At 42.9% G+C, this 72,089-nt stretch overlaps 1 protein-coding gene across 1 annotated transcript; it reads left to right on the top strand.

Annotated features, from left to right (window-relative positions):
- The first annotated feature begins 15,679 nt into the window (after window positions 1–15,679).
- Window positions 15,680–69,219, top strand: ABCI18 (non-intrinsic ABC protein 4). The gene is made up of 3 exons (XM_087377574.1): window positions 15,680–16,378; window positions 68,183–68,494; window positions 68,707–69,219. Exons 1-3 carry the CDS (start codon window positions 15,905–15,907, stop codon window positions 68,779–68,781), a joined length of 861 nt encoding a protein of 286 aa, XP_087233700.1. The 5' UTR covers window positions 15,680–15,904; the 3' UTR covers window positions 68,782–69,219.
- Window positions 69,220–72,089: the final 2,870 nt, after the last annotated feature.

Below are 72,089 nucleotides of genomic sequence, written 5' to 3'. Positions count from 1 at the left end.
TACCATCCAAAATAATCAGCAATATCATCATAAAATAACCTCCTAGCCACTGCATAAGAGATAAGATCCAATACAAATCCAATGGCACAAGAAGTAAATCCCACTACACAGTATCAAAGTGAACCCATTCTACAAAGAGACAATATGGCATGCATGGAATCTATGCCCTGTTGGCATATGCCACAACAATAATCACCAAATATAAGGCATAAGTCATGTCAGTGGTATAATCATCCATCACAATAATGTCCACTCAACCCCAACATCACATTAGAAATGTACAATAGTGCATATTACCCATGGCCTAATCCCAAGACATCAATCATAATCAACCATCATCAGCATAGCCATGCAACTGGTCACAGTGTCCTAATACTAACATGAGGTATCGATCTAGGGCATAAGACCATAGAACAATTGCAAGTCCATATCATCAACTATCACCATAGCATCACTACATGTAGAACCACATAGCAATCAATGAAGATCCAAGTAACCACATAGCACTAGCATGTGTTGCAGTAGTACTAGCCATGTGCCTAGAATACCATCGCCTGTTGTAAGGTATAAAAACCCAAAAACCCACAATGCATCCTAATATACCATATACAAATTCCCCTAAACAAGTATGAGAGTGTAATGCCCAGCCAAATGATAACAAAACCCAAGGCATGCTATGAAATATGCAAAATATCATGAAACACATAAGAATGAAATGCAATCACATGCAGCAATGCTCAATGCAAAATGTATCAATGAGTGCAAATCCAACATGGAAGATATCAACACTGACCATATGGCCCACTCCACTCATTTGAACCACTCATGTTACATATATGTAAGGGATGTCTCCAGTCTCAGCACACCCATTTACCACACTCAAGCTGGCAGGTTGCAGCACCCATAATTTCATAATCCCATGGCTTCGTAGTCAAGCGTGACGGGACCTAACACCATCATCTCCAAATCGGAATGACATCAAAAAATAAATAAATTTGCATGTGAAAATAAAGTGAGTGCACAGGCAAATGTGATTGCCAGGCATGGACTAGTAGGCCTAGGCCCACCATGTCTCTTTCATCCAAAGATGCCCAACCAGCTACCATGCAAGTGCAGTGCCCAATGAAAATGCAAAAAATCCCATCCAAAAACAACCATCTAATACTACGTCAGCATGGTTGGAATGACATCAAAGTAACCAATGGTCCATCCATTGAGCCTCACAATGTTCTCACATTAACTACTAGAATGGACTGGCTCACCATCCCATAGCACTATCCCCACTTATGTCACTAAAGGATCAAAAGATACGGCACTAAACCCTAACCCAAGTGACAGCAATCGATCGAATCACCATACCCCATCTGACTGACACTAGTCTAAGACAAAAATAAATTTGGCACACCATACAAAATCAAACAGATATCACACCAACCACTAGCAAACAAAACAAAAAATTAGAGAATAGACCCAAATAAACTAACCTCAACTATCACATATATTCCTCCAAAAGAATAATTCGCACTTCTGTGAATCATCACATGCAAAAATGACTCACTCGACATGGACTTGCATAGTTCAGAGGCTACAATCATCATGACCACACAAAGACTTAGAGGCACCACACAAAAAATAAAAAATAAAAAAGCACACCAATCACAAAAGCACACTAGCAGACTTAACCATAAAACAAAGAAAAAGAATCATGGAGCATACCTAAGAATGACGTGAATTGTCCTACACTGCAAAAATGGATGTACATGAATCTACCTCTAGTCACTATAGTTTGCAACACTAACTTCTGGTTCAATGAGATATCGATTGCCGATCTAGGAAAGTGCATGAGGATTTGGGTCATCCCACACCACAAAACATAAACCTCCCATCTAAGGGGAGATTGTGCTTCCACACTATAATAATCCATTGGGTAGGTGGGTAAGCATGTAAGAAAATTGCCAACCTCACTAGTATTATTTAGCGTCCAGTGGAGAAGACTATTGTAAAAATCACAACTGCCAACATTTTCATGTTGACCAGTGTTCCTGATTTGTCTTATCTACTCTTCTCTCCATCATTGGGCTTCCACCTCAGCTCTTGATAGTCTTGTCTGAGAATCTCCTCTTTGTGGATGCATTAGGCTATTTATATCATGTCGATGATGTGTTAGACCAACCACTCTCTGTGTCAATTCATTGTCGTATTGACAAAAGTATGTGCGACATTGCCAAAAAATATAGGATGCATATCGCAACATAATATATCCACAATAGCTGCAAATGTCATTGTCATGAAACTACGATTGAAATTTCCAAAAAAAGAGCCTATCACAACACAACTCACCCCTCCTTGCATATAGATACTTATAATGGATCTAAAGTGGCGGTAAACTAAATGGATCATTATGGCGGATATCCTGACTATCACTGTCCTCTATAGGTTGACCACTATAATTCCAATTATAATCACATGCAAATGCCGTCTTATCATAGGTGATGACATCAATATCCAAGTGAAAGAACTAACTACTGAATAAGAGTAAAGCGTAGATAACTCCTCGCCACATGACACATACTAACACTAGTCTATGACACTTTCCTATTTTTAGAGATTTAGCGACTTGAGGAAGCATGACCTTTGAGTCAATGCACAACCTATTTAATCCAAGCTTCAAGTTTCAAAAGCCTCGTGGGTGAAGGATTACACTATCCTCCAGCATAGTTGATATAGCTTACACTTGACATCAACATTCCATGTCTCTCAGAACTACTAAGATCATCATTGTCATCATCATCGAAAACATCAATGGTTGTCTGGGTAGCACAATGAGCTTATTTACTTCTCATTTTTTACGAAAATATTGATTTGGTGAAAAGACATTTTAACTCTCTAATTCCAAAAAACAATGAAAGGATTGTAATGCCTTCAAGATATAGTTCCTTCAAAGTGGATAGATGATAAGCAACAGTGTTAACTTGGAAGGAATTTCTCAATGCCAGTAGCATTTCGCATTGCTCTTAGTGTTTTTCACATCAAATATTTTTTTTCATAGTACTCCAATGTGTTGATGGTCACCATAATATGCCAAAGATGTTCGATAACCCTTAGCACTTGGGTCATCCCATAACACTAACAACACTCAAATCCAAACACACAACAATTTACTCATCACACAAAATCAACATGAACACATTGAAACACACAAAATTTTTTAGTTGTTCTCTAAGCTTTTGCTACCTTTTTTGTTTTTCGTATTCTCTAACACCAAAATCGCAATGTACAATGACTAGCCTTGGAATCATTTTAGCCCATAGAATCGAGAAAAATCACTCAGTTCTGCATCCAAGTTTGGAAAAATTTAAGGAAATTGTGCATTAGGGGCTCTAGTGTAGGACTGTGATCCATTTACTTTGTCAAAATGCACGGATCCATTAGCATACAATAGAATCTTGCAGTTATTCCACCAGAGTCTGATTTTTCTTGGAATCCCAATAGGGTGAACCAAATCTTTATTACTCCTAGTAAGTAAATCAATGGGAATGTGTCAATGAGTATGTTCAACGTGCATATACTCTTCATTTGTATTAGAATTTCTTTGCTTTTCACAAAGAATACTAGGTACATGTATTAAAGGTTTTGGAATAGGTCAAACATCTGGTCTATCTTCAATTTCAGCCCACAAATAGCTCATCCATTCATCATCAGTACTGGGATTTCTTAAAGCACAAGCAATTGACTCAACAGATTGGTGCACTAGAAAATGTAGCTTTGAAGGATGTCAAAAATTGGATTGTCTAGCACATGCAACTACTTGTAACAAGAAAGGATTATATGCTTCGAATACTTCATGAGTTGTTTGGGTAAGAAAGATGGCTAATTGAGGTGGAGAATGTGAATGATTTCCCCTTCATACAACAACATACAATAACCTTTCCACTTGTGACTCAACCTACATGGTAGCTCATCTATGGGAATTGATGAAATCATATCCTAGGTAATGAGATCACATGGTAATTTCCAATGATGTTCATTGACACACCATCCCAAAGAATCAAACTTCTCGTCATATACTTGTCAAAACATTACACCATGAACTCTCACAAAAATTTCTCTAGGAGGTGATTTTTTGTGATGTTTCTGTAAGTGAAAGCTTATCTAGAGAGAGCACTGCTCAAAGGTAGATGCTCCATCTAGACTCTCATGGGAAATAAAATCCCATAACCAAGCAATGCTATATTCATCATTGAGAGGGTCATCTACATCACTCAAAGATTCATGGTATAAACATGGTTCCTTTTCATTCACTATCTCTTTACCCTTCTATTTCCTAGTGTATCAATTTGTTGATTTTTCCATTCTTAGTCAAAAACAAACTCAATCAATTTTCAAGCACACAATTACACACTTTAAATCTACTACCCATAACCACTAGTCCTACTATCAAACCAATAATTTTTTTTTAAAGTTTTATTACGAGGTTGAAGATGAGAAATATCTCTTTAATCTTGCACCATTGACTCTCATAGGTAATATCTCATCTTTGAGATTTGCAAACTATACATAGCCATTGTCAAAAACTTGAACAACCCAATATGGACCCATCCAATGCATTTTGAGTTTTTCTGGATGCTTTTTATATCTGCTTATCATAAAGGAGTACTAGGTCACCTTCTTTGAATGCTTTCTTCTTGTTCTTTAAGTGATGGTTGTACCATTCCTTACAATGCTTTTGAATTGCTTCTCTTATTGGAATGCCAATAGATAGATCTCATTCATCTCCGCATTATCATCCTTTTCTTCAATGGCTACTCCATGGATATTTTCCATTGTGTTGCAACTCAAAGAGATTGCAATTCTAGTTCAATTGGGATTACTACTTGACTATACACAAGTTTGAAAGGTGTAGCATTAGTGGTCACCTTGTGAGCTATTCCGTATGCCCACAATGCAAAATGCAATCTTTTATCCAAGTCAGTACGATGTGCATTGCAGGTTTTAGTCAGGATATCACAGATTGCTTTGTTAACTTGTTCTACTTGCCCATTACTATGAGGATGATAAGGGATCATCTTTCTGCGCTTGACCTTGTAGGTGTTTGTAAGATGTTCAGTTGCCTCATTGATGAAATGGGAACCTCTGTCAGAAACCAATTCAATAGGACATCCGAATTGAGAGTGCTCTCAACGAAAGCAAGAACGGAAGAGGGAGAGAGAGAAACAGAGAGCCACACAAGTTTTGGTGGGTGTAGAACACCCTAATCTTATTTTTCATTCATTTATATATGTGTTTGAGTATTGTACATAACCGAGGTAAAGGCACAGTGAACTTTAACCCCCACAATCTCCCACTTAAAGGATAATGTGCCTTTAAGGGAGAACAACCAGTGAGCATACTATCCAATGCCCATTAATACATGACAATACTCAAACCGCTGACTAGGTAGACTCTTCGTCAGCATATCTACAAGGTTATCATCTGTATGAACCTTGACAAGCTCTATGCACTTGTCCTCAAGTACCTCCCTGATGAAATGGTACCTGACCTCAATGTGTTTGGTCTTTGCATGAAAGACCGGATTCTGTGCTATCTGAATAGCAGTCATGGAATCACTATGCAATGTCGGTACACCTGTATGAATCCCCAAATCTCCCATTAGTCGATCAAGCCATATAGCCTCCTTGCAACCCTCTATGGCTGCAACATACTCAACCTCTGTGGTAGACAAACCAATGCACTTCTGTGTGCGAGACATCCACGACACTGCACCACCTGCAAAGGTGAACACATAACTAGAAGTGGATCTCCTACTATCCACATGCCTTGCATAGTCTGAATCTATGTACCCAAGTACACGCATGTCTCCTCTACCAAAGCAGATGCACATCTCCTTGGTACCATTCATGTACCTCATGATGCACTTAACTGCCTCCCAATGCCTCTTTCCTGGATTAGCCATATACTGGCTAACAACTCCCACTACAAATGCAATATCCGGTCTAGTAGCTATCATAGCATACATAAGACTCCCAACTGCTGATGCATAAGGAACCTTGGCCATCATGGCCCTTTCCTCATCTAATTTAGGACTATCTCTATGACTCAATTTCACATATGGAGGCCACTACTCACTACCTTCCCCCCCTCCATATTGAAATGCTACAATACTTTTGTAACATACTCTTTTTGTGAAAGCCAAAGGAGTTTCCTACTCCGATCATGCGTGATGAGCATACCAAGAATATGACCTGCAAGTCCCAAATCCTTCATATCAAAGGCCTCATGCAGCTTGGCCTTTAATGCATCTAGCTCATAAGTATTCTTGCTAGCCAATAGCATGTCATCCACATATAGTGCCAAGATTATCAGGCTATTATCCTTAGCCCTTTTAGTCTAGAGGCAGTGATCAATTTCACTCCTAAAACCCTGGGACCGAATGAAAACATCAAACTTCTTATACCATTCTCTAGGCACTTGCTTAAGACCATAGAGACTCTTCTTTAGCTTGCAAACTAATTGCTCTTTGCCCTTTTCTTCAAAGCCTTCTGGCTGCATCATGTAAATTTCCTCATGCAAATCCCCACACAAGAAAGCTGTCTTGACATCCATCTGCATAAGCTCCATATCCTCTGATGCCACTAGTCCAAGCATGCATCTAAGTGTGGTCATCTTCACAACTGGAGAGAATATCTCATCAAAGTCCACACCCTTCTCTTGCTTGAACCCTTTAGCAACCAAACGGGCCTTGTACCTAGGCACATCATCACCTGTGACCTTCATTTTGTAGACCCATTTACATGGCAATGCTTTCTTTCCATGTGGCAAAGAAACCAAGTCCCAAGTCTTATTCTTCATAAGTGAACTCATCTCTAATTGCATAGCATACTCCCACTTGCATTGATCCTCATGGATCATAGCCTCTCTATAGCAAGAAGGCTCCCCGCAATCAGTAAGCATCACATAGTCTACCCCTGGAACAAACCTATCAGGTGGTCTAGACACTCCAGATGATCTTCTCAAGGGCATTTTAGCTTGCTGTCCCACCTGCATATCGTCCATATTTGGCTCATCATTTCCAGCAATAGATGATCCATCATCTACCCTTGATTGTATACCTGTGGGAATACCTGGTGGTACCATTTCTTGCACATTTGGTGCATGGACAACTTGCTGTCGATCAACATATGCAGGTGGATTCACATCCTGGAAAGTGATTCTCCTCATTTCCACATCCCTCATGGGTGCCTTATGCATCTTCTTCTCATTGAAGACTACATCATGGCTGCATATGATCTTCTTTGCTTTTGGATCCCAGAGACGATAGCCCGTCTCTCCACTTTCACCATAACCTAGAACGATGCATTTCTTAGACTTAGGATCTACCTTCTTTCGAAGCTCTTTCGGCACATGTGCAGATGCCTCACACCCAAATATATGCAAATGAGAGTAAGAGGGCTTCTTGCCACTCCATGCCTCTTCAGAAATACCACCATCCAAACTCTTACTAGGTGATCTATTGATCACATGCACTGCAATCTTCATTGCCTTAGCCCAAAAACCACCAGAAAGACTTGCATTGGAAAGCATGCATTGCAACCTTTCTTGAATGGTACGGTTCATCTTTTCTACAACTAGATTTTGCTCTGGAGTACGAGGGGATGAGAGCTCCCTCTTAATCCCACATGTATCACAGAAATGCTGAAAATCATGAGAGAGATACTCTCCACCGTTGTTAGTTCGTAGGCATTTAAGCATTCTACTTGACTGATTCTCAACCAAGGCCAGCCATTTCTGAAATACCTGGAACACATCACTCTTCCGAGCTATAGCATAAGCCCACACTTTCCATAGTTGCATCATCAATGAATGTCACATAGTATTCAGCCCCACCTAATGACTGTGTAGGCATGGGACCACATACGTCTGAATGCACCAAATCAAGCTTTTCAAACTCTTTCTTTCCCCTTCTTTTATGGGCTGATTTAGTATGCTTCCCACAGAGACAGTGCTCACAAAATTCAAAATTAGAGAAACTTAAATGCGATACATAACCCAAATGTTGGCTCCTGTGCCCCAACTTGCAATGCCACAAGGAAGTGCTTGGCTGCTCGGTTATTGCAACAACATGATCAAATACCCCTGATACATGTAAGGGATACAAAGTCCCACACTTGGCACCCCTGGCCAAAAGCATAGAGCCCTTTTGAATTTTCCAACTCTGAAAGCCAAAAGTGGTGTGAAAACCAGCATCATCTAGCTGACCCACTGAAATAAGACTCTTGGTCAACTTAGGCACATGTCTCACATGTTTTAAAATAAATGTAGACCCATTTGCAAAAGAAAACTTTATGTCACCTACTCCCATTATGTCACATGCATAGTCATTTCCAAGATGCACACAACCTGTCTTTCCACTGTCATAAGTGGAGAACCATTCCCTATGGGGAGTAACATGGAATGAAGCACCAGAATCCAAAATCCAACCCTGGGAATATGCATCATCTGAAGTGGTAAGCAACTCTATAGATAAACTAGACATGAAGAGAATGTCATTGTCACTATCATGTGTGACTGCATTAATCTCCTCGATCTTCACTTTTCCTTTGTCTTCCCTTGGACTCTCTTCCTTTTGATTTGCACCCCAATTTGCATTCTTTTTCTTATCCTTTTGCTCTCTTTGCAGCTTTTAGAAATCCTTTTTCATATGGCCCTTCTTGCCATAGTGGTAACACTCAATATTTTGTGCCCTGGATTTGCTACAAGACTTCCCTCTTTCTTGGGACTTTCCCCTGAACTGTGATCTGCCCCATTGACATTTAAGGCTGCATCCTGCTTGTTGCAATCCATAGACTTCCATCTAATCTCCTCGGCCAACAAGCTACGGACAACATCATCAAATTTTAGTGCTCCACCAGGTGCAGAGTTACTGACAGTTGTATGGAAGGTATCCCATGAGGATGGCAATGAACATAAGAGAAATATTACCTTAGTCTCCACATCAAAATTCATCTTTTGAGCCTAAATCTGGCTAAAAATAATATTGAATTCATTCAAGTGAGAAGCAATGGAGAGCCCTTCCTTCATCTACAGCTCAAACAACCTCTTCACGAGGTAAACTAAAGGCAGTTTCCTTTTCATAAGTGGCACACAGTTTCTTCCACGAATCTTCCGTAGCTCATTTACTACTATAAAATAAATTGACTCTGCAAGATGAAGTCTAATAGTAGATTTTGCTAATGCGTCCAACTCATTCCAATCATCCTCAGACATATTTATAGGCTTAGCTTCAATCCCTACCAAGGGTTTAATCTATTTCTTTTGAATAAGCACATCCCTTATTTGCTCTTTCCGCAAAGAAAAGTTTGTCCCATCAAACTTTTTAATGCTAAAAAACTTTTTAGACATGGAAGAGGATGCCATGATGCAAATGAAGTAAAAATCCCAAATGCTAGTGCCTGCAAGAGAGAATCACACAAAATACCAGGTGCACCCAAATGTGTATGCCACAATAGAGTGAAATATCACCAAAACTCATGTCTCAAAGCATCTGACTCATGTGCATATACTATGCATCCATATGAGCAAATTTGGCCCAAAAGAAAATTCCAACTGCAATGGCAATCCAAAATGCCAATAAGTGCCAAATGACTCAAGCATAAACACCATCAACTGGCATATGCATTAACAATATCTCATCCAAGAGAGCATAGCACTATCAGTGCATCACCTGCAATGTGTCAAAGGTATCCCTCAGCATAAAATAGCATCCATGTGCAAAGCATCCATAAAAATAGCATCCCACAAGGCAATTTGGGCCTATCAGTGCATCCAATAAGGACTGCAATGCATCCAAATGGCCTATAAATCATCCACTACAACCCAATGCACACAACAAATGAGTGCACACTGCTCAAACTGCAACCAAAGTGATCTGCATAAGGTATGCTCAAGAAATCATAGTCCCACGGTAATGACCGCTACTGAAAATAGAACTTGAAATGCCTCAAAACATGGGTGCCATTGCATAATCACACGCACTAAGAAAATCTGCAAATATCTCTCTTTTGTCAGAACTCCAAAATCCCAACCGATGAGTAAGAAATGGGAGTCAACTCTTATCCACTGCCACGTGGCATAAATCTAAGGTTTCAAAACCTTAGAATGAAAAATGCATAACAGAGAGACGAAATCAAATACACAGAGATCTATAACTCTAAAAATGCTCCATCGAATCACGTAAGAACTGATAAGTAGGGGTTTTTGGGCATCTGGAACGCAATGGGATAGATGGTTTTGGAAACCGTGGTCTCAATCACTGGGTCTAACACACGGACTGAAAAACGTTTTTGGAAACAGAGCTGTTTGTAAACTCCACCGGAGTGCGAATGATGAGCAACATAGAAGTTTTAGGACCTCTTGAGTCCACTAAAACTGACAAATCTACAAATGGTTGCTCCAAACTTGAGTTCCAACACCCGGGCAGAAAAATGCAGAAACTAACACAGTGAGTCAAAAATCCAATGAAATGATCCCAGATTCAAGAATGAAGGTGTTTCCAAGCTCTTGAAGTGAACTGGACACCAAAAGCAAGCAATAGTTGCCTCTACAAGTCAATACGGAGTCTCTGTCATCGAACAGAACAAGGAAAAGCTCAAAAAACGACTTTTTCTTTAACTACACTTAATAGGCTCTCAAAAACCACTTCACAAAACCAAAGTGGCTTTCCCAAAGGTTTCTCCAAGGTCTCTGCACACTCGGATGCAAGTAAAGTCACCCACAAAGCTTCCCATAGAGCTTCTCCTTCCTCCCACAGAGCTGCAGAGCTTCAAGCACTCACGCACACTCAGCTAGATCACCTGGGCTCTGATACCAGTTGAGAGTGCTCTCAATGGAAGCAAGAACAGAAGAGAGAGAGAGAGAAACAGAGAGCCACACAAGTTTTGGTGGGTGCAAAACACCCTAATCTTCTTTTTCATTCATTTATATATGTGTTTGAGTATTGTACATAACCAACATAAAGGCACAGTGACCTTTAACCCCCACACAAATCACACTATGATGTTCTCATAAAGAAAAGTCACGACATTTTTAGCATTGTTTGTTCTGAAGGCTCTAGCTTCTGCCCACTTTGTCTCATAGTCCACTGCCACCAATATGTATTCGTTTCTTGCACCCTTAGTAGGTGGATTAATTGGACCAACAAAATTAATACCCCACTTCTCAAAAGGTTTCAATGGAATCATCAGTTGCAGAGCCATATTATCCTTGGGTACTAGTTTTCCCATCTGTTGACAGGTGTCACATCACTTTACATATGCTTTGCAATCTCAAAAAATATGAGGCCACAAAAATCTAGCTTATAACACCTTCTTTTCTTGTGCTCAAACCCATGAAGTGTCCACCACATGCTTCATCATGACAACTTTGTATCAATGAATGGACTTTGTGAGGCATCACATATCATTGAAGCACTTCATCATAACATAACTTATATAACATTCCCCCAATAATTGTGAATGAAGATGCTTGAATTATCAATCTTTCCTTTTGAGCTTTTGTGAGATCAATTGGCAACTCGCCAATAGATAGATACTGTACCACACGAAAGTATTGTGGATGCAGAATGCTATGGTGGTGTTATTGCAAGCATACACATTTGGGATGCCATAACACATCATGGTGAGATGAATACATAGGGTTAGGGTTGGGGTTCCAACCCTTTTCTTTTTAGCACTCTACGTGTTAGTTTTATACACATGTGATAACACATGATGTTGAGATGAATCCTCAACACATTAATCCTTGGAATTTATTAATATTGGGAAAACCATGTCTTCATTGAGGAATGCTTGAACTTTGAGAGACTTGAGGACAATGGCCTATTGAGATTATCTTTGCCTTTGTAGTTGTACACCTCCATCTTCTCCAAAATTTCTGCCTTGGCTACAATATCCAAGAAATCCTTGGATCCTATCCCCTTCACCATATTTAAAAGGTCTTCCTTGAGACCTTCTACAAACTTGTTTGTAAGGGATTTGCCTCACGCTTCATATTTATGTAGCCGATAATATTTTTCTTTGTATTCATCCATAGAGAGATAATGCTTCCCTTCTAGAACGTGTTTAAGATCATAGAATTCCATCTTCTTTTTCATATAGTAATGAGGAGAACAATATCTCTTTTCAGCTGCAAGCTTAGAATTCCATCCAAGTGATGGGTTTATTTGATTTTTCTCTAATCTACACATAAGATTTCCACCATAGCTATGCAACTCCATGTAGTTGCAGAGACGCAATCTTTGCTTTCCCCACTTTATAAAATTCTCACAAAGCAAAGAAATCATCAAGTTCCTCAAGCCAAAAGCCTCAAGGTCTTCTCCAGTCTTCTTCTTAGCATCAAACTTTCATAGTTTAGCCTTCAAAAAGCTTGCTTAAGAGCCAATTCAACAACATCATCTTCAACTCTTGTTCAGCTCTTCAGGACTCATAATATCTTGCGCAACCAGCTTCTATTGAACTTCTCATAGTCAACCATCTCTTGCACTCATAATCAATAATTCAACTTGCTATTATATCACTGTAACGGGCCGTTCTTCAAAATCAAGATCGAATTCACAAAGAAAAGCATAAAAAATGAAATACAAAAGAAAGAGGTTTTATATTGGATCAAAACTACTTTATAAGATTAGCCTTAATACCCTAGAAAACATCTTCTTCCATGGATTCCAATCAAGTGGTCTCAAGAATCACTTGCTTAACCTTTTAAGTTTCGTTAACCAGCCTAAAAGGCAAAAGATGATAGCAGGTGAGTATGCCTTGGATCGAGTGTCCATTTTTGTTTTATGCCTGCTATAGAGACCATAAGTTCTAACATGCACACTCTAACTCCATTATAAAAGCTATAATAGCCCTCCAAACTATGCAATGCCTTTACATAAATGAAATTGAACCATTTAAACCAAAGGGATTTCCTTTGGAAGTACATCGGCACATTTTTCCATAATTCATATATCAAGATCCAAAGAGCATTCCATTACATTTATGCGAGAAAGAAAAGCCAAAAGATTGATAAAATTTTTAATCATGCATGCATAAGCCAAAAGATTTGAACCTTTTATCAAATTAAATACTTCTAAGAAGTTTACAATGTTTGAGAGTGTATAATAATAATCCTCGAGACATATAGGAGAGTTTTAAATATATAAGTGTGTAACAACAATCACCCTCAAGACATACAAGATATCCGAAAAGCAAATGCAGGGGTACACCCAAAGATTTGAACCTTTGATCCAAGCAGATACTTCCAAAGAGTGTACAGTATATAAGAGTGTAACAACAATCTCCCGATTATCAATTCTCAATAAAATGCATAGTTTGACTTTCTAAATCCATCTTAAGAGTAGCTTTTTGAAAGAATAGCTCTTGATACCTAGCATTATATGTACTCTATCAAATTCATGAACAAGGAACTAAGTTCATCAAAATCTTGAAGATTGCATCCAAAGGTTGGAGTCTTATCCTTTTTTTATTTTTTGCGAGTTGCTAATTTGATCACTTAGTGCTGAGAATCTCCAAGGTCTACACTAATTTTTGCCAACTATTGTATATCCTGGATTAGAGGCAATGTTTACTAAATGTCATTAAACCTCACCCTTCATGTAATCAAATTATCATGATTCAAATTAAACTTATTAAGGTGATAAACATGACATGTTTTATAGGCTGGACTGCAATATTACCTAGTGTCTCCATAATGTTCATTGAGCTTGCAATCTTCAAAGGGCAATTCTTTATTTTGCGGTGCTATTGCATGCACACAATGTTAACACCCCCCCTTTGTTCTTTGGCAATATATGTACATTTCAAAACCATAAGATTATGTAAATCTTTCTTCAAAGGTTCAAAAATTTTGTATTCCTTCTTAATAACATTCTTTCCCAAACTCGCTATTGTACAAATGCTTTTTTTCAATTGCAAAAGAAGTATCTTAAAAACTTATAGCAAAACACTTACATCATGCAAAGAAGTAATTTGATTCTCGTGGTGTGATTTTGATGCTCTTTATATGAATCCCATATGCATGGGTTACCCAAAAATGTTAAGTAATTTAGTAGTTATCTCACAAAATTTAGTCAAGACCCTCTGAGGTCACTTGGAAGCTCTTGTGGGATTTAACAAAAGCTTTTAAAAAGCCCATCAAATCATTGGGCAAAGAATTTGAGCGATTCCATTCACAAGATTATACCATCTCTCTTTGAAATGGGATTTGGTTGTGTTATAACAACAATTGGGATTTTTCTATTCCATATCACATGGTTTTGTGGGAATTAAGCAAAAAATTGGTTGGGGCTATTATTACCTAGATTTCCACACGGAATATGAGTAAGTATCACTTGCTAAAATATTTTTGAAAGCTTCTTTGCACTAATTTTTGGGTAAAGTTAGAATCAATTTCAAAATCAAGTAAATTAAGTCAATGTTGATAATTTGTAGGCTAAACATACATGTCAAATTGTAATTGTGAATAGCCTAATCATATCAAGGATTTCAGCCAATTGACAAATGCCTTAAAGTTAAAATTATATTGAACCCCGGGGACTTGTATCTTAATAGTGATTGAACATGGAGTCATGCCTATCAACCTTTGCTACTATCATATTCGCATGATGCTACATAATGATTTGGGGCACCAAACATATGCTTATGGGAGGCTAAGTCTAAAGTCTCGTTAAAAGTTTGTTTACGTGTTTTAGAATATTCAATGAGCATTTGTATTTTGTACACTCTTATTTATGAGATTGACTATATCAAGCACCATCAATTTTGTGTGGGCTTCTCCAAACATGGATCTTGGCACATGGATGTGTTCAAGGGTTTAGGAAAGGCTTAAAGAGAGTTGGAGGTTTTCACCTTTGCCACCCTCTCCCCTATAGATAATTCAAAAGCATTTCCAAAATTTTGATGTGTGAAAGAAGAAAGTAAGAAGCTATTTTTTGTGATAGGACAAAAGGTGTCTTAAAGGGACTAAGAGAGACATATGTCCATGGAAAGGCGCATTAGAGGTAGTGCAATTTCTATGTTGCAAAGCCCACATAAGGGCATGTCTAAAGGTTGGGTTGGGTGGTTAGAAGATATGCATCCATCCTTATTATGCTAAAGAGAGGTAGTTGGTTCGTGTTGGCACCAATAATATGTTGCATGGTTGAGTGGTGTATGGGAATGTTGAGTCTTTGCATGGGTTTATGCAATTGAGAGCTTCCATGAAGTTTGAGTAATCGAGGACTACCATGAATCTTACATAATTACTTCCATGTGTGACGAGCATGTTAGAGTGACTTAGCCACACATTCATTAACTTTCTTTCCTCACACTCACCCAATGACATACCCCCATTCACACACTCTCCTTGTTATAAGGCTACTAATTCTGTGAACCCGGGCGCACTCGAGATGGAGTGCTTATGCATTGCATCTTTTTTGTTTGTTTTACTCACCCATGGACAATCTCTTGATTTTTCATAGCTAAATTCCTTTAAGAGAGGGTAATGTAATGCAATGCATTTTCAGGGGCTACTCTTTGATAGTTACTTATCTATGTAGTAAAAAAAAGAGTTGGTTATGCATATAGAAGACTAGAAATCTGTAAATAGAGAATGATGTAAACCTGTGGAATACGAGGGATGCTAAAAGGGGTCACACGCGTGGATAAGTAAGTGTGGCAACGCATAGCGGACTTAAGAGGTCTACCGAACACAAGAGGAGTAACCGCGTAAGAGAGCTGCTTCTGATATGCTGCGATCTCGCATAGAAGCTTCTTCACCAGGAGTGGTTCATCATTCTGCATCATCGTCTCCAAGCTCGTAGCGAAAAACCAATCTCTTGCACCCTCTTTCCTACTTGCATTTCCTCACAATGTCCTTCGATGATGAAGACTCCTTCGAACACACCCTCCTCGTCGTCCGGGAGGTCTCTGTCTACAAAATCCCCCCTCGCAGTACCAGTGGTGGATACAAGTGTGGAGAATGGTTGCAGTCCGATAAAATCTGGAATGGCAGACTTCGGATCGTCTCTCTCAAAGACGTTTGCGAGATCCGGCTCGAAGATCCCAATACTGGAGAGCTTTTCGCTGCTTGTCATGTCCACCCTGGAAAGAGGGAGACTACCGTTGAAAGCGTGTTGGATTCATCCCGTTACTTCGTCCTCAGGATTGATGATGGAGGAGGCAAGCATGCTTTCATTGGCTTGGGCTTTGCGGAGAGGAACGAAGCGTTCGATTTCAACGTTGCTCTTTCAGATCATGAGAAGCATTTAAAGCGAGAGGAGAGAGGTGAAAATGAGGAAGAGAGTCAGAGTGAATTGCTTCCATCCCTGGACTTGCGATTGAAGGTATGATAGCGCTACATAGCGTGCCTCAGTTTATCTGGAATGTTTTGCTTCTACAAGAGGCACCAACCAAATGGAAGTCACAGTTGTGACGGATCGGCCTGTACCGGTCCACGATTCGCCAGAGAGCGATCTGCACTATTGTGCTTTTCTCTCCAACTTTTACTCGATGTAGTTCAGCTGGATATCAAACTTAAAGCTTTGATCACTTCGAAAGGACGATGGCCATAGGCCTTTCGTTACATCAGGACAGGGGTTTTACCATTTTTTGCGTCCAGTCTTTATTTAAATCTTTTGGATTGGCCTTCGAAATTCGGGGTACATCCCTGTCAATGTGTGTGGAACTCTCTGCACAAGTCTTGGGTTCGATGGACTTGAATACAAGTTTTGAGTTGCCGTAAGCGTTTTTTCTGTTTGTCATTGCAACTACTAGTATCTTACTCTCTCAAGCAGTACGAAAACATTTTGAAGATTGCACTTTTGGCAACAGGTTCATTTATCAGAAACCAGCGAGTATATTGTCAATCTTACGAAACTTTATTCGTAAATTTTGAACTGTTATTCAGTGACTCGGACCTGAATTGTCGTGGTGCACATTTTGAATGGTTTCCAGTCTGACAGTACACACGTTTTAGACCATTAATTGAGGTCACCATGCTGTGGCATATACTTGCAGGCAGTGAAGAGACGCTGACCAATCTGCAATCCAGATTTAGAGTTACTCAGCCAGACATCCTTTTGTCTGTAGAGGTCCATGCAGCATCAGAGGCCTGCCAATAGCCAATAGAAGTAGCACGAGCTGCATGCAAAGAAGCTTTGGAAGATGCCAGTTCCATGTTGAATTGATTTGTCTTTAGATAGACAATTTCCAGCTGGAGAAAACATTCTTTTGTTTGAGTCATTAAGTTTTGCACAAACGTGGTGCTCTTTATTCCTGCAATGGGCTCAAGGATCATGTGTCTTAGTAGCAATTCCTGTGAAATTGGACTGCCAAGTTGCAGCAGTGTCGGTGATGTCAGAAGTTGAGGTTTATTAAATAATAAAGTTATAACAGGGTCAACTTGTGTTACATGCGTCCATGTAACACATGGTCAACTTGTGTTACATGCGTCTTAGTAGCAATTCCTGTGAAATTGGACTGCCAAGTTGCAGCAGTGTCGGTGATGTCAGAAGTTGAGGTTTATTAAATAATAAAGTTATAACAGGGTCAACTTGTGTTACATGCGTCCATGTAGTAATGTGCCCATTTTTGTGAGCCTTTGGATCTTGCTGCGTAATTTAGGACCATGCTGGGCCCAATGCAGAAACATCTGTTGGCTAACTAGCTGACCAGTTGTTGGCTGTTGCTAGCCCGTATGACCTGCACTAAATTGGTGGAGCTTTTGGGCATATTATGCAATTCCCTTTTTCCACAGAGAGAAAAGAACCATCTATTGATGAGACCTACACTAGGTCTCAATAGTATGGAAGCACTGGGACAGAAAGTCCTGGATCTAACCTGGCAGGAGGTCAGTCAGGGGCAGCAGACATGGCGCGGGATTGCACAGACAAAGGCGCCTATGTGGAGGGCATCTGTGTGCAGATGGACAGCCTGCAAGAGAGCCTACAGGTGGTGCAACCATGGAAGGGAGCAGCAGCACCTGGGTCGGCCATTGGCTGAGGCTGGTGGGTCTGGTTGGAGCCAGCAGATCAGGCCTGGAGATGGGCTTGCCAGGGGGGCTGAATCCCTGGAACAAAGGCTGAAAAAGGGCCTAGAAAAGACCCTTATATAGGGCCCTGGTTGGGCTGGTAGGGCAGCCAACCAGGTCGGTTTTTTAGGGCAGGAAGAACTGACCAGGTCGGCCAGATCTAGGGGCCTGGGTCGGTAGGTTTTGACAACCCCTTGGGGCCTATAAAAGCAGAGGCCTCAGGCCTCATTTTATATCAGGAGGCAGAAAGGAGCAGCAGGAAGCCACCCTCTGGGCCTATATCCAGGAGGTGAGAGGGTGCTTGAAGGGCTGCAGACTTAGCTCCAGGGAGAGGCTGAACCTAGACTGTCTTCTAGGGCAGAAGGTCACTGAGATCATCACACCTTCTGGAGCAGCCATTCACAACCAGGTTGGAGCAGTGGAACAGCTATCTTGGGGCCTACATTCAGGAGGACCAAGGGGACCTGTGTGCTGCAGACAAAGCTTGGCAGGGGCTGCCCACCTAGGCTGATTCATAGGCAGTAAGGTGGAGAAGAACACACTTGATGGAAAGTCTATAGACGCTCGAGGTGGAGCACGCGGGCTCCAGTCTAGAGATAACTGGCAGATAGGAGAAAGACCTTGTGGTAAGATCAGAGGACCACACTATTGGTGGGACTCTGGATCTGTCTCTTTTGTATTGTGTCCATAGTTTTGGACGGAAATATATATTTTGGTGGTTTCTCTATCTGGCCGGTTCATTGTCTATTGATGAGTCTGCACATCTATTTTATGCACATAAGTTAAGAAGTTTGTGATTCCACATCCCACACCACATTGTGTGAGCTCCTGGGCATTACTATAAGTCTTCCACTGTGTGTACCCTCTGTTGGGTAATTTAATTTCTAACATCAGGCAATGCTCCAGACCTACGCTTTGCTGAGCCTAAAGGAGCTACAACCGAAGTCAGCTCAAAGCACAACAACGGAGTGGACTACACTCTAAGTGAAATCTGCTAGTTCACTCGCCTCCAAAAGCTTGAACCACACACACATGGCAATAATGGATCCTAGGAACATAGATCCCGGTACTCGATATCCTTGCAAACTTGCATCACCACAAGCTGAATTGGTTCAGCCAATCTATGCTAGACTTGGCTCCTTGCCTCATGGTTCAAATAAAAAACCAACGGGCATGTACTAAGTAGATTTATTGCTCAAGCCATGCCGGGCAACAAGAGCATCCAAAACGGGCATGTGGTACATGGATGTGCTGCTCTAGCCATGCCGGGCAACAAGAGCAATCCAACAGTAACAAGGACTACTTATTCTGCAATTTACCATTCAGCCTAGAAGAGGAGACTCTCCATCTTCTGACTGATACAAAAATCAACAAAACTAGCAGGGAAGAACCATCCTGCAAATTACCATGCAAAACTAGTAGAGAATAAACATCCTGCAAATAACAAAGCAGCCTAGAAAGAGGAGACTCTCCAATTTCTGGCTGTTACAATTATTCATACTAATATTACTGCTTTCTAAATTCTACCAAAGGAAAACAAATCTCCTAGCGCGTGTGGCTGTCCTTTTTCGCTTCTTGTGCTCCCATAGATTGTTTCCGTTTACGATTGGGGCAATCTTTGGCCTGATTGCCCTCTTCTTTGCAAAGGAAACACTTTCCAGCTTCAAATAGTGCTTGCCATTCCTCAAGAGACAATCTCTCTCTGGTACCGGGCCTACTATTAGGTCGTTGGTCCACATCAAACTTGACTTTGGTTGTCTTGGCAAATTTCCTTTTCATGAAAGAGTCATCGTGTTGCTTACGTTTGAATCCTGGAGTCATTCCTTGCATGAGAGCATAGGCTGTAGTAGCATTCTCAATCAGCTGAGAGATGTTGGAGACCTTTGTCTTGGTGCAATAGTCACGAAGCTCCTTTGGCAGCCAACAACAATACTTTTCCACCTGCTCAGACAATGATACGGTCCTATACGAGCTGATTGGCAATAAGGCCTCCCAGAACTCTTTGTCATACTCTTCAAGGTTCTTATAGTTTGCGGCATCCAGCTTATGCCATGCTGTCATTATATCCACTTCAAAAGTGGCGGTGAGCCAAGCAGATGAGAAAACTTGCTTGAACTCAATCCAAGTGGTAAGAGCTTTGCCTTGCAAGAGGAGGTTGGTCTACCATTGGAGCGCATTGCCCTTCAAAAAGGTGGCTGTCTTTCGGACTTTCGAGGATTCTGTGAAGTGTCCACCTGAGTAGACGCATCAAACTGTTGCACGAATGTCAAAGCCTTCAATTTGTCTTGCGTCCCATTGAAAGTCTCAAACTTGACATTTGCCCATCACTCCTTATAATCTTTCAGCTTACCTTTGGGCATAAGATTATCATAAACTGGGGGCTGTAAATATGGTGGAGGCATCGTGGATCCCATATTCTGTACCATATTGCCTGTGCCCATGGTGGGGTTGACCATTCCAGCTCCCATTCCCTGCATCTGTGGCACACTCCAAGTGTTGCTTATCATTCTTGGCATCCCTGTCTGCATACCGGGCTGCACGTCTATGTTTGCATACATCATATTGGCATTTGCAGGGGGCATTCCACCCTCCATATGCTGCTGCAAACTCTGCATTCCTGGCTGGAAACTACCCAAGTGTGTAGCAGGCATGCTAAGCCCTTCGGTGGGCTGTCCCACCATTGACTGAAAAACTGATCCTCCACCAAAATATCCTGGATGCTTCATGGGCTGAGGGAGGACTTGCTGTCCTTGATTAACTGAATGAAAATTATTGCCATTACTTGCTACAGGGGTGACTGTGGGCATCTCTGGTGGCTGCCCACTGAAAGATACACGCCTGTGAGTCTTCTTATTCTTTGTCTGCTTCTTCTCAGCTGTCTTTTTGTTACCAGGAGAAGCTTGCATAATCTCCATGAAAGTCTGTTGTAGCTGTGACAGGGCTCCCACTGCACTTTGCATTCATAACTGAAAAAGGGCATTGGGATCAAGCTCCTCTGTCTCATCTAACTCGTCCTCCGAATCCTCAGTGGCATGCTCAGGAGAAACATGCTGTCCCTCATTATTTTGCTCTTCTTCACCCTCACTGGTATTGTGTTCCTCCTCAAAGCTGTCTGCTTCCTGCTCGGAGATAGTCAGTGATCTCTCGCGGTGCCACATGATTGTTGATGGTATGGCTGTAACAAAAATGCAATGGGGCTTTCTTTACCCAACACTCTCAGGGCTCACCTCTGTAGGAAGATGGTGATGTCTCGGCAACGGAACCGTTGTAACCGGCCTTTACTTTCCTAAAGGGCAGTAGACTATAACTTGCATTGCATATTCATTACTCACAGCCACATTGCATCATTTCCAACCACTTAACTTTAAACAATACCACTTAGAAACAACCGGAGAAATAATTGGATGGAGGCTAGAGTGCCCCTGCTCAATGAAATCAAGTACAAGACACCACATTGGCCCCAAACACTTGGCGCCCCTTCCGGTATTTATTTATTTCTTTAGGAATGAAATTGGTACATACAACAAGGGCTCATCCTTGTGCTCTGGCCCACGGGCAAGTCAATTGTCCAAGCCAAACCTTGGCTATAACTTGCATTCCATCCTAGTGCACACACTAGTACCCAAGTGCCAAGGCAAAGCTAAGGCATTCACTATTTGTCCATGACCAATTGTAAAGGTATCCAAGCATTCCATAAAGACTGTCACCAATTGTTAATGACCAGGCATCCCTACACTTCCCAAAAATCACCAAATGCAATCACATGAAAAGGAGAGAGAGATAACGGGCTGGAATCAGAGAGAGAGAGTAGGAGGATCACGGGCAGAAGAGAGAAGGTGAGCAGCTAGCAAAGAGCGTTGGGAGTCTAAATGGGCCGTACAAACAGCCAAAACAGCCTTGGGCTGTGTGAAAACGGTTCGTACAGCAATAGCCACACCTTGGGATGTGTACTAACTGATCCGTACAGCAATAACCACACCTTGGGATGCGTACTAACTGATCCGTACAGCAGGCCTATTCCGTACAGCAGCGATGAATGCTCCGTACAGTCAGCCTTGGGATGTGTACCTCCTCTGTACAGCCAGCAATTAAGACTTGGGAGTCGTGCAGCAGCCTGTACACTTGCAGCCAGCCTCGATCTACGTGCAAAGCAGTCATAAAAGCCCGTATAGCTATTCTTGGGAAGCGTGCCTCCAGCAAAAGACAACCGTACAAATGCACAAAGGGCCCACCAGCAGCCTGTACAGCAGTACGGCTGCTTCAAATCACCAACAGCAGGTCCGTACAGCTGTACGGCGACCTCAAGGAGCGTGCAATAGCCTTACAACTTGCAGCATGCGTAGGACTCCGTACAGCCAATGATCAAAGCGCCTTGGGATTTGTGCCAAAAATGTGAGCAAAGGAGCAGCCTCGAAAATCGTGCAACAGCAAGTAACGTGGGGAAAAGGTGATCTCCAAAAAATATGCGTGAAAAATGAATCCCCCCATAGAAAACGTACGCTGGCCTTGGAAGGAGAGAAAGAGGGTAGGTATGCATGAGGGAATGCCACGTGGCCCCCTCATTAAAGCTCTAACCCTTGCAAACCAATGGAACATTGGTTTGTCCCTCACATTAGAATCCTTACCCTTTCTAACCAATGAAACATTGGTTTCTTTGGGCCTAACTTTAAGACCCCTCTAAACCTTGCCTTACCCCTAGCAAGTAGGCCTAGTGTGTGCACCTAGGGACTTCTGGGAAGTGTCGCTTCCCCTAGGCTAGCTCCCTAAGCCAAAGTTAATCACGGTTCATAACTTCACGTCCCCGTGACACCTTACCTTAGGATGAGACTGTTGATCCGGTTCAGACAGACGCCATCCAAACTCCAGAGGTGGATGTTGCTACAGCCCTAGACACCACAATTCCACATTAGGAGGGGCCTTTATATGCACCAGCCCCAGTTTCTGACCACGAGGGGGCTACAGATACTTCTTCCCCACAGACTGTTCCTGCCACAGTCAGGATGACCAAGAAAGTGCATGCAGATGAGGACTCTAGATTCCTCTTCAGCCGAGCCACAGGCCTCCTCAGCCCCTAGCTCCAGTTCTGCTGATAGAGGCCTGGCAGGTCCTTCTCCTCCATCTTCCACGAGTGCAGGTCTTCTTCGCACTCCTTGGTCAGACTTGCATCTCAGGAACTCTTTTTCGGCACTGGCAGATTCGGCGACTTTCATGGATGATGATGAGTTTGTACCCTCTACCTTAGAGGTTGCAGTCATTGGGATTCCTTTTGATAGGACCTCCCCCCTAGCAGGTGTGGGGATCCTTTCACCTGTTGAGTTTCCTGTCCTCAGCAGGAGTGTTTCGGCTTAGGGGAAGCTAGTCTCCTCTACTAGGTTGGATAAGCCTTTCCATCCAGCATCCTCCTGTCGATGAGGATAGTCAGCTGGAACACACAGAGCCTAGGCGGAGTTCCATGCCGTCAGTGTAGGCAGCTGATCCGGAATCAGCTTCATCCAGGTGTCACTGGAGGTGCTATTGATATCCTTTTTATCCAGGAACACAAGTTGGATGCTAGTGATTGCTCTAAGTCTGGCAAACTGCTTTCAGGACATACCTTCTGGTTGCCTACTTTGGGCACAAGGGGAAGTACTTGCATTTCGGTCTCTTCTTCTATTCTCCCATTGGTTGTTGGTCATGGTATTATCTCTCCCTTTAGAGCTCAATGGATCATTATTTTGATTGGAGGGCGTAAGATTGGTCTTCTCAATCTTTATGCTCCCAACAACAGAGGGGAGCGGGTCTCCTTTTGGACGGAGTTACTCTCTTGGGCCCCCATTGTAGATTCTTGGATCATTGGTGGCGATTTCAACATGGTTGAGTTGCCATCAGACAAAAAGGGAGGCAGATAGGGTGGAATTCATTCTTTGGAGAGGGCTGCCTGGGATGCCTTTCTGGCAGGGACACTTGCTTTGATGATGCCTTTCATGTTATGCCACAGTCACTCCTGTACTCTTGGTCGAACAGGAGAATACACATGCCCATCCATGCACGTATTGACAGATTTTATGTAGACGATTGGGCACTTGACAGAGGCGGATCTGTATGCATTTCTACTGGGGTTTCAACTTTCCACCTCAGATCATTTTCCAGTGGTATTGCAGTTGAGAGTCTGAGGTCATGAGAGATGCATGCGAAGAACCACTGACCTGCAGGATAAAGTAGCTATCAAATCAAGACCTAGCTTGTTCAGTGAAATGTTAGAATCGGAAGAGTGCAATGTGCTAGAAATAACATCATCTTGGTGCTTGAAGCACAATATCACTTTGTTTCTTCTTCAAAGAAGTACTCATACTTCTAACCAAAGCTCCAAAATGTAACATAGTTAAGAGTTTGAGTTCATGAGAGATGCATGCGAACGAGTGCGCTGCTTCTGACAAGTACTCGTGCTTTTGATCAAAGCTCCAAAATGTAACACAGTTGAGAGTCTGAGGTCAGGAGAGATGCATGCGAAGGAGTGGGATATAACCATTGAATTCCTAAGAGTTTTCTTAAACATTTAGATCCGCCTCTAATAACCAACCTTCAATCAGATGCTTTTCTACAGATTTGGGTTTCTCACATATAGGGTGGAGTTGTCCAGCCATCTTAGGCTGGAATTAGTGACTATTATCATAGTCGTTGATTCTAGGAGATGTGAGATTCTCAAACGTGAGATTGGTATATGCCAGCAGTTAGTGTCCCTTTAGAGGGAAGAGCAGAAGAGGCCCACAGATGCTTGGATTCAGGAGCGCCTTGCTGCAGCAAGGGCTCATATGCAGACATTGTTGGATCAGAGAGCATAGTACGCCTTTCATGCACGGGAATCCTTTTGGATTTAGATGGGTGGCAGGGTCAACAAACACTTTTTCTCTACTCATAGGCCCAGACATAGTAGAGATAGTGTCTCGCAGCTTGTTGACTCATACGGGGTATTACAACCAAATCCGGATGCTGTCATGCATGTAGCTTCGAAATTCTTTGCATCCCTTCTTACTGTAGATCCTGGCACACAAGTCATAGATGATGCCAGAGATGTTATTTGGCAGTGTATACCTGTATTAGTGAAGGATGAGATGCATGTCTCTCTTGATGCACCTTTCACCAATGCGGAATTCAGGACTGCATTACTTGCTCTTCACAAGGGCAAGTGCCCAGGTTTGGATGGACTTACCCCTTCCTTTTTTATTACTTTTTGGGAGTAGATTGGTGATCACATTACATCAGGCCTGCAGGGCGTGTGGGACTCTGGTGAGCTGCCTGACTCACTTACAGATGGTCTCATTCATCTCATCCCAAAGGGGAATAATAGGAATCTAGTGTCACAATGGAGACCCATCACTCTATTGGGCACTTTTTATAAGATTCTGGCGAAAGCGATCAGTCTCGGCTATAGGTTTTTCTTCGAGATTTGATTCATGACACGCAGACAGGGTTTGTGCATGGCAGTAGTATTTTCCATAATATTTTCTCATTTTGGGAGGCCTCAGAATGGGCCATGCTGAACCGCCAGAGGTTGGCCATTCTACTCTTGGACTTTGAGAAAGCTTACGACAGAGTAGACTTGGGATTTTTTAGAGGGTACTCTATCTCGCTTTGGTTGCCAGGGTTGTCCTCTTGCCCCTTTTCTTTTTCTGCTTGTGGTGGAAGCTATGAGTATCTACCTTAGATCTCAAGTTGATATTTATGAGCTGAGGCTTCCTCTCCGCCAGGAAGAAGAGCTCCTGGATAGTGAGTTGGCAGATGTCACGGCTGTTTTTTTGGATGCCTCCCCAAGGACACTCACTTCCTTCTGGAAAGCCTTGGATTTATTTTGCACGGCTGCAGGTGCACAGATTAATTGGCATAAATCCAATGGTTTTTGGATTTGCGATGATGACACCATGGATTGGGGTAATGATATTAGCTTCACTTGGGTACAGAGGGGTGTCTCTGTCAGATATTTGGGTTGCCAGGTTGGAGTGGGCATCTCTCCTTCACAAGAGTTTACTCCGGTGTTGGAGAGCATAAGAAGAAAGCTCCTTTTTTGGAGCTCAGCCAAACTTGACTTGGCATCCAGAGTGGTGGTGGTTAACCAGGTTCTTCTAGCCACAGCATGGTTTGTATGCTCTTGTTGGTGCCACTCTAGGGATCACTCAGCTTAAGAGGCCCGTACGAAACTTTTTATGGAGTGGTCTAGATGGCACAATTGATGTTACAGCCAGGGTGGCTTGGGAGACCTTGATTCTTCCTATAAGAGAAAGGGGTTTGAATATCATCGACCTGACTCTGCGAGGTTGTGTGAGAGGACTTATGCCAGGGCAAGAGCCTTGGAAGGATTTTTTTATCAGAAGATGCATACAGTCCCGCACGCCCACTTCAGGAGAGGATTGGACACACAGTACCAGATGGGTTTTCACCACAGCCCACCTCAGATCTCCTTCTTCCCCTCTTATGATTGCTATCTTGAAAGCATGGGCCAGCTTCAGGAGTCCTCTTCGTAGGATTCCCCCGTCGATCTGTGAAGAGATTGAAAGGTAGCCTATCATGTGGAACGACAGTATTTTGGATGAGCATGGCAGACCACTTGGAGCTTCTCTTTACATGCAGTGGCCCAGATGGGAGAGGGGCCCTGCATCTACTGTGGGAGCATGGAAAGCCTTCAGGAGGCTTCCTGCAGACCGTCAGGCCCAGATGGTTCATAATCTTAGAGGGAGTGTAGGGAGAGTCCAACAGATTGATGCAGCCTTGCCCTTGGATTGGGTGGACACAGATGACATGCCTATTACTTGTTTCACCTGGATGGGGGCATTTTCCAGATTGGGAATTCATTTGCAGGTGATTGCTTTACATAACACACATGAGGATGCCCTAGTCTTTGATGTTTCTTCGTGGGGCAGGCTGTCCAGATCCACAGATGGTATTTTGTTGGAGGTACCGTTTCAGCCAGTCAGGTTAGTGGGCTTCATGGAGCATGGCTCTCTTTCACAGTAGTACTTGGATCTTGACGTGCTACTTATCGCCCTGGGCTCATGGAGGTTGTGGCTCTATGGAGGTGCCCCAATTAAGTTTCTGCAGTGGGATCTTGGGGAATGGGAGTGGATAGATGAAGGGCACCGAACGGTCAGTAATGCCAGGAAATTCCAGCTCAGCTGTAGGGGTTGGAGGCCCACCAGAGCTCCTTATTGGGAGAATTTTAAGATTTCTGCAGACTTGCAGAAATTTTTTTGGCAGAGGCTTTGGAAATCCCACCGGAATTAGAAAAATCACTCTCTTCTTTTGGCTTTCTATTCATGGTGGGATAGCAATGAACCAATGGAGATCCAGGTTCGGCGCTTGCCCTACTTGCCCTCGTTGCCTTTTTGCTTCGGAAACAATTCAGCACTGGCCTTTGGGATTGCAGACAGGCGAGAATCATTTGGAAGGGGATTGCAAGACTTTTCAGCACTTTTGTTCGCCTCCCCTTCTATATGACCTAGGGATTAGTGGCTTGGCTCACTCTTTCAAGGCCCCAGGTTTTCTTTGAGAGACAGGACTTGTCTTGGGCTCTTCACATCCGACGACACCTTGTGGAGTCGTGCTCTCTAGAGGATGTTCCGGCCACTCTCTTCAAGGCTGCTCATTCCTCGGTTGACTCTCCATGGGAGGTTTTAGCCAGCATTGTAGCATGGCACATTTGGAGAGCGAGATGCATTGAGGCTATGGAGGGTTCTCAGGTTCACCCATCTCAGACCTTGGCCAGTACTTGGACAGATACGGTACACACTCTAATGGCCATTTGGGTGACCATGCAGGGATCCTATCGAGCAGCCTCCTCCAGGAGAGTTACTTTTCTCAGCGATTGGAGAGACTCTCCCTTCTTTACTGAGACTTCTACAGGGTTGAGTTGGCATTTTCAGCCTCAGCTTGGTTTCTTTCTACCTCATTTTTTTGAGAAAATTTTGATTACATGCTTAGCATGTTGTATTTCCGGAGTTTCTTTCTTACTTAATAGAAGTCTCTTTTTTGCAAAAAAAAAAGTTCACGAATTGACCATACACAATGCCTTACATGGGAGTTTATTGAAGCCTTTTCAGGGTGATGTGCCTACTGACTTGCTTCATGAGGATCAGCCTATTTTGGTATTGGCTATTTCTGCCTATTTACTTTACTTTCACTATAATTTTTCAGCAGCAACTTGTGTAGTTTGCTGTTTTAAGAGGAGTGTATATCACGGGGATGTGAAAAGTAATGCGAAGTATCTTTGTAACTCAACCTACGTTTAACCTAGGGTTAACCATGGTTAAGTGTTGTAATGGTTTGGTCGTGACTCGTGAGGGATTGGCTAGAGGAAGTGCACACTTCCTAGAAGTTCCTAGGGGCCAAGTCTAGGTGCACCACTAGGTCCTAGGGGCAAGGCAAAGGCTTTAAAAGAGGGGTCTAAAAGTTGGGCCCAAGGACAACCAAGGTTGTCCTTGGTATGGGGGTTAGGACTTTAATGAAGGCGCAAATGACAAGAAGGAGGTGCCATTTGTCATGCATGTGTATGCATGCCCTTCCCCCACTTTCCATCTCTTTCCCCTCACTCTCCTAGAGGTGCTGGACCTTTTCAGTTTTTTTTTGAGCTGTTTCAGATTGTCAAGCCTGTTTTCAGCCGTTTTAAGCCTGTTTAAACTATTCCAAGGCTAGTACACAATTCTAGGAAGTGCTAGAAGTCATTTTTCAACTTCTAGAAATTTTGGTACGGACTGTACGAACTTCTGTACGGCTGTATGGAATCCGTACGAAGGTGTACGGTTGTCTCCAGCAGGTGCTCGAGGTTGCCTTTTGCTGTTTTGGACCTTTCTGCACGTTTTTCTGGCTGCGTGGTGGCTTTCGGAGCTGTTTTGGACTAGTGTAGGCTGCAAGAGGAACTTTCCCTGCTGCTTTTGGCATGCTCTCTTAGGAAGACTCAGGCACAAATCGCGAGGCAGTCATTTCGGGGCAGATCTGTGGACCATCTTTCCTCTACAACTCTTTCTTGTTTACCCTCCACTCTCTACCTTCATTTCTCTCTTATTCTGATTGCTGGAAGACACTTGTACCTTGCGAGGAGCTTGGACAGAGGATAGGTGCGAGGAAGGAGCTCACCTCTCTGCCACAGACAGCGGGAATTGGTTCCAGGTTCTGTTTTTCCTTGTTCTTTCTTGAGCTCAATTTGTCAGCGGTATGGATGCCTGAGTATGCCTTGCCTGTGGGAATTCTAGTTATGGACCCTCCCATAAGTCAAATAGATAATGGCTCATAGGAGTGCGAAATGAATGCCGTCAAAGAGCTTTGTTGTTGTTGAAGTTTGTTCTGTGCTAAGTGATTGAAGTGACTGAAGCTTGCATTGTGGTCATTTATGAAGTTTATGATTGAGTAGAAGAAGATCACTGCCCTTTTGTTTATCGAAGGCCGGTTACAATCTCTCTCTCTCTCTCTCTGTTCCCTTGTCCCCCTCCCTTGCCCAAAAAGGTCCAGGGAGGTATGAGAGAGAGTTGAATCCACCTTTATATCCAAGAGGTCATGAGAGTATTCTTTGCTCTCCTCCAAATACACATGTCCACCAGTGCCACAAGGAGCTCATTAGTCCTCTTTTTGCCATCAACAACACAAGGCACACAAGGGGGTGCCCAAGGGGTTTAGCCCATATCCAACACTCGCTTCTTTGCTGCTCTCCCGTCGCCTCGTGCCAGATCCAAGGCTTGATGCCCCGCCATCTCTCCTGCACGTTAGCTCCTTTGATGCGCCCTCTGAAGCTTTGGTTTGATGTGAGGTGCTTGCTCATGTGGCAGCCCCCTCTTTCTTTCTCTTCTTTGGGCATATCTTGCCCTAGGTCTCCCTCCCCCACGCTCTCTTTCTTTGGGGGCTTATAGATGGGGAGGTGACCTTTCGAACACCCCCTCTCACGAACACATCTTGGCCTAATGCTAACACGTTGATGACGTTGCCCCAGTAGCTCCGATGATGAAACCCTTTGGCACAATTTGGTGTCGATTTTGGTTCCTGGCTTTTCAACCAGTGGCTCCTGCTCCTCCAGATTCAGTCTTGCACAAGCAAACCATCCTGGTACACATGTCCATCCATGGTAGCACGAGATGGCACTACCCCTTCAGTCACCTCCCCGCCTTCGAACTTGAGCAATCCACACACCACGATCTTCTAGTTGTCCCTCTCATAATGAGTGAACAACCTGGAGTCTTCTAGGCACCATGCTTTGAGGGTTTGTTTCAACGTGTCCTGCCTTTGGCAAGGTCCATGACAAAAGAACCATCTCGAGAAATGAAATCCCAAGGATATTTCCAAATAACCTGGACCGGGAGCTCTCAAGCAAGTACTCTTCTTGCTTCAGTACACCTTGTCCATCACCTTCCAACAATTTGTGTCCGAGATTTGAAGAAGCACCCACACTTCCCCTTCTACCTTCGAAGAAGGCCCATTCCTTCCAATCAAGAGCATATTCTCTCCACAGCATGCTATAAAGGCTTATATTAATTACATCAAGTACATACCAGATCGTCATACTGCTTGTGTGCTTGCTCTAAAAGCAAACCATACACTCATCGAGGCACATACTAATAACTTGTGCAATCCTTGACTGTCCCCTTATTAAGTACAACAACCATCTGACGTAAAACCCTAGGGCACTCCATGGAATCCACCTTCGTTTCAATATCAACAGCCACGCACTTGGTAGATTCCAAGCACTCCATGCTGTCCTTCACCTTCACAAAGGTTTTTGACTCCCCGTCAGCCCACATCTCAATGTGACATCTTCATTGTGGCTTTTAGGGCAGCATATCTTACCTCAGTAAGACATGGAGATGTCACTAAACTGACGACGAGAGCTGAGATGAAGACGGATGGGAGGATACTCATACCAATAGATGGGATAGCGGTAAGCCCACTGCCACGTCCGTGGCCATATTCGTATCCCGCCGATGTAATTATTCTACCGACCAGCGCGGTAATCTCAGGTGATGAGGGATCAACTAGCATTGGATTGAAAGAAAAGAAGGAAAATAAAATTAGTTTTATGCCCTGCAATCTCTCCTGCACATCAGCTCCTTTTGTGCGCCCTCTGAAGCACTGGTTTTCTGTGAGGTGCTGTTCATATGGCTGCCCCTCTTTCTTTCTCTTGTTTGGGCATATCTTGCCCTAGGTCTCCCTCCCCCACGCTCTCCTCTTTTGGGGGCTTACAGATGGCAAGGTGACCTTTCCAACACATCTTTGGTCACCCTCAGCTGCTAGGGCCATAGAGGAGGACAATGCTAGCCAGGGCAGTCTGCGATGACTTGAATTGTGATCCCCGTACCCTCTGACACAATATAGATACGTGTGACCTGGAATGTTGTATCAAGCTGTAGTGGGGATGATCCAAACTTGGCTTGAATGATCTAGCGGGGAACTGGTGGCTTATTGCGAATCATCCGTGATAACATGAGAACATGGAGACGCTCCACCCGAGCCCACTCTGCATGCAAGAGATCCGCCCCCCAACAAGGGATCCGCCCCCCAACAAGGGCTGCCATACATCCTAGCTGGTCGGACCAAGGAGTTGAATAAGAGGGCCGTGGTATGGGGGTCTCAAAAGTGTGAGTGGAAGCACTGCTCTCCGGCTTGGCTAAAGAGGCATACCCTTTGTTGAGACGGGCATGCATTGTAGGTCTCATTGTAAAAATACGGCCAGAAAAGAGAACCCTTAGGTATGTGTAAGACGAAACAATCTCAACCGGTTATCCATAAAAAATGAACTGCTCTCTATACATGGTTGCTCGTGAAGTATTGAAGATTGTAACCTTGGTTTTGACAAGGTTGACCTTCAAATCATGTGACTCTCAAAAGGATTGTAATGCATCTAAATGTCTCTGAAGGCCCTCTACGTACAACAAGATCTGAATCAAGTACCAGCAAGAGAGCATCCAGCCTGACACGATCCCGCAAGATCTAACCCTATCACTGACCTAGAATCTCGTCCTCAATCCAACCAGAATCATAGCGCAGGTGCCTCGATCCTCCCGACCACCCTTGCTACAACTCGACTCATCCATAGGCCCGTATCTAACCCAGGTGTCCCATACTACCTGACCCTGTCCAGAGGACCCTCGATACACCACCTATGATCCGCCATGTAGATGGCCAGAGTTCAGCCTGGGTCCAAGCCCCATCCATTAGTTGAGGGGCGCTCAACTGAACTCCACAATAGCACTGGTCCTCCCTCTATATAGAAAGAAACCCGGTATAGATAGCACGATGCCATGAATAGCTTCCTCCATATAAAGCGACCACTATATATGAATCAATCTCTATATATAGCAATCTCGGCTAAAAATAGCCATCCAGCCCTATGATATCACGTAACTGTTTACCTGCTATCCAACTGTAGGTACACCATGCACATGACATACTCCCCCTTCCTCTAAGAACTCACTCCTTAGTTCACCAGAAAGCCCGAAAACTCTCTGTGAAAATGAGTCAATGCAAATAACTATACTCTGACTATTAGTTTGAGTGTGCTAGACTTTCCATGGGATTCAAATCAAAGAGAGGCCACAATCTTTGATAACTAATCCAAGGAAATTAAATCTCTCAATCTAAACAAGGTTATGTATTGTCGAGTATTCTCATCGAGAAATCAAGTAACTCCTGAATCCATAGAGTTAGTTCCGTTGACATATCCGTACAGAAGCAGGGTAAAATCCATGCCTAAAGGGAAATGATTCTGTCAACCTTATCTATCAGAGTTTTAACTGAGGATTTGCGAAAAAATATTCATCATGCTGAATACCCTTGAACTCAAAAATCTTAGGTGAGTTCAAAAAATCATTGTTCGAACAACCCCATGAATTAAGCCCCTCGAAGTCAATTTTTGGGTTGCAATTTCTATCAACCCGAATTCTTGAATTACTTGGTATTCAAAAAATCCCTCAATGGAATACCCTTGTAATTCAAATTCTTGGGTTGAAACACATGACAAACTTTCCATTGCAGAACAATTAGGTATCCATCTTTCCAAGTCACTTGCTTTAAAAGAAGCATTCTCTGAAGCTATAATCCTTGTCCAAACTGGAACACCTAGAAAAACTGGTAGACCATGAGTTCATAACTCATGATGGAAGAATCTTCATGTAAGTATCAATGGGCGAAATTCTGACCAAAGATATGGTCCCCTGATCTATCCTCGGGATGCCCCTACATGAGGATAATGAGTAAAAATTTAGTTGGCTATATCCAGTCAATGGTACTGTTCTAGACATGTATATAGTTAACCATCATAGGAATAACATCCAAAGACTACGAAAATATACAATCTGGGATCTCTAAAAACAAGATCCACTATCGAATATCTTGTATAAACTTGTGCACAATAAACCGCTCCTATCACAGGATCATCCAGTTCTTAGGATCTCTTATCTAGGGACACCAAGTTTCAAACAAGGCACTGATAGACCATCATCAGAAGAGATGTGGTAACCCTTCCTGAGATTGAGTCTAGACTATGGAGCTCCAGGGTTGAACCCAAAAAATACATGGCTTCTCTCGGGTAAAGAATCTTAGTCAATCCTTGCAAAAAAAGCTAAACAAGTTGCCCCCAATTCAATTCATCCTACTGGCACTTCACCCTAGAGGCCCTTGGGTATTGTTTCATCTGGATTATACCACCACATCAGAGAATCTTAAATGTAACATACCTTAGTGTCCCATACCACCAAAGTATACTGCAAATAAAAAACTCAGTGGACAATATGAGTGAATTCAGGGTAGCCAATCCCTCTTCGACTCAGATGATCCCAGATTGAGTCAGGGTGGCAAATCCATTCTCAATCCTTTTCTCAATGTGATTATATCACCCCCTTGTGTTACAATACCCCAACCAATAGGTCAAAGAAGAAAACTAGTAGGTAGCATCCCTAACAACTCTTGAATCCTTTATACATGACCTTGGGCTAAACGAGTGAGAATTAGAATGACTCCGCCTTTGGAGATGATTCAAAGAAGGTATCCAACAAGACTCATCTTGGTCTAATCAATAAGAACCTTCATATGTGCAAAATGGTAACTCGAAGAAACGTCATAACTCACAAGCACATCGAGATCAAACTTCAAATAGAAACCAAACATGAATCTATTCAGTAGGATCGAGAAAGGAAAATGTAATTGCCTTTGTTAAATCTGTTCTAATATGTAAGAAATACTCAGGCACCATCAATGTACCATATGTCTGAAAAACTTCAAGATATATGCAAGAAAAGTATAATTTGAAAACCCATCAAATTATAGATGCCACTAGTTACAAATCAAAACCAAATCAACCAAAACCTGGTCAATTTAATAACAAGATAATTTAGAACACAATTCATACAAAATTGGGGAACCTCTTGAACCAAAAGTGGTTCAAAGATCCAGTCAAGCCAAAAATAATTGGATGTCTGTCAAAACTGAGGATTTCAACCTCTTCATCGCTTCTCAATAACTCGAAAGCGGTATAAAGACTCTAAAACAAGTTGTCTACATTTAGAACAACACGATCCTTCTTCAATATATTTCTGGTATTGAGGGGTTTTATAGTAGTGAAGAGCTGCCCAGAGTTCATCCATCAACGAATTCATCTCTCGTAGTAGGTCATGGGGTCTAGGAGGAATAATCTTCGATGTAGCCTCGTCCTCCATCTTGATAAAACAGTAATCAAGCGAAGGTGTCTGGTTAGTTTGATGTCCTTCCATGGTTGGGAAACAAGTCGCACAGGAGAGGGACTAAAAGAAAAGCAGCTGCGTCCAAACTCGTGGTCCTCATGTGAGCAAGAGAGAATCTGATGCTGCGTGGAATCAAGGAAGAAGGCGGGTAGAGGACAGCAGGAAAGATGGCGGAATCTGGTAGGCTGATCTCAGACGAAAAGAGGGTGGGAAATTTGCATCATGCGCTGAATTGCTGAAGTGAGAGAGAGAGAGGGGAATCCCGGGTATACAAATAGCTAGGAAGGGCGATCAAAAGCTAGGCGAATTCAGGGTGGGTGCTTGATTTAGGGCAAGTGCTTTCCTTGCCAGAGAAAAACATAAAAGCAACCTGTCTTTTGAAAAAAGCAGTCTCGCTTTTAATAGATCATGTCCCGCTTTTCTCCAGCCAGCCAAAATCGGCTAAAACTCGCTAAATTCAGCCACACACTCCTTCCAAAGCTAAACGCCTGCCCCAATCTCATTGCCCTTGTTCCTGAGGCCCGAATCTACTAGACAAGCTGCTCTCTGGGCTTGTGAATGCCCTCTCTTCCCTCCCAACTTCTCAACTGCAGCCTAACTAGTTCTCTAGGATAGGAATCTCATCCTTGAGAACCTAGAGCGAATTCTTTCATAACCAGCTCACTCTCATGCTTCCCCACAGAGCCAATTGTATCAACAGACTAGCACGATAAATTCTAGGGCAGAAGCGAACCTCATATCTCTTGCTGAAATCGTCAAGTCTTCTCATCGCCTACCCTTCTCAGGGAATCTCGATTTCTAAGCACGTAGCAACCGAGAGAAAGCACACAGCTGATTTCTTCCACAAATCTCCCAATCATGAGAGCACATCATCAGCCAACGATTCAGTTCATACATGAGCAAAAATGCCGATTTGTAAGAGCAATCTCAAAAAGCGTACCTGAAAGCCATCTTTTATGCATACCTCGGCGTTGAATGCAATTGTGATAGGATCAGGTTGTCTGACCTGATCCCTGTGGTTGGGTGGTTGGCTGGCCTGTTTGGCCCCAACCAGCTGGCAAAAGTCAGCCCTAACTGCCCTTTAACAGGTCCTAACCTGGCCCTTTGTTCCAGCCATTACTTGCCCTGGCTAACTGCCCTGGTGTAGCCTCCAATTACGGCATCTGTTACAGAGAATTCTACCACCATCTTGGGCAGGCACACCACAAAAAGCCCAAATTCCCTATAGTACACTGTATAGACATGAGATGCCCACATTGTGGGTAAGTGGCAAGTGCCACCTCACATGGTTTTCTAGTACTAGTATGCCAATGAATAAAAAAGCATTTAGGCATTAAGTTATATCATGCCAAGAGACTTTATCACATCACAAGTAAGGAATATAGGCATAGTTCCAAGAGAGACACAAAAGTGACCACATTACAAGTACCAACAAATTCTGGCTGAATTAGAAAGTGGTCATCTCATCTTTGAATTAGTTAGAAAATCGAACAATCCAGCTTACCACAATGCTCCCTTCTTCCACTGTAGACACAGATGTCATCAATAAACACTTTACAAAATTTATCCAGGAAAGGTGATAAAATCAGATCTAAATTGTCCTGATGTGGGAGGGGCCGTTGGTAACTCCAAAAGACATTTTCCTGTAACAAAAACAGCCCCAGGGGGTAATGAAGGTAGTATTGATTTGATCTTCCTGAGCTATGGCTATCTGGAAGTACCCTGAATATCCATCACACAAGCTGTACATTTCATGACCCGCCACTTTATCAAGAATATCATCCAAAAAAGGCAGAGGATAGTGGTTTCTCTTTGTCACTGCATTCAAAGGTTGGTAATCGACACAGACTCTCCATTTGTCTACACCTTTTGGCACTATGACCATATTTCTTATCCAATCAGAGTGAACCATAGGATAAATTATTCCTGCCTTGAGAAGCTTATCTACCTCTTCCTTCAGCACATCTCTGTGTTCCGGACTTAATCTAACAGGTTTGGCACCTTCCTTCAGCTCAATCCTCAGAGCCTTCCCTTTAAATCCCTTGATCTCCTCATAAGAGGTGTGAAACAAATTGGGGTATTTCTGCAACATCTTCAAATATTCTTCTTTCTCCTCAACATTGAGATCTAGGATTCAATGATTGCTCAATTAACACCTGGGTTGATTCTTGAGAACATTTGGGCTGCATTAAATCCTCGATAACCTCAAACCTATCCACCTCTTCCTCACCGAACCTTGTTGCCCCCACAAAATCTACTTGTGAATCCTCATCTACCAAATCCACCAATGCTATTTTTCCTTGATCACTTTTTGAAGTCACCGAGCTCTCATCCTCACTGCTGGTTTCACTTCTCTCTTCCTCTTCACTTGCTGAATCTGAAACTTCAGCCCTGCTTACCATATCGAAATTCAATTTCTTCCCATTCGTATGTACAGAAAAGATTCCTCTTTGCCAATTCTGAATTGCACCTACCTTCCTCAACCACGACCTTTCAAGAATCAAAGGATAGGCTCCCAACCCCGCAGGCATCACATGACAATCCACTCGACATGAAACACTGAATGCCTCAACCTCCAGGCTAGGTACTTCCCTAAAGTCTTCACCTTGGAGTGGTTTGCCATTCTGATGCGATAACTAGAGGAGCGGGATATCTTCAGTCCTAATCTCTCTACACAAGCTTGGGTAATCACACAAATCTATGTACCCCCATCTATATAGGCCTCTCCAAAACCCTTTCCTTTATGCCAGGCTTCTAGAGTAGGTAAAAGATCTGGCAACTCTGAGACAGACATCAGCTTAATTGTACCTCTATGAGAGTTCTTCTTTGCTGGATTTACAGCCCGCCTCCATTCTTTTTTAAGCTTTGGGCATAGACCAATCATTTGGGCAAATGTAATGTTCGGTTTCCTCACTGAAAGATCTTCCACCAAATCATAATCTCCCTGCTCTTTCCCCATGGGATAATACGCAGTCCTGTACTTCCTTCTGGGCTTCCTGCTCTTCTTCTTTTGGTAGGTCATCATCTCCTCAGACTGCTTCCCCTTCTTTGCACTCAGACCAACCTCCTCTTCTCTATCTCTCTTTCCTAATGGCATGACATCTTTAACTTTCTCCAACTCCAACAAGCCAAATGTAACTGCCTTATCTTTCCCTTTCTCTTTTGCAGACACAAGGTGCAAATGACCCTTGACCTCGTCCTGCTTGCCACGGGCCTGGATTATTTGAAGAAGGCATGCTGCCTTTGCCATAACCACCCGATGATTTACCTCTTCCCCGACCGCTCATCAAATTCAAACTCAAACTCTTCATAAGCTCCGACATTTCATGAATTTCTTCTTTTATATTCTCCTCCTTCCTGACTTCAGGTTTCTGTATTTCTGGCTTCACATGAGAGATAATTTTAGACACATGCTGAACCATTGGCATCTCTTGCATCATTTATGACAATCTTATCTGCTTCCTCTCCTTCTCTTTTGCTATTTTGAGAGCATCCTCATAAGTGACCAGCTCTTTACATTCAATCTTTATCCTAATCTCCAGCTTCAGACCAGCAACAAACCTATCTTTTTTTATGACTTTGGGAGGAACTTCAGGTAATAAGGCCACCTGCCATTTATTCCACAACACAGTGAACTTACCGACATACTCATCCACTAGCTGAGTCGGCTGTTGCTGCAATAAACATAGCTCTCTCCAAATGCCATCAGGATCTCTAACACACATAAACCTATCGAGGAAAGCTGTCCTCACCTCTGGATAAGTCGGGTTTCTGTGAGCGCCTTGATCATCACGCATCCTTACAGAGAAAGTCTGCAGCCAAGTTCTCTCTTCTCCCAACAGACAAAAGGATAGAATCTGAAGGACTTCTGGAGCATTCCTGTCTTTAATAAGAGGTGTGAACTCCAAGTACTCTAAAAACCTCTCTGGGTCTTCATTGGGCAACCCGTGAAATCGAGGAAATTCATGAGCCATCTCTCCTCTTGACTAACTTATCTCAAACACACTCCCAACCAGAAATATCACCCAACCTCTTCTGGGAAGAAAACAAAATGATCACTCTACTGAAGAAAACTTACCCTGCATCTGACTGGCATTCTTCTTCCTAAGAGCAATCACTTTCAAAGCCTTTTGAACCTTAGCACGGAGACATATCACCCGAAGTTTAACATCAAGACATCTATCTCTCCTGTGTCCACACTTCCCACACAACTCACAATGAATCACTCTCATGCGAGGCTTTGTCTTCATAGTTTCAATCCCTAACCACACAAAAATTCAAGCAACATTCCCCAACCAATCTTCTGGGCCATTTTGTTGAGTACCCAATCTCAATTCAAAACTCCTCCTGTCCCCAGCAGGATCGCTAAAAAGATGATAAGGAAAAAAAAGGAAAGACAACTAGGAATTATGTACTTTACCACGTCAGATAGCTGAGACTTCATAGGGATCAGCTGCAATGTGGGCTCGTAGATGATGAGCTTATGAACCAGGTTCTAGAGCATGTGTCTTTGTATTAGGCACCAAGACAAACCCCCACAAAAACTGACTGAACATGGATCACACAGACTCAAAGAGAGCCAAAAGACTACACAGCCCGAAACTCAGAGAATAGTCAGCCTCAGAATACTATGAACCCACAGCCCACACTCCTAAGCTCCCATCAAGGATAACAGCATGTAACTCTCCCCAAAGCTATAGTCAACGACCCAAGAGTGAAAGGGACTGGCAAATCAGGTCGCATCAACCATCTCTGCATTACAAATCCACTTCCAGCGTATGTATTCTTCTCCTGCCCACAAACTACTCCACGCTCATACTTCACGTCGCCAACAGTCCTTCAGATGATTTAAACCAGCTCATACATTCCTCGTATCAGCTCACGTGCAAACGACGATGGTCCTACCTGTAAGGTAGCCTTGCTCAGCCAACACACAATTCCCACACACATTAGCATGCACATTAAAGCTTGCATGCACCCCCGTACACACACATGAAAAGCCCCTTGACGTGGGCACCAAAACATATCAAATTTCAGTAACATGCAAGTGCACATTGACTCAGGAAAATAAAATAAAAAATCCCTTCATGACTTGATTTACATGACCCCAAAAACATTTCACTTGACCACACACTGGACACCCTTGCTCTGGAGGTCTGGTACAACCACATTGCATTTCATCATCTCCCATGAAGTCCCTGCAAAACATACTTTATTGTCTCACAAAACTATACATTAGTCCATCATGCTTGTGAAAGAAAAATCCACAAATGCCAAAAGCCCACACCTACCCTAGATGTGTACAACTATGTGCCTACCCACAGCTATATACAGCGCTCAAAAACTTGATACAGATTTTTTCCTATCAACGGTTGTGCATGAGATGGTGAAAAACGTGGTGTAATGTGACTTCGACCATGCGAAGCATATTTGATGGGCATGATACTTTAAGAATTGTAAGGTAGTCTGGATTGATGCGTGTGCAAGGTATCGCATCCATCGCACATGTGCGCATTTGAATAACACACATCTGAGAAGGACATATTGTGCGAAGAAATTGGAATGAAGAATTAGTGACAGGGATGTGAGGAGATGGTCAGTGAGAGAGAGCAAGAGAGAGTGAGAGCTGGAAGCTTGGAAGCTGAAAGCTGAGTTGCAATAGAAGAGTGTGAAGAGTACAACTCAAAAGGAGGAGATAAGGTTCTGTCCTAGTGACAAAACCTTAGTAGTCACTAACCATAGTTAGTGAACTAACTGCGGTTAGGAGAGAAAACCTCTTAAAGAGGAAAAAGTGCCCCTAACTAGCTTATTATATTACATTGGTCACTGCTGAATTATATCTATAATTCTAACACCCCCTGCAGTGCTAATGTCATGTACAAGGCCGATCAATCACCAAACGGATATAAGTTCAGGGCACTGCGGAATGCCTCAAACTTTTCACGTGGTAGTGCTTTGGTGAAAATATCTGCAACGTTGTCATGTGTGGACACAAAGATCATACTGATCTCTCCTGCATGCAACTTCTCTGTGACGTAGTGATAGTGAACCTCAATATGCTTCGTGCGAGCATGAAACACTGGATTCTTTGCCACTGCAATAGCACTCTAACTATCAGTGAGAATTGGAGAAGGACCCTCCAAAGATAGATGAAGATCAGCAAATAGACGGCGCAGCCAGATACATTCAACTGTTGTTGTGAAAGCTGCCCTGTACTCAGCTTCACATGATGAGGTAGCCACTGTAGATTGTTTCTTGCTCAGCTAGGAAATGCAAGATTTACCCAAAAAGAAACAATTGCCACTAGTGGACTGCCTAGTGTCATAATCACCAGCCCAATCTGAATCACTGTAGGGATGCATCTGCAAGTCACCCCCCCTGGGAAATAGCAAGCCAAAAGACTTGGTGTTCTGCAAATAATGGAAGATGCGCTTAACTGCCTGCCAATGCATAGTTTTTGGGTTGTGCATGTACTTGCTCACCTGAGATACTGCAAATTGAATATCAGGTCTAGTGTTGCAGAGAAATATGAGGCATCCAACAGCTTGACTGTAAAGTGTGGCATCAACTGATTCTCCTGCATCATGCATTGTGAGTTTTAGCCCCGGCTCCATGGGAGTGGCTATGGGCTTACACTCATGCATGTTAAATTTGTCCAAGAGTTTCTGAACATACTTGGACTGTGACATAACAGTACCACGTCTCTCATGAGAGAACTGGATCCCCAAATAAAAGTGAAGCAGCCCCAAATCTGACATGTCAAAGTTGGTCTGCATATCAGCTTTGAAATCTGCAATTTTGTCTTCATTGGACCCTGTGAGCAGTAAGTCATCGACATAAAGAAGGATGACTAAAATTTTCCGCCCATCCATCTTGATGTAGAGGGTGCTCTCAGTAGGACTATTGTGCAGCCCCTTGCTGGTCAAAAAGGCATGGATCTTGGCATACCATGCACGAGGGGCCTGTTTCAGCCCATATAAAGCTTTGTTGAGCTTGCATACTTGAAGTGCATTTGCTGTAATTTCAAAGCCCGGAGGTTGTTTGACATACACCTCTTCTAGCAAGTCCCCGTTTAAGAAGGCTGTTTTGATGTCCAACTGATGAGCATTCCACTCAAAATGTGCAGCCATTGCAATAACTGATTGGATGGTGGTCATCCGCGATGTAGGAGCGAATGTCTCCTCATAATCTATGCCCTTTTTCTGAGCATAGCCTTTAGCAACCAGCCTTGCCTTATATCTGTCAATGGAGCCATCTGGCTTCCGTTTGACCTTGAAAACCCATCGTGTGCCAATGGCATGTTTACCCGGTGGCAAGTCTACAACATCCCAAGTCTGATTTTTTGCAATGGACTGCAACTCATCATGCATGGCATTCATCCAATGCACATTATCCTTTGCCTCTTCGAATGTGGCAGGCTCCTCCTCATCAAGGAGAGTACCTGCATATGTTGATTCCACTGAATTAGCACCTTCCATGTGCCTTGCTGCACTGCAGTCCTGCCAGGTAACGGAGCATCAATTTTACTCTCCCTGAGAGTCTGTAACAGCCAGTTTGGGACTGTTTTTGCTGCATGTATGTCTGCAATTTCTTGTTGCACCACCTGTTCCACTGCTTGTGGAGGGGGCAAGACATCCTGTGGCGGAACTAAAGCATCTGGAGATTGCTGTAAATTCTGATTTGCATCAGAAAAATCAGCAGGGGAACCCAAGGCAATGGGTAGTAACCCCTCAAAGACATCCTCTGAAGAAGAAGGCATTTGAAATTCAGCTTGAGTGGGAGCTGAATTTTCAGAAAATATCACATCTCTACTTACTATGATCTTGCGTGTAGCAGGATTGTAGAGACGGTACCCCTTGCTTTCTGCACTGTATCCAACAAATATGCATTTGATGGCTTTATCTGACAACTTGTGCCTAAATTCAACTGGCACATGGGCATAAGTAAGGCATCCAAAGACTCGGAAGTGATCAACTGAAGGCTTCCTATCATTCCAGACCTCAAAAGGAGTTTTTGTTTTTAAAGCCTTAGTGGGAGCCCGTTTCAAAATGTAATTGGCACACATCAAACCCTCTAGCCAGAATTTGTGAGGCATGTGTTTGCTTTTCAGCATACATCTGTCCATCTCCATGAGGGTTCTATTTTTCCTCTCAGCTTTTCCATTTTGCTGAGGGGTCAGCCTGACTGTGAGCTGATGCACAATACCCTTGCCTTTGAGAAAAGCATCAAATTCTGTAGACAAGTATTCCCCACCTCTATCCGTGCGCAATATCTGTATCTTGAGTCCGGTTTCATTTTCAACCATGGCTGAAAAGTGTTTAAACACCGTGAACACTTTAGATTTCTGTTTCAGCCCATAAACCCAAGTAAAATTGGAGTAATCATCAATAAATGTAACGAAGTAGAGATGACCACCCAACGATGGAGTCCTCATGGGACCACAGACATCACTGTGTATAAGCTGTAATTTGCGGACAGCTTTAACTGAACCATCCTTCTTGAAGGGGAATCTATGCATCTTGCCTAAAATGCACCCTTCATAGGCATGTGGAGGAGGTATCTCAAGAGGTGGCAATGCATCAACCATGGAAAACTTCTGAAGTGTGATCAAGTTGTTGTTATGCATGTGGCCATATCTAGCATGCCATAATTATGCATTCTGCATGGGAGCTGTAGGGGTAGAAAGTGCAAGAGCATGAGCTGCTCTTTTCTCAAAAATATCAAGCTGAAAAAGCCTACGCAGCAGAGTACCAGATAACCTTAAGGCATAGTCATCTTCCCTGTCTCGGACAGCAAATTTGTCATCCTCAAAGATGACCTGAAATCCACCTCTGTTAAGAGTGGACACTGAAAGGAGATTTTTGGTTATGCCAGGCACATATAAGACATCTGAAAGTCTGAAAATTGAGCCATCAATGGCAGTGAGCTCAACATCTTCTGTGCCACGTACTGAATATGATGAGTTGTTGGCACAAGTGACTTTCTTACCAACGGGAGGTGGATGTAAGGAAGTAAAAAGACACTTCCTAGAAGTGATGTGCTTGGATGCACCGCTGTCAAAATACCAAGTGTTCAGTGTTTCATTGACACTGAAAGCAGATGCATCTGTAGAAGAGTCATAACTGCAAGTTAAAAATGCATATGTATCATCACTGCAAGTGGCTGTACTATCCCGAGCATCTGGAACAGCCAGCCTAGAATCTGAAATGCAAGATAAAAAGGCATAATCCTGTCCAACAAAGTTGGCTGCAGCATCCCCACTGTCAGATGCATGAGGAGCTGAATCTGAAACAGCCATACCTGAGCTGTTTTTCTTTTCTTTTGCAAGCCTTTTCGTGTATTCTGCTATGTGATGACCTGTCTTTTTGCAGTAGTGACAAAAAACCTTCTTCTTGGGCTTACTTGCATCATTTTTAGCCTTTTGTGAAGGCTGTCCTGATCCACTGGAAGGCTGATTTACTGATGTCTTTGCCTATCCCTTTGTTTTTTATTTAAATTTTGAGAGCATGGCTTGTTCACCTGCACGTGAAGCCAAATTTTTCCTGGTCTGCTCTTCCTGAAGCAGAAGTCCTATCAACTCATGAAAAGTGAGAGGATTTGCACCCCCCCTCAATGATAAGTTCAGCGAGGTATGAAAGCTGAGATAAGACTCAAAAAGAGAATTCAGAGTGGTTGTAATCATCTCTGAATCATGAATAATTTTATCTATGTTTAACAATTGCTCTCTGAGATCCTGTAGCTTTGTGAGGTGGACTGACATGGAGTCACCCTCTTCCATATGTGTATTACTCAACTCTCTTTTCAAGAAAGATACCCTTGCATCATTCCGAGCTGCATACATGCTTTCCAAAATATCCCACGCTGCCTTGGAGGTCTTACACGACCGGATATGCGGAATGATAAATCTTTTCACTGAAAGAGAGATGCATGACAAAGCTAAGGCATCTCGTGAATCCCATCTCTTCTGATCTGGAGTAGTGACTGTAGTTGCACCAACAACTTGTCCTGCAGCTACACCCTGTGCACGACCTCTTCCACGTCCTTGCTGGGGAGGGGTAGCAGGTGCAATATCTGCTGGTCGGATCTCATCCCCATTGACATAATCCCATAAATTGCGATAAATCAGAATATTGGGTACCATGAAACTCCAGAGGGAGTAGTTGGTACCATCCAACTTGTCTTCCTGTGAAAGACCACCGAACTGGAAGTCATTCTGATTTTGATGGGCCATATTTGAGAAAGTGGTTGAAGCAGATACAAAACTGAATTCCCTTACTGGGAATGAAATGCACAACTCCCAAAAAACACAACCAAGCACGGTCTGTAAATGCAACTTAGATTTTTGTACTTGCACTGTCAGAAATCTGTCCAAGCATCAAAAAGTCTCCAAAATCTCCCAAAAGTCTTGCAAAACACTCCAAGAAAGGCAGTATGAACTAAAAACTCTAGAAATTGCTCTCCCAACACAAAAGCCCCAAATCTGCAATTTCTGAACAAAAGCCCCAAATTTCAGACTAGATCTACAGATCTGTCTGCAAAAGCCCCAAATCTGTAATTTCTGTCAAAGCTCCAAATGTATTTTCAAAAATACAGCCAAACAATGGCTATCTGCAAACAAAGCCTGCCCAAAAAAACTAACTGCTCGAGAACATGCAGAAGTAAAACTCTACACAGAATGCCTGTAGCATAAGTGTACGGACAGTACGGAACTGTCAGTGTACGGAACTGTCAGGTACGGATTTCGTATGTTGTACGGATGACCGTACGAATGTACGGAGTACGTACAACGACACTGTACGGAGTACGGATGGCGAGGTACGGAGCATAGCTGTACGGCGCAAATCTGTGCGGTGCGCGGGTACAGTACGGTGCTGAATGGCGAGCAGATCTGTACGGAGCGCAGGTACAGTACGTTGCTGATTGGTGAGCAGATCTGTACGGAGTACGGAGGCGATGTATGGCAAGCAGATCTGGTACACGGTGCACAGACGAGCAGGTATGGTATGGTACGGCAGATAGGTACGACAGGTACGGTCTACTGGTACGGCAGGATTCCGTACAGTCGTCCAGACTGTACGGACGAATTGTAGCAGCGAAGGTGAGTTGCAGCTGGAGCTTAACGGGGAGGTTGGAGTTGGATGCGAGAAGCAAAGAGCAGGGTCAACCCGCTTGGATACCAAATGTGAGGAGATGGTGAGTGAGAGAGAGCAAGAGAGAGTGAGAGCTGGAAGCTTGGAAGCTGAAAGCTGAGTTGCAATAGAAGAGTGTGAGAGTACAACTCAATGAGTGAGAGATAAGGTTTTGTCCTAGTGAGAAAACCTTAGTAGTCACTAACCATATGGTTAGTGAACTAACTGCGGTTAGGGTGAAAAAACTCTTAAAGAGGGAAAAGTGCCCCTAACTAGCTTATTATATTACATTGGTCACTGCTGAATTATATCTATAATTCTAACAAGGAACTAACGAAACAGTGAACGTCTACTTCAACGAAGGAGAAGCAGGCTGAAAGGAAACTCCATCGTGAAAGTCCAACAGAGGAAGGATGAGGCTGTACAAGGTGTCGAAGGAGGATTTGCAGACGGCTGATCAGCTTGGAGGATGGAGCAAAAATCACCCTTCATCTTGAAACTTTCTGTCTCTCTCTCACACACACACATACACAAGGTTCTTGCCAATTGCTATGCAATTTTGATTGTCAACACAATCACCGTTGGACCCTCCTGAAGAACATCTATATCATCAAAATCCATGTGGGACATAATGACTTGCCGTTTCTTGCTAAGACATGAAATGTTAGGTTTCATGCAAGCATAAAAAAATAACCTCTTGTCGAGTGCCTGATATTCCAGTCTCTTGTTTAGTCTTAATCACGGAATCCAGGCAGCTCCAAATCTGTATTGTAGATGGTTGTGTTAAATACGTGTGTATGTAGAAGTTGTTTTCGAGGATTTGTTTAGAACGAGAAATTTTTACCATGAACATAAAATTAATGCCGCCACACATCATGCATCACACATAGTCTCAAAACTGGAAATAATTGAAAGAATGGAACACATAAAAAGCAAGGCCGTGTGGGGTGTGAACGAGGGTCACCCCTTGGCATATTTATGCGTTTCAGTTAATCTTAGTACAATAGTATTACAGAATTCAGGATGGAACCTCTAAAATCCTAGAACATAAAGCTAATAACCACTCCTTTATAGATGTAGGAGGGAGTTACAATGCTTCCATATGTAGAACAAGAACAAAAGATGTAGTCCGTGTAGCCAAACCTTGGAATCTCTGTCAAATGCCCAAAACTCAGCCATTAGAGCAGGCTGAAATCCAACATCCTCCTACCACAAACACAATGTCACAATCAGTTCCCACATTAGAAGTGTTAGGAATCCAATCCCCACAATTAAAATTCAAATTTCTCAATATAAACTGACTCATAGTCTCAATCTCAGCTCACAATGAAATAGTCGACCAAAAAGAACCTAGAAGGTGTCAAATTGCAAGATTATCAACCCAATAGTGATCGAAAAGTGTTTTGGCACAAAATCGTCAACTTAGGAGAAAAAATCTGTCTCCCGAAAGTGAAAGACGTCAGTCAAAAGAAGCCAGACGGTGCTTGAATGTGACCAGATTACAGAAACAAGACCCTGGATTACTTCGCAATTGATCTAGCAAATCAGAAAATTTTCAGATGCTGTTTTTGGAATTTCCTGGCTGAAACAATTGCAAGATGCTTGGCCTCTTGTCAAATAGTGGAACAAGTAACCTGGGAAGAATGGAAGTCGTCAAAATCAGCAACCAAATAGGCTCCCAGGTTAAATCATATCTGGGGCAACTCCTTAGCTTGCAGGCAATGTCTAGCAGGTTTGCTTCCAATTTGGCACCAAAACAGGCTGAAAGTTAAATTGCAATTTTTTCTAGAGGTATTTGGTGAATGAAATTGAAGCCTTGGGGTCAACACAAGCCTTGGAGTTTGTCGTTTTAGGGTTCAGCACCTTGGAAAACAGGGAAGCAGCCAAGATCTCAATAGCAAGCATGCAAGAATGAAGTGGCAAAAGCAATTGGCGCTTCATATGGCTGGTTCTAACTCTCAAATGACTAAAAACCTATAAAAAGCAGTTGTAAAACGAAATTAGACGTAATGAAAATATAGATATATTCATTCAACCAAATGTTTCTAACCTGAATAATGGGAAATAGCTTTAATAACTTAATTAAATAATTTTTTACCATGGCCCCTCTACCCATGCACATAATTAATGCACAATCAGGCCTAGAACATTTAATTGTACAATATGCTTGCTAAAGCCATAACTTTAAGCTAGACTTATCATAATCTACCAAACAGAAACTAGTGTCACGAGAAACGTTTCTGGGTTTTGCCAGGCGTTTCGTTTAGAAATGGGTTAAAAATTTGTATTTTTATATTAATTATATATCAAACATAAACAATTATCTCTAGATTCTCTCTTTCTGTGTGAAAAGAGCTCTCAGATACACACATACACACTGAGCACACTCAAAAGAGTCAAAAATAGTAACACTCTGGCACCAGGACGTTTTGCCCAATGCGTTGGTGTTTTGTCTGTTGTGGCGAAATGTTTCTACACGTTTCGCTTGGGCGAAACACATTTTCTGGTTACACTGACAGAAACCAACAGTTACGGCTCCTAGTGTACTATTTGTGTGCATGTGAGTGATCAAGGTATAGATAAGTATACTCAAAGATTATTGGTTTCGGAGATTACATCCTACTCATGGCTTTAACCTATGTAATCTCATTGTGTCCTTGTAAGGATCAATATTACGGCCTAGATGCACCAAGGCTCACCCTTAAAGCCAGTGTGAAAGCAATTGGGAATTAGACGGTATAAAATCCCCTATATTGTCCGCTCATCCCAACCTTGTAAGGCATGGTGGTAGGTGGAGGGTCATCTGGTAAATAATCATATAGTCGTAAGAACTTGGACAACCCTCTGGGTTGTAAAATAACTCTTTGTAGTGGAGTCTATTTCATGCACTAGCTCTGATCATCTTGTCATTGTAATGTGACTTGTTGTACACATGAGAAGTGTCAACTGTGGCTAATCCTTTAGCAAAAAGGTGAATAACTCCATGTAGTGGAGTCCATCCCATGCACTAGCTCCCATCATCTTGTCATTGTAATGTGGCTGGCTGTACATATGAGAAGTGCCAACGTGACTAATCTTTATGCAGAAAGGTGCCATTACCATGTTAAGATGATAAAGTCTCATGGTGTAAGAACCATGGACAAATTGATATCACTGAATAGATGAAGACCAATGCGTTGGATTTGTAGAAGATCTCCGGATGGAAGTGCAAGTCTTGTAAGAAAAAACTCACATAAAAAACTCACACGAGTGATCCTTAAGTCTGCGGACAAGAAATAAATAAATATCGATTGAAAAATAAAAATTGTAGTTATAATGTCCGTGGAAAAATGTGTATGTGTGTTACATATTATTTATACGCTTGTACCTTTTAAGGACTTGAGCATTTGTGACCTTGCTTTCCAATCATCCTCCCTTGGTTTAGATGAGAACCAACAGAGAACCTCAACGGCAAAAGAATATGGTTGAGTATTGGTTAAGTGAAGCAAACTTCCAACCAATTGTTGAAGTGTCCTTTTTAATCAAGCTTGAACTTGGCCTCCATTGTGTCACTGCTTCCCTGCAGTCCTCTATCTAGAATTGCTTCAAGATCTCATAGTAATACTTCTCTTGTGAAATGAAGATGCCGTGTTGCCTCTGCTTGACTTCTATCCCAAGGAATAGTGGAGAGATCGAAAGTTACTTATCTCGCACTCTTGCATCAAGAGTCTCTTGACCGATACAATCTTCCCCTTGTAATCCCTTGTAATAATCAAATCATCAACATATGGGTTATAATCATCGCTTGTCTCCCCTTTTGAAAATCGATGGACTTTGAGATAGTCCAATCTCGTGTTTTTTTTAAATGGGGGGTGGGGGTGAAAGAGCGCCCTTGAAAAAGGATAGCCTAAGTGGGCTATCCACCATTCCAACCCTTGAGAAATGATAGCCTAAAATAGGCGATTGTTTCGTAATTTGATGGAGGAAACCATAAAATGCTTACTCTCATAAGTACATAGTTATTAAATGGTGCAAAAAGTAGAATATTCGTGTAAATCATGCCTTGCCATTTAATTTGATATATAACATGATCCCATTTGGATTTGGAATCAAAATATACGAGCTGTCAAAGTTTGGCTATTTTTTGGTAATAAATACATCTTTCCCCTCCCTTTTTTTTGAATGCCATGGTCGCCTTTTTTTTTTTTGTCTGAACCCAAAGGAGCGCCCAATTTTCTAAAATTTGTCCAAAAAAAAACACTGGTCCAAAGCTTATTAAAAAAGTCAGCTATACATTGGTACCACGCCCTTGAGGCATGTTTAAGCTGGTACAAAGATTTTCTTAGTGTGCACTCCATTTCACATGAACTTGAAACACGAAATCCATTCGATTGCTCCACGCAGACTTCTTCATCATATCTTTTAAAAAAAACACAAACTTCATGCTCATCATGGACGTGCTCTTGGGAAAAGTATTGTCAAAGTCAAGGCCTTCTGCTTGAGCATAAGCTTTGACCACCAGCCTCGCCTTGTACTTGTCTAAATGGCCGTCCGGCGTGTTCTTTGCCTTGTACACCCACTTGGTGCTTATTACCTTCCACTTGAGAGGCCTTTCCACCAAGTCCTAGGTGTGGTTCTTCTAAATGGCTTCAATCTCCACCTTCCTAGGAGGCTGCCATTTGGTATATCCTTTGCCTCTTGGAAGGACTTGGGCTTCTCAATTTGGGCCAGTAGAGCAAAGCTCACAATGGGGTCCTTTTACATTCAATGGGATTTGATTGTCTCCAAACTTGTCTACTTGTCACTATAGAATCCTGCAAGGTCTTCAAATATCAACTTGGAAGCCTCTTCTCGTCAATTGGAGTTTGCTTTGGTGGTTTAGGTCCTCTATCTTGGATTTAAATTCTTTGACTCTTTATGCATGATAGCCAAGTTGGGTGCTTGTGGGGGTACAACTAGAGACCTTTGGTAGGGCCTCCGTCTCCTCGAAGATAACGTCCCGCTTATGAGACTCTACTTTTCTCTCCATCAAAGAGCCAATATTTCAACTCTTCATTGTACCCATAGTTGGGTCTGTACACATATGGTTGGCTGAACCATGCACATATGAAATAAGTTTTCTGTACATGTATGGTACGGCCAATCTTTATGAAATGGGGTTCCCAGATCTTTATGAAACGTTTTTAAAATCAATTTCATGACTTTAAGAGTAATACAAGTTTGAAGTTTAAGGTTTGCAACTCTCTTTCATCAAATGTGTACAATATATATTGTCCTTTTGTTTTTGGATAAAATTAGGTCACTTAGGATTCAGCCCCAGGGGCTGAACCATACTCCAATCATACTTCTGTACCGTATGCCGTATGCGTATGGTAACGTATGGAAAAAACTATGATTGTACCCCATGAATTTGCAATTTCTACTCTTGGGATCTAGCTTCTTCTTGTTATCCTTGTGAATATGCACAAATGCTTTAGAACCAAAAATCTTCAAATGAGAGATGCAAGAATTCTTGTCATAGTAAGCTTCGTATGTGGACTTCTTCTCAATGCCTTAGTCTTCGTCTTGCTTAGGACGTGTATGGTTGCATGAACCGCCTCACCATGGTAGACATTGGGAAGTTTTCCCCCCTGCAGCATTGTCAGCCCCATCTCTACGATCACATGGTTCTTTCTCTTAGCCATCTTGTTTTGTTGGGATGTGCAAGCTGTAGTGAGCTGTCTCTTGATCCCATTCTTCTTACAATAAGCGTCGAAAGCATTTCAAATACATTCTCCAATTCTTCTCAATGACCTTGTCCCTCCATTCCTTGCATTTCTAAAAGGTCTATGTTTTATTTGCCAAGCAATGTACCCAAATCAGCAACTAAAATCATCAATAAAGGTAGGAAGCTATAATGACCCTGTGAATGACTGCCCTGAGATCTTCTTGCGAATGTCTGATTGCACTAACACAAGTAGGGCTTTAGCTCTAAATATGGCCTTCTTCGAGAAAGGCTCTCGATGTTGCTTGCCTTTATGCAAGCTTTGCAGATGCCTTCAGTGCTTGCTTATTAGTGGAAGTCCATCCACCATTCCAGCCTTCTGCATCTTTGACAGAGTACCATAGCTGACATGGCCACAATCTTGAGCCGTCTGAACTTTCCTTGAACCATGAGTGCATTGACTTGATACAATCCGTTCTCCTCCACTCCTTGAGTCAGTCTCCTTTGACTTGACCAGGACTTCCTAATGGTCGAACTCCATCTTCATCTAACAAGTTCTTACATAGATCAGCACATAAAGTACGTTTGAGATTACCTTCTCAACTCATGAGTTTGTGGTGAATGGAATACTCCTATGCCCTTAACAGGACATGTACGGTTATGTCCAACTGTAACATTTGTGTCCGATATGTGGGCTCCACTACCTTGAACTAGGATTTTCTTGTTGGACATGTCCCATGAGGATCCACTGTCCAACCTTCTTAATTCTTAGTCATTGAATGCACAAAGCAATGCTCAATGGCTACAAATATTTCTCCAGTCATAACATAGGCTGAGTCAGACTGTCTCTTCTTTGGGTTTGCCTTTTCCTTATTCTTTTTCTGATCTGCCTTCTCTTTCCTGCATCCTTTGTGAAATGACCAAGTTTCTCATAGTAGAAATACTTCTTCTTCTTCTTCTTCTTGTCTCCACTGTCTTCAGACTTCTCGACCTTGGAATCGTCTTCAAAGTTAAGTCTTGTCGGGATTGCCCTTGTCCTTTCCTTTTGCTAGAAAGGCCTTGTCGCTATTGCTTTAATATAGTTTCTACCAGGCTTCTTAGATGTAGCAACAAGGGCCCAAGCTCTTTGAATGTAAGTGGCTTGGTCTACTCTCTAACTGTCACGCCTCCTCACGAACCCTTAGAAACTCTTGGGAAGCATTCCTATAAGCATCATGACTAACTGGCTCAAGTCCACCTTGTGACCAGCTGTTGCTAGTTGATCTCTCACAACCTTCATTTTCGTGAGATGATCTCCCTCCTCCGTCCTCATGGTGAACAATTGAGTTTGGGGGGATGGGATCCTCAACAAATCAGAGTGGTCCATGCCTCGTTGGACATAACTGCATTCGGGATGTGTGGAACGACTGAGTCCATCTTAGTCCTAATGATCATGGACAAAGATTCAGCAACCTTGTCTTCCCAAACCTACAATCTGAAATGAACAGAGAAATAGAGAAGCAGAAAGATGCCAAAGAATATTCTGTATAAACCATCTACAACAGCGGGAAAACTGATCAAGTACAAGCTGCAAACCTCCAGCTAAGTGCTGGACACAACACGCACAAGGGAGGCTGAGTGAAACTAATTTATTTTTACTGCGAGGCTCTGAGTGCTCCTGCATGCCTTGATGAAAGGGCTAAGTGGGATGGTCAGTAGAGCGTTTATCTAGGGCAGGAGTGTCACGATCTGTGACGTATTCCTTTCTCTATATCTAGACTTATGGATGGTTTGATGAATGGACACTTGTGGAAGGGTATGCCCTTTCGACGGGACACTTCCTATGAGGCACAACCCTTCACAAGAGACATTCTATGGAAGAGACACTTCTATTGTAATGTACCCTCTCATCAAGGGTCACACCCTTCACAAGGGGTACACACCTCTTCATGCACATACACTTTAGAGTACACACCTTTTCATGTGTGACTCTTCACTCTCTATACAAGAGAGGCCCAATTGTATGGATGACACACTACAGATACACTACAGACACTCAAGCAATACAATTATTCCTTGTTCTCTGCTATTTCAGTCTCCTTTCTGTTCCTTAGCACATTTCTAAATATAGTAAATCTTAGAGTGGTATCAGAGCAAATTTCGCTCCTGTCTGTAGGAAATGCCCCCCACCTTCTAGCGCCTATCTGATACATCTCTTTCCGCTAGAAGGATATCCGTGCACATTGTGCATGGAAGAGATGGAGAGAATGAGCGTAAAAATTTTTAGCGCCAACCCTACCTAAAGTCATCAATGGCCTCTCCATCTCCCACACATCACGAGTTGATGTGAATGGGCACGACAAAAATCGTGTCTTTTCATGTGCTTGGGCTGTCCCAAAACCAAGGGACGCACCTTTTACACCATCGGACACACCTTTTGATGAAGAGTTTTGACTCCTCACCCAAGGGACACACCCCATCGTGGAAAAAAGGACACACCTCTTCATGTGGGGACACCCCTTTTAAAAACACAACGCTTCTTGAAAAGGTACACCTATTCCAAGGGTCACACCCCTTCGAATAGGCACACCTTTTGGAACCAAGCACCTTATAAAAAAAAAAGGGTACCTAGAGGGGCTAAAAAGGAAAAACCCAGCCCCATACCTTAGGTCTAACCCTAGACTACCCAAGGGTTAAATAAACCCACCCTTTAATTTTTTGGGCAACCACCCACCATAGGCAGCCACAAACGAAAAACAAAAGGGACGCTCCATTTTCAACGCCCGTACAAATTTCGTCTAGGAGGTCTGCCTCCCTACGCAGCCCTTGCCCTCGCCGTTTTGCTGCCCTACCCCTCGCCATCTGCAGCCCCTGCCCCTTGACGGTTTGCTGCCCTGCCCTCGCCAGTTTTCGGCCCTAGTTCCCTGCCAGCCTGCAGCGCCAGATCAGCGGCAGTCCCTGCCATTGCTGCCGCAAATCATCCTTGGAAGCCTGCAGCCTGGTTTCGCCAGCCTCTATTGCGATACAGCCCTTGGAAACCTGCAACCTGTTTCGCCAGTCTTTATCACGATACAGCATTGGAAGCTGCAGCCTGTTTCGCCATAGACAGCCTGCCCCCCTTTGTTTCGCCACCTTATCTCCCAGATCAGCAGCGGTTCAGCCTCCTATCGCGATGAAGACAGCCTGTTAAATGCGCCCTGTTCCTGTTTTCCAATCTGGACCAGCCAGGCCCAGATCTGCTCCTCGCCAACCACTGCAACATGGACCTCCGGACAGAAATCTACAGGCCTTTCCTACGCAACAAATTGGCAGATTAAATCAATGCCAGGTGGATTCTTTCCATTCTACTTCTAAGGATTCTCTTGTCATTATCAAATTTCAGCAAATGAAAGACGCTTCCTTAAAGCATGGGAACCCCTGGTAATTCACCCGGCCTTTCAAGGACACCTCAGGCATCAACTACCACACAATATCGTGTTCAGATTGCACAACCAGCCCATTTTGGAGCTTTGGCATCGTGGGTCTTCTATGTCATGTGCCCTCCTAGTGATCTGGACCACATCCTATACCTTCTGCGTGAGGCACCTAAGTTACATTACTTCCTCAGCACAGTCCAGGTTGTGTTCCACGAGACACGAAGATACTCAGAACCCGATATTTCTCATGAGTTTGCTGTCCATCTTTGGAGCGATTTTTACCCCTCAGCTTCAGCATCTCGAGGGTACTCTCCACCTCCTTCAGCTCCCATATATTCTCCCATACAGGTTGTACCTTCCCCAAGACAGTATTTACACTCTGAAGACACTCCTCCTGGATATCCTCCACTCCCGACAGCAGCTCCTTATCCTTTCTGAGATCCGTGGACTCTGCAACCTACTCCTATACTCTCACGAGCAGTAATACCCATTTCGGCATCACCAGTGTTACCTCAGACAAGACCTCCTTTACCAGATTTCCACGGGTGGTTCCATCCTGCCTCGCCTGCCCCCTCCAACATGAGCAACCTCAGGGAGCAGCCCGAAGCTTCTTCCAAGAATGGTACAAACTAGAGCGCAGGTTCGTGCTTTTCTCACGGGGACCTCAGATATGTCGCAATGCTCGCGTGCAGCCTCTCCGGAGATAAGCGACTCAAGTCCAAAAAAGACCCCTGAAGTCAACATACAAGGTGAAACACTACTGCAACTTCAAATTTCCCAGCTTCAGGACAACATCTCCGACTTGGTCCAAAAAGTCCAACAATTCTAAGATTCTCGCAGTACCACACATACAGAGGATGACGTGACACAACCAGATGACTATGTGGACTCATTCCCACCAGAGGTAGAAAACACTGAACTCCGTGCCCTCTACCGTTTACTCCAAGCTTCCAAAATTAAAAGACTTGACATTAAACTTTCGGAAGCCTACACTGGTCAACGAAATCGCCGAGCAGTTGACCAATGGCTCGCAAAATTGCGCATGTACTTTGATATTGTTGACCTCTCTGAAGGTAAAAAGATTGCCTTGGCAGCCTTCCTCCTTAAGGATACAACTTTTCTATGGTGGCAAAGACGCTTAAAGGACGGCAAAAGTGTGTTAACATGGGAACGTTTTGAACACGTGCTCCGTAAGCAGTTCATAGCTGCCAATGTGGACTTCCAAGCACGTTCAAAACTGCGACAGTTGGAGCAAACAGGCTCCTTGTCTTCCTACATCTCTCAGTTCACCACATTAATGCTGGAGATTGATGGTTTAAGTGAGGTGTGAGAGAATGGTGAGTGAGAGAGAGCAAGAGAGAGTGAGAGGTGGAAACTTGGAAGCTGAAAGCTGAGTTGCAATAGAAGAGTGTGAAGAGTACAACTCAAAAGGAGGAGATAAGGTTCTGTCCTAGTGACAAAACCTTAGTAGTCACTAACCATAGTTAGTGAACTAACTGCGGTTAGGAGAGAAAACCTCTTAAAGAGGAAAAAGTGCCCCTAACTAGCTTATTAAATTACATTGGTCACTGCTGAATTTTATCTATAATTCTAACACCCCCCTGCAGTGCCAATGTCGTGTACAAGGCAGATCAATCACCAAATGGATATAAGTTCAGGGCACTGCGAAATGCCTCAAACTTTTCACGTGGTAGTGCTTTGGTGAAAATATCTGCAACGTTGTCATGTGTGGACACAAAGATCATACTGATCTCCTGCATGCAACTTCTCTCTAACGTAGTGATAATGAACCTCAATGTGCTTCTACGAGCATGAAACACTGGATTCTTTGCCACTGCAATGGCACTCTGACTATCAGTGAGAATTGGAGAAGGACCCTCCAAAGATAGATGAAGATCAGCAAATAGACGTCGCAGCTAGACACATTCAACTGTTGCTGTGAAAGCTGCTCTGTACTCAGCTTCACATGATGAGGTAGCCACTGTAGATTGTTTCTTACTCAGCCAGGAAATGCAAGATTTACCCAAAAAGAAACAATTGCCACTAGTGGACTACCTAGTATCATAATCACCAACCCAATCTGAATCACTGTAGGCATGCATCTGCAAGTCACCCCCCCTGGGAAATAGCAAGCCAAAAGACTTCGTGCCCTGCAAATAACGGAAGATGCGCTTAACTGCTTGCCAATGCATAGCTTTTGGGCTATGCATGTACCTGCTCACCTGAGAAAGTGCAAACTGAATATCAGGTCTAGTGTTGCAGAGATATATGAGGCATCCAACAGCCTGACTGTAAAGTGTGGCATCAACTAATTCTCCTGCATCATGCATTGTGAGTTTCAGCCCCGGCTCCATGGGAGTGGCTATGGGCTTACACTCATGCATGTTAAATCTGTCCAAGAGTTTCTGAACATACTTGGACTGAGACATAACAATGCCACGTCTCTCATGAGAGAACTGGATCCCCAAATAAAAGTGAAGCAGCCCCAAATGTGACATGTCAAAGGTTGTCTGCAAATCAGCTTTGAAATCTGCAATGTTGTCTTTATTGGACCCTGTGAGCAGTAAATCATCGACATAAAGAAGGATGACTAAAATTTCCCCCCCCATCCATCTTGATGTAGAGGGTGCTCTCAGTAGGATTATTGTGCAGCCCCTTGCTGGTCAAAAAGGCATGGATCTTGGCATACCATGCACGCGAGGGGCCTGTTTTAGCCCATATAAAGCTTTGTTGAGCTTGCATACTTGAAGTGCATTTGCTGTAATTTCAAAGCCCGAAGGTTGTTTGACATACACCTCTTCCAGCAAGTCCCCATTTAAGAAGGCTGTTTTTATGTCCAACTGATGAACATTCCACTCAAAATGTGCAGCCATTGCAACAACTGATCGGATGGTGGTCATCCGGGATGTAGGAGCAAATGTCTCCTCATAATCTATGCCCTTTTTCTGAGCATAGCCTTTAGCAACCAGCCTTGCCTTATATCTGTCAATGGAGCCATCTGGCTTCCGTTTGACCTTGAAAACCCATCGTGTGCCAATGGCATGTTTACCCGGTGGCAAGTCTACAACATCCCAAGTCTGATTTTTTGCAATGGACTGCAACTCATCATGCATGGCATTCATCCAATGCACATTATCCTTTGCTTCTTTGAATGTGGCAGGCTCCTCCTCATCAAGAAGAGTACCTGCATATGCTGATTCCACTGAATTAGCACCTTCCATGTGCCTTGCTGCACTGCGAGTCCTGCCAGGTAATGGAGCATCAATTTTACTCTCCCTGAGTGTCTGTAACAGCCAGTTTGGGACTGTTTTTGCTGCATGTATGTCTGCAATTTCTTGCTGCACCACCTGTTCCATTGCCTGTGGAGGGGGCAAGACATTGTGTGGCGGAACTAAAGCATCTGGAGGTTGCTGTAAATTCTGGTTTGCATCAGAAAAATCAGCAGGGGAACCCAAGGCAATGGGTAGCAACCCCTCAAAGACATCCTCTGAAGAAGAAGGCATTTGAAATTCAGCTTGAGTGGGAGCTGAATTTTCAGAAAATATCACATCTCTACTGACTATGATCTTGCGTGTAGCAGGATTGTAGAGACGGTACCCCTTGCTTTCTGCACTGTACCCAACAAATATGCACTTAATGGCTTTATCAGACAATTTGTGCCTAAATTCAACTGGCACATGAGCATAAGCAAGGCATCCAAAGACTCGGAAGTGATCCACTGAAGGCTTCCTGTCATTCCAGACCTCATAAGGAGTTTTTGTTTTTAAAGCCTTAGTGGGAGCCCGATTCAAAATGATATTGGCACACATCAAACCCTCAAGCCAGAATTTGCGAGGCATGTGTTTGCTTTTCAGCATACATCTGTCCATCTCCATGAGAGTTCTATTTTTCCTCTCAGCTTTGCCATTTTGCTGAGGGATTAGCCTGACTGTGAGCTGATGCACAATACCCTTGCCTTTCAGAAAAGCATCAAATTCTGCAGACAAGTATTCCCCACCTCTATCTGTGCGCAATGTCTGTATCTTGAGTCCGGTTTCATTTTCAACCATGGCTGCAAAGTGTTTAAACACCGTGAACACTTCTGATTTGCGCTTCAGCCCAAAAACCCAAGTGAAGTTGGAGTAATCATCAATAAATGTAACAAAGTAGAGATGACCACCCAACGATGGAGTCCTCATGGGACCACAGACATCACTGTGTATAAACTGTAAATTGCGGACAGCTTTTACTGAACCATCCTGTTTGAAGGGAAATTGATGCATCTTGCCCAAAATGCACCCTTCACAGGCATGTGGAGGAGGTATCTCAAGAGGTGGCAATGCATCAACCATGGAATACTTCTGAAGTGTCATCAGGCTGTTGTAATGCATGTGGCCATATTGGGCATGCCATAATTCTGCATTTTGCATGGCAGCTGTAGGGGTAGAAACTGCAAGAGCATGGGCTGCTCTTTTCTCAAAAAAATCAAGCTGAAAAAGCCCACGCAGCAGAGTACCAGATAACCGTAAGGCATAGTCATCTTCCCTGTCTCGGACAGCACATTTGTCATTCTCAAAGATGACCTGAAATCCAGCTCTATTAAGAGTGGACACTGAAAGAAGATTTTTGGTTATATCAGGCACATAAGATATCTGAAAGTCTGAAAATGGAGCCATCAATGGCAGTGAGCTCAACATCTTCTGTGCCACGTACTGAATATGATGAGTTGTTGGCACAAGTGACTTTCTTACCAACTGGAGGTGGATGCAAGGAAGTAAAAAGACACTTCCTAGAAGTGATGTGCTTGGATGCACCGCTGTCAAAATACCAAGTGTTCAGTGTTTCATTGACACTGAAAGCAGATGCATCCGTAGAAGAGTCATAACTGCAAGTCAAAAAAGCATATGTATCATCATTGCAAGTGGCTGTACTATCCCGAGCATCTGGAACAGCCAGCCTAGAATCTGAAATGCAAGATAAAAAGGCACAATCCTGTCCAACAAAGTTGGCTGCAGCATCCCCACTGTCAGATGCATGAGGAGCTGAATCTGAAACGGCCAATCCGGAGCTGTTTTTCTTCTCTTTTGCAAGCCTTTTCCTGCATTCTGCAATGTGATGACCTGGCTTTTTGCAGTAGTGACAAAAACCCTTCTTCTTGGGCTTACTTGCATCATTTTTAGCCTTTTGGGAAGGCTGTCCTGACCCACTGGAAGGCTGATTTACTGATGTCTTTGCCTGTCCCTTTGTTTTTGATTTAAAGTTTGAGAGCATGGCTTGTTCACCTGCACGTGAAGCCAAATTTTTCCTGGTCTGCTCTTCCTGAAGCAGAAGTCCTATCAACTCATGAAAAGTGAGAGGATTTGCACCCCCCCTCAATGATAAGTTCAGCGAGGTATGAAAGCTGAGATAAGACTCAGGAAGAGAAGTCAGAGTGGTTGTAATCATCTCTGAATCATGAATAATTTCATCTATATTTAACAGTTGCTCTCTGAGATCCTGTAGCTTTGTGAGGTGGACTGACATGGAGTCACCCTCTTCCATATGTGTATGACTTAACTCTCTTTTCAATAAAGATACCCTTGCATCATACCGAGCTGCATACATGCTTTCTAAAATATCCCACGCTGCCTTGGAGGTCTTACACGACCGGATATGCGGAATGATAAATCTTTTCACTAAAATAGAGATGCATGACAAAGCTAAGGCATCCCGTGAATCCCATCTCTTCTGATCTGGAGTAGTTGCCATGGCTGCACCAACAACTTGTTCTGCAGCTGCCCCTTGTGCACGACCTCTTTCACCTCCTTGCTGAGGAGGGGTATTAGGTGCCATACCTGCTGGTCGGATCTCACCCCCATTCACATAATCCCATAAATTGCGAGAAATCAGAATATTGCGTACCATAAAACTCCAGAGAGAGTAGTTGGTACCATCCAACTTGTCTTGCTGTGAAAGACCACCGAACTAGAAGTCATTCTGATTTTGTTGGGCCATATCTGAGAAAGAGATTTAAGCAGATACTAAACTGAATTCCCTTACTGGGAATAAAATGCACAACTCCCAAAAAACACAGCCAAGCACTGGCTGTAAATGCAACTCAGATTTCTGTACTTGCGCTGTCAGAAATCTGTCCAAGCATCAGAAACTCTCCAGAATCTGCCAAAAGTGCTGCAAAACACTCCAAGAAAGGCAGTATGAACTGAAAACTCCAAAAATTGCTCTCCGAACACAGAAGCCCCAAAATAGGCCTGAAATTGCAACTGGAAAGGGGTAAATAGATCAAAAGCCCCAAATGTTGCAAGAATTGCGCTCTGTCTGCAAAAGCCCCAAATTTTACGCAAAATTGCAGTGTAATCACAAAATCCCAAAATTTCTTCAAGAAATTGTACTGCAAAACTGAAAGCCCCAAATTTCGAGCTTGAAATTGCAATCAGAAAGGGGCAAATTCACTAAAAGCCCCAAATTTGCAATTTCTGAACAAAAGCCCCAAATTTTAGACCAAATTTGCAGATTTATCTGCAATGTTTGCTTTGCAAGTAACTGTGAACCTGAAAATACCCCAAATTTGTGAAGTAGATCCTGCAATTTGATTGCAATGTCTGCAACAAACAAAATGCCCCAAATGTACTCCCAAAGACTGAGCCAAACAATGGCTGTCTGCAAGATCACCTGCAAACTGTACGGACAGATGTGTCTCTAGATCACCTGCAAACTGTACGGACATATAGTACATAAGTGTTGTACGGCTGGTACAGCACTGTACGGCGAGGACGTGCGGTACGGACGGTGACAAGGAATTGTGCACACAGGTACGGCACTGTACGACGAACTGTACAGTCTGACGACGAATTGTACGGTCGCGATGTATGGATGACTTGTGCGACTTGTACGGACGGTACGATATGGCATGTACGGTACAGTCATGATGTACGGCGAGCAGGTATGGTAGGTATGATAGAGTCTGCAGGTGCGGAACGTACGGATGAAGCTGGAGCAATACTGCAGGTACGGACGTGCAAATACCAAGTGCAGGTTCCGTACAGACTGTACGGACGATGTGTAGCAGCTAAGCGTGGGTTTGCAGCTGGAGCTCAACGGGGAAGTTGTAGGGAGCTGGATCTAATGCTCTGATACCAAATGTGAGAGAATGGTGAGTGAGAGAGCAAGAGAGAGTGAGAGCTCGAAGCTTGGAAGCTGAAAGCTGAGTTGCAATAGAAGAGTGTGAAGAGTACAAATCAAAAGAAGGAGATAAGGTTTTGTCCTAGTGACAAAACCTTAGTAGTCACTAACCATAGTTAGTGAACTAACTGCAGTTAGGAGGAAAAACCTCTTAAAGAGGGAAAAGTGCCCCTAACTAGCTTATTAAATTACATTGGTCACTGCTGAATTATATCTATAATTTTAACATGAGGATGATCGCCTTCATGCTTTCATCTCAGGCCTAAATCCCTCGTTACGCATTGATGTCCTTAAAACAAACATCACCACCACAGCTAGCGCTATTTCTTACGTAGAGCGCATTACAGATTTCCAAAACACAGGGAAGCAGAGTGCTAATCGAACACAGAACTCTACTATGGTCAAAGGTGCTCGCCCTCAAGATAACCCCAGGTTTAGAAAAAACTCCGGTAATCAACGTCAATGACAGTCTCAAGATCCCCACAAGTCTCAGAAATCATATGCTGGATTCCAACAGAAGCACCCCTCCAAGGATCGCGCCTCTTCTTCTTCACAAAGTGATTACCGTCATCTCCAACATAAAGGTGCGACCATTGACAAGAAGAACAACTCCAGCACAAAAGGATTTTGTACCATCTGTACAGACGACTATAGATGGTTCGATTGTCCCAAGCGACCAAAGCAAAATTCCAATATGCAACCTAGCACTTCTCAAACAGAAGATGCTACCCCAGCACAAGACAAGAAAGGCAAAGCTGTTCGAATGGCAAATACCATCCACCTGAGCCTTGCCAGCAACCCCGAACCTTCCCTGGCCACTCAAGTACTTTGTGTTCAAGGATCGATTCGTGGAACAACGGTCACTATTCTCATCGACAGTGGCTGCTCTCATAACTTCCTAGCTAGTTCTATGGTTGACCAACTTCGATTGACCACCAGTCCTAGTCTCATGGACTATCAGATTGAGCTCGCAAATGGAACTACCTTCTTATGCAACACCAGGATCAAAAACTTGTCTTTTCGCATCCAACACTATACGGACAAGTTGAACTTCGACATCATGCCTCTTTCTTGGTACGATGTCATACTCGGACAATAGTGGCTCTACGACTATGATCCATCAATCAGTTTTCGCAGCCATACTATCCAATTTGTCCACCAAGGAAAACTTATTGAGCTAACTAGTTCTAGGGACTCTCCTTCAACCCCAGTTGCCTCTGTCCTACAAGTAAAGAAGTGGGTTCGTAAACGCCAAGTAAAGACTTCAATTCTGTTGGTTACGGCAGTAGAGGAGACACCAACAAAGGATCCTCCTGAATACCTCAACCAATCTTTTTTCCAGCCCTACCTGGATATTTTTTCACAGGAATTGCCAAAGCAGTTACCACCTCGACGACTAGTGGATCACCCGATCGAACTTATTCCCGGCAGTAATCCACCGTCGAAACCTCCTTATCAGGTTTCTTACACTCAAAATGAAGAAATCCAAAGACAGGTGACTGAACAACTCGACAAAGGTCGCATTCGGCCCAGTCGCAGCCCTTTCGGATCTCCTGTACTACTTGTGGAAAAAAAGAATAAGTCAATGCACCTCTGCATCGACTATCGAGCCCTCAACAAGCTCACTATAAAAAACAAGTATCCATTGCCTTGCATCGATGACCTCTTCGATCAACTTCTACATGCAACACAATTCTCAAAGATTGATCTTCGTTCAGGTTATCATCAAATTCGCATACGAGAAGGTGATGAGTACAAGATAGCTTTTCGAACAAAGTATGGACACTATGAATGTCTGGTCGTGCCTTTTGGGTTAAACAATATCCCGGCCACATTCATGACACTAATGAACGACATTTTCAGGCCTTTCCTCGATAAGTTCGTCATCGTTTACCTCGATGACATCCTCGTTTTGAGCAGATTCCTACATGAGCACAAACAACATCTTCACCAAGTTTTTGAAGTTCTCCGCACAAATTCTCTCTACATCAACATTGAGAAGAGTGAGTTCTTCAAGACCCAACTCAAATATTTGGGACATGTTATTTCAGCTCAAGGCATCTCTGTGGATCCCAAGAAGGTCGAGGTAATCCGAAACTGGCCTACTCCTAAGACTGTTTATGATGTCTGCTCTTTTCTCGGATTGGCAAACTTCTTCCATACAAAGGTCTATCAGTTTTCCAAAATCGCAGCTCCTATGTCCGAATTATTAAAAAGCACAACAGTTTTCAGTGGCTTCCCGAAATAGAGTATAGTTTCCAACAACTCAAGCAAGCACTCACCACCATACCTGTTATGGCTATTGCTGACCCCAAACCTTCCATTTGAGGTCATGACTGATGCTTCTGACATCGCTACAGGAGCAGTCTTGATGCAAGAAGGCAGAGTTATTGCTTTTGACAGCCATAAACATTCTGATATCTAAACCCGATACCCGGTTTATGATAAGGAGTTTCTTGCTGTTGTACATGCTTATTGCTCTTGGAATCATGGGAGCCGACTCAGTGGTTAAGACAGACCATCACTCTTTAAAGTATATCTTTACTTAGCCAATCATGAACGCTCGCCAAGCATGCTGGGTTGAGTTTCTGGCCAACTTTCACATGACCATTGAGTACATTCCAGGACTACGCAATTAGTTGCAGATGCTCTTAGCAGGTTAACTCTAGCATCAGCTATGGTAATCTCTACATTATCTGTGGATGTTCCGAATTCATTCAAAGGGAAGTATTTCAATGATAAAGACTTCGGCACAGCAGTACAAGTTCTTTCAAAAGATCAACCTTCGACTTTCGAACAGACGATTTTCTCATCCTATTCTTATACGGACGACCTTCTGTATTATCAAGATCGCGTCTGTGTACCACATGACAAGGATGTTCGACGTCTTTTGTTAAAAGAACATCATGTAGTTCCTTATGCTGCCCATCCAGGCATCAACAAGACTTATAGGTTACTCAGTGCAACATACTACTGGCCTCAGATGAAAAGCGACGTCATCAAAATGGTTACATCTTGCTTATCTTGTCAACAAATGAAAGCAAGCCGACGACTTCTAGCAGGACTTTTTCAGTCTCTTCCAGTTCCAACTGAAAGGTAGGAAAGTATTTCCATGGATTTCATTACAACATTACCACGATCCTCTTGAGGTAATACTCAGATTATGGTAATTGTTGATCGATTGTCCAAAATGGCACACTTTGTTGCTTGCAAAAGCAGTGCACAGGCTCTGGACATAGCCAAACTCTTCATACAACACATCTTCCGACACCATGGATTGCCCAAGAATATCATATCCGACAGAGATCCTAAGTTTACCAGTCACTTTTGGATTTCACTGTTCGAATCTTTGGGAACAACTCTACTGTTCAGTTCAGCCTACCACCCAGAATCAGATGGCCAGACTGAAAGAGTCAACCAAGTTCTGGAAGAAATGCTTCGACATTATATTCAGTCACGCCTAGCTGCTTGTGAAGAGTATCTATCACTCCTTGAGTTTGCTTATAATAACTCTTTCCATAGTGCCATCAGCATGAATCCATTCCAAGCAGCTTATGGACACACTCCGATTGTACCAACGAATTTTGTACTTTAACATCGAGTGGCCCTAGCTGATCAACTGGTTCAGGAAATGCAAGACATTCTACTCCAAGTCAGGGATCATATGCAAAAAGCGCAAGAGCGGTATCAACGGTCTGCCAACAAACATAGGCGTCACCTGGAATTTGACACTGGTGACATGGTGCTATTATTTGTAGCCCCACATCGCTATAAGACGGTTGAGTCTGTGTTTCCTAAGTTGCGACCAAGATACTATGGACCTTTTCGGATCGTCAAGAAAAATTCACCTTTAAGTTACAAATTGAAATTACCACCATCATGGGGTAAAATCCATCCGACATTTCATATTTCTTGGCTAAAGACGTACATTCCAGGCGATGAAGTAGTTCCTCCTGTAGGTGATTATGTCCCAAAAATCGAAGACGATTATGTTCTCCTTATTCCTGAGCGTATTCTGGACCATTGACATCGAGAGACTCGACATCGACTTATCATAGAATTCCTTGTTCTTTGGCGAGATCTGGACGACTCCGACGCTACTTGGCAATCTGATGAAGACTTACAGTAGTACCCTAACATTTTACAGCAGTATTTTCAGAATTTACTGTGATATTTTCTACATCAGTTCATTATCTTCACCAGGGTCTTATTTTGAGTGGGAGGGGATGTCACGATCTGTGATGTATTCCTTTCTCTATATCTAGACTTATGGATGGTTTGATGAATGGACACTTGTGGAAGGGTATGCCCTTTCGACGGGACACTTCCTATGAGGCACAACCCTTCACAAGAGACATTCTATGGAAGAGACACTTCTATTGTAATGTACCCTCTCATCAAGGGTCACACCCTTCACAAGGGGTACACACCTCTTCATGCACATACACTTTGGAGTACACACCTTTTCATGTGTGACTCTTCACTCTCTATATAAGAGAGGCCCAATTGTATGGATGACACACTACAGATACACTACAAACACTCGAGCAATACAATTATTCCTTGTTCTCTGCTATTTCAGTCTCCTTTTTGTTCCTTAGCACATTTCTAAATATAGTAAATCTAGGATTTCTTACAAGGAGTGCCCACAGCGATGCCGACCTGGCTTGTAAGATCTGCCAACCAGCAGCAGGTCTCGTCCAGGGTCAGTTTGACTCGACGTGCAGTCCTTTTCAACTAACCAATTGTCCGACCTATTTCAGGTCATCTGCCAGGCCGATAACTAGGCCGGGCGGATCTGCACAATGAGTCTGAATGCATCCATACCTACCCTGCTCCTAATGAGGTCTACTGCACTGTAGTCCTCTCGTGTCGGGGCTGACCTTTTCTAAATATCAACGGCTCGACGTCAAGCCTGATACCGTCGGCTTTGCCATTGGAGCAGTGTTGAAGTAGAATGGATACCCCTTGTGTTTAAGACTGGGTATTTAGTTTCTGACAAGAAAATCCTCGCAGATATCCACATCCTCAAAGTGTGGACATACTTCTTATTTGGGTAGAGTTGAACATTTGGCCTCATCAACTCTCCAGGCACACTCAATCTGCCCCTGCCCCTTATCCACCTCAAATTTCTCATGTAAGAAAAACCTTCTGGTGTTCTCCTCAAAAGGTCTCCTGTATGACCCTCTAAGATTTGTGCCTATTCGTTACTCGTAAGCAAGATTTTGAAGGTCTTCTATATGATCCTCTGAGATTTGTGCCTAATGAGTAGTAAGCAAGATTTTGGCTTCTTTTGAGTGCTTCTCTATTTTGGCTGTGATGTTTTCTTCCATGTTTTTTTATTTCTAGCTTGAGTGTCTTGGGTTTTCTTCCCACTTTTATGGTCCTCGTGGGTATGCCTCTCTCTCTCTAGTATGGCTCGAGTGCAAGAGATTGGGGAACACTGGGAGGGAAGGGAACAGAGGAGGCATACAGGCTGAGTCTGCCCTTCACCTCCAGAGTGCCGACAGAAGCTTAGTATGAAGACTTTGTATAAATGGATGCTCAAGTATGTGTGGGTGTGTGGATTTGTATGTGTGAGAGCATATCTTTATGCTATGGTCTACACCCAGTGTTGGGCGCTGATAACGTCAGTGGGGATGTCATAGTAGCTAGTCCCTGCTATGGATGATGGAGTTTATGGTTTTCAACCTTGTGAGTGACTATCATGAGATTGAAACTGCACTATGTTGTGTTTTTAGAGGACGAGTTTGGGAATGTTCCTGGATTCATCTAGGTATATACAGGCTGAGCAATGACGGGAAGTGGGCCTGGCAGAGGAAGACTGGGAGGGTGAGCGGACCTGTTGACAGGGTTAATTGTAAAGGCAATTATCTTGAAAATGTCTCTCCTGTGTTTTTGTGAAACCTGTTAGTACTTTAAGGTATTATCTTGTTGACTTGTCCTAATACATGTATTCAGTGTATAATTTGTGCTTGCATAGCAGTTTGGTCTTTAGTGTAGTTTCAATCTGGGAGTACTCAGTACAACAAATGGTCTGTTAAGATTCTGTCCTGATGTGTGCAGGAAGGAGAGACTATTAGAATAAATGTGAAGACAAAGCCCTCTTCCAATACAGGGATGATGTCACATGGAATTGTAGGAGTGGCAAGCACTGGATGCATGAAAGCACCATTGGCTCCACCTCCAGGTGGTGGACGGCTACGGTCTCCCCTTCCTCCTCCACCTAATGATACGAGACATCTTCGTCTTACAAGTGCAACTCCTGTCACACGGGTTTCTGGAGCATCCGCAACTACTTCCACATCCATACAGGCCAGTCAAAGAGAGAGTGCTAGACCTAGTGGTGATCCATTTGCAGACCTGTCTCAACTCGAGGTAATGTGACTGGATTATGTGCACCATATTTCTTTTGCAGTTGCTGTCCTACATCTGAATTGCTGGCTTGCCGATTCAATGGTCCTATGTTTGGGATAACCTCGATTATTGTAGACTGGTCCTCTCTTGGAAGCTCACCACAATGAAAACAAAATCACTTAAGTTTTCATGGCGCTTAATTATTTGCTGCTTGCTTGGGTGTTGTGTGACAGACAAGTCTTCCATCATCTTTGAAATCAGGAACCACCTCAAACAAGACCAATCATGCAGGCTGGGCAGCTTTCTGAATTAAGGTCTCTGTTAGGGAAAACATTTAGTGACTTGCACTCAGTTTGGTTTTCTATACCTTTTGAAAGTGGTCTTCTCGATCAACATGCAAGGGATATCTGGAGGATAAAGTTTTCTCCACCTTTGGGATTGTTGGAGGCCCTATGTCAAGCTTTTAATGAAAATGGTAGACCTTTGCATTCTCATACATGGGATAGACACATTACCATCGAATGTTTTGGTACATATACAATTGAAAAGTTTGGGCCCAAAAATATTTCTGCAAGCTCCAGGCATATGGTATAAAGTAATTTGTAAAAACTAATCACAAGGGTATGTTCCCTTGCTACGTTTCAGTCTCTTGGAATCATGCATGAATTCTTGCACTGACATTCTACATTTTGGAATGGTGCTCTGATATATTAAAGCCTTGAAACACCTAAAAATATGTGTAACCATGGTAGTATATTTGGATTGGATTCTTGTAGCTAGTCTGTTTACATTGACAGTCATGTCTTCTTAAATTCTGCCCAGGGTTTTTCATTGTAAGCTTTGGGGCTGTTAAGTTTTGTTCAACAGTTCCTACATAATTTGCATTAAAGGTTAGGGGCAGTTTGAAAGTTTACATAGACGTGGTTGTTTATATTAGTATGGTTGTGTTCTGGAATAAGGGTGCTGCAATAAGCCACTAGTTGGGAGCAATTGGAGTAGTCGAGACATGATTCTTACTGTTAGCCTTGAGCCATCATGATGCATCCCCATTTCAATAACGTAAGTGAGCTGTCTCACATCACAGAGTGGATCTAAGCTTTTGAGCTCAACACACGTCCAAAGCTCAATGCTCACCCCTCCCCTCGCTTCCTCTCCCTCTGCGTGGAGGTGTTTAAGTTGGTGCCCAAGCTCCTTTTTGCTCTTCTCAAGTTTTCATTAGTGGCATACTTGCTTCCATGCACATGCTTCTTGACGGCAGTTTGATAGGACCACTTTCATAACAAATTCGAATTTGGATCTGCTTGACAACAATCATTCTTGTGATTCGTTCTGTAAAGTTGGGATAAATGCTTGGTGATGCAGTATTGCCTTGTCTCGCAATCCACCATTCCCAAGCTTTCTCTATGTTCTCAGTCAGCGACTCTCCTAACTAGGTTTCTTGTATGAGCTTTACTAGCTGCAACATGCACGTTTTATTACAAGTCCAAGTGGTGTGGTTGGTCATTTTATATGAGTATTGGCTCTTGAGCTCCTGGCTACCATTTGTTGGTTGAACTATGAACATTGACAAGGCAATGAAGATGGCATTTTTTGTTTTTTTATTTGGTTCTCTTGGTGTAGCTTGTAAACAATCCAATTACAATGTGAATTGCAAAAGTTTATTAAAAAACACAAAATATTACAAAAGTTTTATTGAAGAGGATTGAGGAATATATACTTGAGAGGTAGGATTTCATCTTGATTGAATTGAAGAGAAATCATAAAAAGGGACTTATCATAATCTACAACACCCAGCATGTCACCGTCAATACTATCCGAACAATTGATGGCTTGGAGCAGATCACAATGGTGACCTTATCTTGTACCCAAGTGTGGTAGTAGTGGGACGATGAAGGGATTGTATGGTTCCATCACCAATAATTTGTCGAATGTAGCAAGCATTTGTGTGCTTTGTTTGTTGTGGTTTGTCTATGGAATTTTCACTATTTGGGAGAGGGCTAACATGAAATTGTAAAGTTTTCACCAGCAATTGCAATTGTAGCATGAAAGAAGAGAACGTGGACTACTTTTTGATTAGTAGTGCTAGCATTTGTAGTGGTTGGCTTTGCCTCACTTTCAAGTGCTCAGTATGAATATATTTGTATAAATGAATGCTCAAGTATTGGGTGTGTGAATATGGAGAACATGTTTTTACTATGGTATGCCACTGCTGGGTGTTGGTCGTGTTGGTGTGGATATCATAATAGCTAGTCCATGCTATGTGGAGATTTGTCTTCATGTCTTAACACTACCCCCTTGAATTCTTTCATTCCAAAAGTAGAGGGCAAAGAGAGGGATTTTATTTTCTAGCTTCAACCAAAGAATAAAGGATATCTCCAACCAAAAAGTTGTGCGGTACACAATTGCCAATAAATATTTGTTAAATCATCAAAAGGAAGCCTAGAATTGGAATTGCTTGCAAAGGAAGCGCTAGAACCAGATAATAATCTAATCAATATTTTTTGATGATTCAAGAAGGGGTAGACTGGGGATGCCTTATGTGAAATTTGATGCTCTCACCTTCCCAGCATGGCAATAGACAAAGAGTCATACAAGTTCAAAGGTGCTTGCCAAAGTAGCAGTGCAAGACGAATGCTTTTATATAGAAATATTGCTTCCTTTTAAACGAGGATGTCAAGTTTGGGGAGAGGAATTCATATAATGGTTTAAAAAAGGGGGAACATGCATAGATCGTAATCTCAAGCAAACATTCAATAAAGTAACACTCAACCAACAATGATTTGGGATTAAATCCATCCCAATTCATAAACAAAGCTCTCTGCATCTTGTATTCTTGGAGTTTACACCAAAAGATGTAGGTGAGCTTCTTTTGGATAGACTAAATAGGTACATGCTTGATTATGTTAAGGAAAGCTAGTTCATGGTATTACTTTGCAATGTATAATTAATTGTGGTCCTTTATCTATAGGGTGAAAGAGTATCATTATGTCATTCCTATGTTGCATGACAAATATCTCGTTCATTTGGCAAAGTCTACATGCAAGGAGCCTCATGTACTAAGAACCATCTTGAGCCTCATATAGGGGGTTCAACTGTGATGAGGTGAAGTAAAAAGCAAGTTCAAAATATAGGTTTCAAGGCGGGAGTGGTTAACCATCTTTAGAGGAGCATGGAAGGCTAACGATGAAAATGATATATCTTTATGTGAAGAGGGTATGGTGGTCACAAGTACATAAGGATATTATTCTTAGAGTAGTTAATGTAGCTGCTTCTACCACTTTGTATTGTGCACCACCTCTGTATGAGTCAATGACACAATCATAGATGGTGATTATATTTTTGGAGACTAGATACAATCTCACTTTACAAAAGTAACAAAACCCTTTATACCTTCATGAAGATATCCTTGCAAGGAGCCATAAGGACCAACTTGAGCTTAAAATACTCATTGTAGGGGAGGTATGTGAGAAGATGCTCGCCATAGAAGAAATATGGAACCCATGCCAAGTAATTGTAGTGAAGACTTTCAAGATACCAATGATTATACATCACATATTGCCAATAAGTCATCCTTAGTCTAGTAATAGTAAATACATCATTTTTAATGATAAAGGTC

This window comes from Dipteris shenzhenensis, chromosome 7, assembly GCF_047967505.1.
Source record: "Dipteris shenzhenensis isolate YYH24624 ecotype China chromosome 7, Dip_SZ_1.0, whole genome shotgun sequence".
NCBI lineage: Eukaryota > Viridiplantae > Streptophyta > Polypodiopsida > Gleicheniales > Dipteridaceae > Dipteris > Dipteris shenzhenensis.
The sequence above is the reverse complement of the archived record's forward strand: the minus strand, read 5'-3'. Positions and strand labels throughout refer to the sequence as shown.

Bases quoted from the DNA above. Each gene is read 5' to 3' on its own strand.
- ABCI18 (XM_087377574.1), top strand. From the start codon at position 15,905: ATGTCCTTCGATGATGAAGACTCCTTCGAACACACCCTCCTCGTCGTC. The intron at 16,379-68,182 runs GTATGATAGCGC...TGATGTGTGCAG, and splicing joins CCCTGGACTTGCGATTGAAG to GAAGGAGAGACTATTAGAAT. The intron at 68,495-68,706 runs GTAATGTGACTG...GTTGTGTGACAG, and splicing joins CAGACCTGTCTCAACTCGAG to ACAAGTCTTCCATCATCTTT.